Below are 72,089 nucleotides of genomic sequence, written 5' to 3' on the forward strand. Positions count from 1 at the left end.
ATGAAGAAGCCACAGAAACCAAGAGGGTTTTCCTGTGCACAAAGAATGGTTGTCACCAAGGTCAGGCCTTTAGTGCAGTGTCTTCCATTTCAGAAGACTGGATGATGTCATCCCAGCATCCCATAGTTTGGTATGAAGCTGTCAACTGCACACAGCAGGAGTTAAAATACTAACAACCAGAGCTACAGAAACAATTACAGAATCAAGGTAACATACCATATTTAGTTTTACAAGTCTTCAGAACTAATACTGGCCATTTGATGGCAGTACTCTCTGGACATATAATTATTGCAGCATACCAGGAATTAAATCCTTAAACCACAGTAGTATAGATTGTACAATGAGATTATCTACCCACTGAAATTCCGAATTTGGAGATCTTAAAAAAAGAAATGGAGATTATTTTCCTTCCGTAGGTCCAGTAAAATGTTAACATTGTTGTGAAAAAAAGTATCCTTATTTTGGATTAAATAAACTGGTAAGTGAGTCTTAGTCTGAGAAACACTGTTTTCTTATTCCTTATGTTCAAGTAGGTTTCTCTTAAGTAGAAGTTGAATGAGCTGAAGTGTTGCAATCTGAAACTAAAGCAGTCTTCTAAAAAAATATAACAAGAACTATAGTTTTCTAATTCCAAAGCTCATAGCCTGCTGCCAGTTATACTGATGTTAAACATGAGGATCTTCTTCAGTGCAGCCCACATTTACTTTAGAGCAGAATGTGCTTGGATAGTTATGTGCTTTTTAACATAATGTCAGAGTTCACAGTTCACTAGTAATACACACACAAATAGTAATAGTTTGTCCCAAAACTATTACTGTGAAGCTTCTGACTTTGTTAAGACTTTGGCTCACATCTCTACAGCACGATTTTAAGGTGTTAAGTAAATTGAAGGCATAGCTATAAACATCACTCTTTACAAGTCAGCGCAATATGAAAACATTTGAATGCCAATGATGATATATCATATATATTCATTTCAGGTTTTAATTCAGTTATGATTAATAGGAAGTTCACAGAAGCATGAATCAAACTCCAGCTGAGTATACACAACTAGCTCAGCAAAAGAAGATCAGAATTTATTTATTCATAACACTATGCAAAGCTGGGGAAATTGTTATACAAAGCTCTGGCCTGAACAGTGTCTAATATAGGCAATGAATATTTGGGGACTGAGTCACAGAATCACAGAATCACAGAATCACTAAGGTTGGAAAGGACCTTCAAGATCATCAAGTCCAACCATTAACTCAACGTCACCATGCCCCCTAAACCATGTCCTGAAGTGCCACATCCACAGGTTTTTTGAACACTTCCAGAGACGGTGACTCCACCACCTCCCTGGGCAGCCTGTTCCAATGTTTGACCACCCTCCCGGTGAAGAATTTTTTCCTAATATCTAGACTAAACCTCCCCTGGCACAACTTGAGGCCATTTCCTCTCATCCTGTCACTAGTTAATTGGGAGAAGAGACCAACACCCTCATTGCCACAACCCCCTTTCAGGTAGTTGGAGAGAGCGATAAGGTCTCCCCTCAGCCTCCTCTTCTCCAGACTGAACAACCCCAGTTCCTTCAGCCACTCCTCATAAGACTTGTGCTCCAGACCCCTCACCAGCTTCGTTGCCCTTCTCTGGACACACTCCAGCACCTCAGCATCCTTCTCGTAGTGAGGCACCCAAAACTGAACACAGTATTCAAGGTGCGGCCTCACCAGTGCCGAGTACAGAGGCACGATCACTGCCCTGCTCCTGCTGGCCACACTATTGCTGATACAGGCCAGGAGCATTAAGACTTGTGGGGACTTTGCCAATACCTGTAGTAGAAGTTTGTTCTCATCCCCCCACACACTGCACGACTTGCATTGTTATCTGCCTTGGCCTGTGTCTCCTCCTGGTGTCTGATTGCCCTGGCTGTTCATCCTGTAAACTTTTTGTCTGGAAGATGCTGGAAAAGAATGTGAAGCTTACAAGGAAAGAGCATACTTTGTGAGAGACTGAACAGCTGCTGTCTTGTCCTGCATGTATCTGAGCAGTCTAATGAGTCAAAACTTTTAAGGTACTTATAGAAGAACCTTAAAACTTTTGAAGTTTATATACGTTTTTAGAAACAGTTATAAATTCTTCTGCAGTAATTGAATGAGTCCAAGACAACAGGAAAGAAGAGGGATGTTAGAGAATGTAAAAAAGGTGGCAACATGCTGTTTCCTTGAATAAAAAATGAGTAGTTTACTAGATAGCAAAAAGGAACACATCTGTATGGGAAGCAAAAAGCAAGAGAAAATGCTCTGAAAACAGCGATTTGATGCTTCAGAGTAGCATTTTTTTTGTTATGAGTAGGTAAGGGGACATGAAGGCTGTTTTTTCCAGCTTGTTCTTTTCCCTTTTTTTTCCTGCCCACCATGTAGATTTCAAAGGTTCAGAGATTTTCCCTTTTTTGTATTTTCTTGAAAAAATAAAAATAAAATGATGGTTTGTACTTGCCGTTACTTCATGGAAATACAAAATAATCACTTCAGTGTTTTGCAAGACCATATTAAAGATACTTTGAAAGTCCCAGGTTCAGCATGATTTGCGGATCCAGAGTTCAGTAAAGTATAAGCAAAGCAGCTTCACATTGCAGAAGCAGATAGTGAGCCTTGTTAATTACTACCCAGGCTCAAAACTGCCCTGTTATTGTCCCTGGGGAATATTGGTCTCAGAATCTCCTTTTATGCTTTCCAGGTGGGAAACAGTTTGCCCTCTTCATGGAAAAATATCTGGCACCCAGAGCTTGAAGACTTCATTGGTTATTTTAGGGCTTTTAGTAAAACCACCTGCATAGCACCAGGTAGTTTCTCTCAGACTCTAAATGAAAAAAAACCTATTGCTGAACTCCCATGTGGGGAATAATTTGTCCACAGTCCAAATTTGTATTTTGTCAGTGTTATCCAGATGTGCAGTTTTCATATTATTTACATATCTGTTTTATGCAGAGGTTCATGTATTAGCACTCTGCTCAGAATTTGCAGACCTGTTTGGTGTGATCACTAGGTACATATATTATCAAGTTTTTTTCAGAAGTATCATAACAATTTCTTTGTGAAATATAGAAACAACATGGAAACTAGAAGTCTAAGGAGGAATTACATAATTAAAATGTCAGTAATGACTTATCTTTTAGAAAAAGAATATAAATCTTTGTTTTTACAAACATATCATTGCATTTCACTGGTAGCTAGTTTTCCCAGGAGTAACTGAATAATTAGAAAGATTTGCTGCATACATAGAAAAATAACTTTTGTAGGTAAATGCCCTCAACAGGATTTATTTTAATAAAAGAATCCTACTGAAAATAAACACTTTCACTTTATGGCACAATTAATACAATGACATATTACTGCAGTGAACGCTCTGATTTCTTTTTAGTCTAGTGTCATATTTCAGTGACTGCCTCTTCTGTTCAGTATGTACAGTACTGTAAAGCTGCTCAGTAAAAGAAAAATTGCTCATTGTTTGTTACTACTCATTAATTTGGACTTTTTAATTACACTTAGATGGGCTTAAATTATGAAAATGAGTAAAGTGAAGCGCAAGGAGAGATGGTTCATAAGGAAGGAATGCAGGGGCAGCCTTATATTGCCAAGTACTTGCAGATATATGCCTGTTCTGCCTGTTTTCCAGTCTGGCCTTCTCTAGAGAAATTCTTGTCAGCAAACCATACAGCCACATTAGGACAATGCTGTGCTCAAGTCAATATGCCCTGAGAAGAGGTACCAGTATGGGCTCCACCATAATCAATAAAATGACAGCACATCAGTTCTAGGGCTTCATCAAATCTCTTTCAGCTGATGGAGAGGAACTACTATCTCCTTGTAATCATGTCCATTGGGCACCACTATTATTGCTGGTTCTAGCAATATCATCTTTTCCAGTGGCATGCCTTTTAGTTTTTTCGTATTCAGATATGTATTTTGTATCCCTGAGAGTCTTATCCCCAGAATATGTTTTAATGTGTTGGTTTTTTTTTTTTCCAATAACTAGCTGATGACCAGCCCTTGTGAAGCTGAGGATCATACTTCAGACAAATATGTTGAGGACTGTAGCTAAGGCTCCCTACGGAAGGTATTGTACTGGGGGTGTACTGGAATTTCCAGATAAGTTCAACTGTTCTACAGATATTCCTGATCGGGCAGCCTGAACATCTTTAGTGCCAAATGTTGTCCTCTGTCCCTTGCTTCATCTTCTGAGACATCCACTTTCTTAAAGGTTTGCAAAAGTCTATCCCTGGAGGATGGATGATCTGGGACTTGGTTTCAGAGGGAGTTGTCATGTGGATGGTGAGGATGATGCCATCAATTCTCTTGACTGCAGCCTCTGCTGGGTCAGATAGTGGGATCTGGGCCCTTCACTACAAGAAAAACATTGAGGTGCTGGAGCGTGTCCAAAGAAGGGCAATGAAGTTGGTGAGAGGTCTAGAGCACAAGTCTTATGAAGAGCAGCTGAGGGTACTGGGACTGTTTAGCCTGGAGAAAAGGAGGCTCAGGGGAGACCTTATGGCTTTCTACGGCTACCTGAAAGGAGGTTGTAGTGAGGTGGGTGTCAATCTCTTCTCCCAAATAACAAGCGATAGGACAAGAGGAAATGGCCTGAAGTTGCACCAGGGGAGGTTTAGATTGCATACTAGGAAAAATTTCTTCACCAAAATGGTTGTCAAGCATTGGAAGAAGCTGCCCAGGGAAGTGGTGGAGTTACCATCCCTGGAGGTATTTAAAAGATGTGTAGATGTGGTGCTGAGGGACATGGTTTAGTGGTTTACTTGGCAGTGTTAGGTTAATGGTTGGACTCAATGAACTTAAAGGTCTTTTCCAACATAAACTATTCTATGATTCTATGATTACCCTATTATACAGGGATGTCAGGGAGGCAGACATGGCTACCTCAGAGTACTGTAACTTCTCACAAAATTTCAAGGATTAGCTTCATTGCTAAATACCAGTTTTTGACTTGTCTAATATAGAAATTAATTGCTTATGCTAATTTTAGGAGTTTGAACTAATAAAGAATGATATTGTTCACTTACCATGTGGTATAGAAAGCAAAGCATCCTTTTATAAGTTCCTGCACTGCCTGCTTTCTCACTTCCAGATTTTCAACAGAAGTCAAGCATGAAAGATTTCCACCCTGAAAAGGGCACTTTTCTTCAAACTTATAAATGAGTGAAGACTTCAGGTAAAATTGGAGCCTCTTTGCACAGTAATGTCAACTTCTACCAGTCACTACTATATAATTATAATATCATAAATTACAGGTGTGGTTATGACACACCTAATGTTTTTATGTCTGTATTCTGTCAATCAACACAGTTGTGTAATGCAGCATGGTTTAAACATCTGATATTTATTAGCAATTAACATACGCTTTTATTTTTCTTCCAAAAGTACTTACTATTAAAAATGAATGCTGTAGATGAAAATGTTTTGTGATTATTTCAATTCATTAATAGATGCTGAATGTAGTACCTGATAGCATTAAAATATAAAACAGCTTCTAGTTTGTGAAAAGTGTAAGAATCACTGTTTGTGAAAAATACTTGTCTTCCCTTGCTTTGCAGAAATGCATGTTTATGACCTATTGAAAATGAGGGCTCACTTGTTACACTCTCTGCCCAGCAACTCTGAAGCATTATAGCTTTATGTGCTCCCTTCTAAATCCATTCTGACTCCTCTCTTTCTGTATTACAGAGATTCACATGAAACTGGAGTTTGGATGGCATAGTTTTGTCTGTTGCATAGCATCCAAAGAAGGCTGTGAAGCACCACCAACAGCAATGAATCCTATTTCATTCACAGCTGGGAAATGGGAACAGCCTGGGGAAGAGTGGGCAAGAGAGGCCAGTGTATCCCATGTAAAACATGGTAATGGATGGGGCAGAAATGAGGAAAGGACAGAAGGAATCTGAGGTCACCCTATGAGAGCAGGAAGGAATGGCACAGTTACGTCTTAAAGGCTGCAGATTTGTCCTTCTTTAAAGTCCAGGGACAGAGGTCTGAGAACACTGCAGGGATAAACCAACCTGACAGTAGTGATGACCCTGAATTTAGGTACAGGCACAGGTGTGATGGAGGGTGAAAGCAGGAGGGCAGCTCCCCTTCACTCGTACCCCCCAGCACTTTGTGCTGGGCTGTGTGGGCAGAACAGAAATAGTGCAGGCACACTCTTGGCTGCCACACACGGATCTGCAGCTCTGCCCTGAGTGATATCATCTTTTTTCAATAAACTCTAGTCTGTTGTTACATGACAAAGAATGAAAGAATACTGAGGGACAATTAAGCAGAACCTGAGCACATCCTTAATGGATTCCCTGAACAGGGCTGCTTTACTTATGGCACATCAGTAAACTCCTTTTTTTTTTCCCTTATATTTTAAAGAAAAAAAATACAACTTAAACTTGATACAGAAATGCGTTCTTTTATGTGGTTAACACATTTGTGCTTAATGTATTCATTTAGAGGGTTATTTTAGCCACTGGATATATTCCAAAGAATGAATGGAGTTTTGGGACCTTGGCAGTGAAGAAAGTGTAATTTACAGGAGGGAATGGCTTGTAGCAGGTACATCTGGGATCATACTTTAGAGCAAGGGTCTGTCTCTGAAGTATTGACTGGAAAAGAATGAACTGATTATTGTGAGGACAATCAAGGAGTACAGAGTCAGAGAGAACAACTCTGTAGGACAAGATTGCTATTAGTTTTGGAATGAAGAACTAGAATTGCTGTAGAAATAGACACCAATGTACGGAGTAACTGTCTGGGATAAAAAAAATGTTTACGCCAACCTCTGTAAACCTAAGACTGACCCCACCTTTCAAAGCAAGGAGAAGTACAAGTTTTAATTTTTCTGATTTTTGGTTTTTCACTTGACAAAAGGACAGACATTGACTTAACAAATACACATCTATAAAATATAGATATTTTAAATGAAGAAATTGGAAGAATAATGAAAAGTCAAAAGCCAAATGCTAGGAATCAAAAATCAGTGAACTGGAAGGAGGAAACTCAGAAGTTCTCTAATCTTGGGAGAAGGATCAGGAATAGTCTGTTGCAACATTCAAATCTGAAAACCTTGACCAAAGAGGCTGTAGGGTGTGATGAGCCACAGAATTCAGCCTAAAGAATGGCTTATGCCTGAAGTGGTATTGCCATTTAAAAAAAAGAAAATAAGGGTGTCAGAGAAACACAGAACAGGCACAAAGGAATCTCTGAAATATAGCTGGAAAATAAGTACAGGACGTAATAAAACTTGAAGTTAGTCCATGTAATATGTGTCAAGTGTCAAACTGCACACTTGAACTAGACAAGTAACACAACCTACTCAGACTGTTTCAAATAGTACCGGAGATGCATAGTTGTAATTAGCCAAGGTTGTGCTATTCTTTCTAGGCTGTGTCAGTCCTGTCAGCCTGGATTTGTACTGTAATATTTTCTCCCAGTTTCAGCTGATCTTGGTTATATAACTGTTCTCTCCAGTGCAAATGATGATTTCAGGGGATAACTGTACACCTTGACTGTATATGGAATGTGTAAGTCTCGATGAACGATATGACTTTGTTCATATTTCTGAAGCTAAAATTGAGACTGGTTAAGTAAAATACAAAGGGAGTACAATGGGTAATTTTCTTGTCTGCCCTTTGCTCTAGGATTCTCCCTACTTCATGAAGTAACTTAAAATTCTACTTCAAGTATACTTTTTGTTTGTTTTCTGTTTTTAACAATTACTTAATGTTAAAACTGTGAAGAAATTAGTTTATGAGGGCTCCCGCAAACTAGCTTCCCAGTTTTTCCTCATATAAGTATGCTTCTGGTAATTTTACTTTGACTTTTATTTGAAAATAAACTATAAGAATACAGTAAATGTTAGCTTTCACTAGCCAATTTGGTTTGGTCTCTGTTTAAAAGAGCCACACAGAGCAATTTGCATATGATTCTTTACTACAGTAACAGACTGAATGAACATCATTTCATTCATGACCTCATTCAACCAAAGTTTCCCCAAAAGCTCACCATGAACTTCAGTTCACAGTTTGGTCAAAGTCCTCAGATTGTAAGAAATATTTTTTATCTTTTACTAAGACCCATATCATTAAAGTGGGATACTCAAAAGTACTCAGCAATGGCTAGGCTCTTCTTCAGCTGAAATGATCTCTAAAGCTTACACTGATACCAATGAAACAGGAGTTAGGTCAATACTAAAGAGTTTTTTGCAAATCCTGTTGGTATGTCACTGCAAGTTGGTCTGATTCTCTTGCCTTGAACGTTATGCAGCAGAGTACACACAAAAGGTGCAAACATCCAAGCAGCACGTCCAGCTTCAGGCAAAGTCATCTATTGCTTAGCACAGCAGCTTGCCAAGGGTGGGCTACAAAAAGACCGTGTTTTTCCCTGCTTGCCTTATCCATGCCAGATCCCGGGAGAGCCAGCTGACTCTTCTGTCAGATATAAGGAGAGTTCCCTCCATCTCAGAGCTTCCAGTTCTTTTATCTTCCTGTGGCAAAAATGTGCTGGTCACAGGCCCAGAACTTTGCCTTCAGGACAGGAAGAGTTTGGCTGTAGATGACTGCAAAAACACAGTATCAAGTATCAGAAGAACCCTCTTCCAATTGGTATTTTTGTTTACAGTGCATTTCTTTGCTGTTGCTACTATTCCAAGCATTTTTTTTTTCCTTAAAAGCTTCTGATTTCAGCAGTTTATTTAAAAAAATAATTTTTAAATGTTCATTTATTTTTTATTATAATATTCATTTAAACTCCAGAACAGTTTCAGGCAGAAGCAGCTTGGTATGATCCATGGCTATGTGTTAACCCATACACTCAGGCAGTCTTCCTTAAAGGGGCAGTGTTGCAGTCACACGATTTGATAGATATAGTTAGAAACTGCAAATCTTTTTTTTTTGGAGGGCCTTTATGTTCTACTGAACAGCAGAAAAAAAACAATCCCTGAATCAATTCCTGACTAGAGTACAAAACTGCTAGTCTGAAAAGGACATTTTCCTTAGGCATGGGGGTAGGAAGAAAGCTGTTGAACCCCCTTATAAACAGATACTTATTGAACAAATAATTTTTGTTCTTGTGTTTTTATTCATCCAGGGAAAGTATTCTGAGGGAAACGAAAAGTTTCAAGCAAAACTTTGTAAAATGCTTGTAGAATCTAATTCAGGGACTCAAGTAATTTTAGTGGAGGAGACTTTACAGTTAAAATTAGATAAACCATATTCTGTTGTATTCATTTAACAGCATTGTGCAATAGACTTTATTCTGGACTATCATTTAACTTTGAATTTAAGTCCAACAATGAGACAAATCTCAAATAGTGAATAAGAAAATGTATTCAAGGTCTGTAACCTGCAGTATTTCCCAAAGGAAAATTAAACACGTATTTTGAAAAAATCTCTCCAAGCTATATCTATCAGAAGTAGCACTGTATATGTGTTGCTTTTTTCACTAGTAAGTTTTGTCACACCAATCTTGAAGATCATAATACCTGAGATCAGTAATTTGCTATGTTATCTCTTAATTCCCCCATTCCAAGAGAAATAATTTTGCAGGGTTTTTTTGGTTTTTTTTGCAAAGGGGTAGACTGAGGAGTTCTTTGACAACTTAAAACATAGAAGTAAGAGCAAAATAGATGGTAAGACAGAAAGAAACTTCAATCTTTTGACTACCACCTGTCAAAATAGATAATTATTTTTTCCCTGTTCTTTTAGTCTTCCCAAGATTAACACACTGTGAATTCATTGATAGAAGATTACACATTGCAGTCTATGGTAATGCTGAGACTCTGTTTTCAACTAACTTCCATCACAGTAAACAGTGTTTTGTTTAAAACAGATGACACTTCTATTGCAGAGGTTAGTCCTGAATCAAATGTTTCCATGTCCTAAAATGAATCTTTAATTCATGTCTTTCTGATAATTTCTGCAGCTCCTTTATGTTTTGTTAATTTTGTTTCTTCTTTGATACTTTGATCCTGATGAGGAATCCTCACATGATTACAAAATTTGTTTCTATTTTGCAATGTTGTCTGACTCCCTGTGAAGTCTTTATATTGTTTTAAACAGAACTGCTGGACAGAGTCAAGATAGGCTGCAGCATCTAACTTCTACCAAGGAATCTAAACCTGTGGAAAGCATCTACTCTCCTTCTTCCAGAACCATGGGTAGGGAGGTAGTGCTCTCAAGAAATTACATTCTAAGTCATAAGCTAGAAACACTAAGATATGCTTTCATCTTTCTCAAAAACTGGGGCACTAAAGTAAAGGCTAGAATGGTACCACTAACAGCTGCAGCTCTGGATCCACCCACACATATTTAGAAAAGGCAAAAGATGGCTCCACCTTCTTCCACCTTTCCACTTTCTGGATGGAGCACAAATATGAAAGTGATTATTCTTTACAAAGGCCTATGCGACTTGTGGTGTGTGTTGACCCAGGACATCAGCTAGGCACCCACACAGCCACTCCCTCCCTCCCATCCCCTGCTCAATTAGTGGAGAGAATAGGAAGAGAAAAAGTGAGAAAACTTGTTTAAAGGCACTTTAATAGGTGATAAAGACAGTTTAATAGGTGAAGGAAAGGGGAAAAAAACAAGCAATGGAAAGGCAATCACTCACCACATTCCAGAAATAGACAAATGCCCAGCCAGTCCACAAGCAATGAGTCCCTTGGAAGCCAGAAAACTCCCGCCTGCTTTTGCTTCCATCCCAGTTTTTATTTCTTAGCATGACATAGAATAACCCTTTGGCCTATTCAGTTCAGGTGTCTCAGCCATGCCCCCTTCCCATGCCCCCCAGCTTCTTATGCAACCCCAGCCTGCTCACTGCAGGAGGGTGGGAGCAGTCTGGGAAACAGAGAAAACCTTGATTCTGTGTGAGCACTGCTCAGCAATACTCAAAACATTCGTGTATTAACACTATTGGAGCCACAAATCAAAACACAGCACCATGTATGTTGCTATGAAGAAAGTTAACTCCATCCCAGTCAGACCCAGTGCTATCTCCACCCCAGATTACCATATCTTCTGTATTATGTTGCGATTTTATGCTATCCTGTACATCCTCATCAGCCACTACCCCCCTTCCCATTCTTTGAGATATATACAGACAACATTCCTTTAGTTAACAGTCCATCCCCATCAAACGTCCAACGAATGTTCATCTAAAAAATTCTATTGAAATGTCTACTCAAATGTCCATAACAGTCTGTTCAGTTCATTTAGTACATGACTTGGGCTCCATCTGTTATGGTGGCTACTTAGGACAGGGAGGCAATGTGTCGGGTTGGGTTATTAGCCACTAAATCCAGCTTAGGTTGGATCATCGTTGCACTTACCCCGTTTCTTGTGGCATTTGTCCTCCATTGTTTCAGGTGGTTTCTGCTGTAGTACTTCCACAGCTCCAACCATGGGTTAGATTTTGTCCTAAGCTTAAATCTTCCTGAGGTACACACTGGATTTCTTCATCCTCCACATTGCCCACCAAGTGCACCCAGGTGCACAACTGGGTTTGCCTTTTCTCAAGGGAGGAGCAACCCGTGCTGTCTTTCCCTGTCAGATTGCACATGACAGGGAATTTGTCTCTTTCCATACTATGTAGGTCAGTTCAGTTAGTAGACCCTCTGATGTTAACCAGCCAAGCATCTTCTGCTAAATAATGCATCCCAGTGCTTCCATGTCCCAGAATCCATCGTGCTCAGCATAGTCTTAACAGTCCATTGTATTGCTATTGGATAATAGGGGATGCGATATACTCAATCAATGCAGTGTGCCTTGGCCCAGTTATCTATGAGGTTGTTTCAGAAATTAGTCCTATTGTTTGACTCATTTCTTTCTGGGGTGCCGTTTTGCTAAAGGATTTGCTTTTCAAGATCCAGAATGGTTTTTTGGGCAGTGGCATGGGTTACAGAGTACACTTCTAGCCACCCAGTAGTGGCCCCCACCGTGGTAAGCACATGACACTTGCTTGGCACGCTCGCAGCAGTGGTCCAACATAACCGATCTGCCAGGCCTCCCCATATTGATATCCTAGTTACCATCTTCTGTTCCAGGGAGACTTTATGCATTTGGCTCACTTGACTAAGGTGCATGTTTCATGGGTAACCTGCCTGATGGCTTCAACAGTCAGGTCAGCTACTCAGTCACAATCCTTTCTCTATGTTGCATTTCTTCCTAGATGTCCCCATGTTACATGGGCCCACTGAGGTATGAATAGTTCACCTGCACATTTCCAGTCCAGGTCCACCTAAGCCGCTTCAATTTTATCACCCTGTTCTACTTGCTTGTTGTTTCAATGTTCTTTGGTAGCACAACTCTTGGGCATGTGAGCATCTATAAGATCTACTTTTACAGCAAGGGTCTCTACCTGGACAGCAGTGTCTTGACACAATACGACAGCCCAGATGTGTTTACCTATGCACACTTAGTTGATCCATTTCCATTGATGTAGCCATCCCCACAGGACATTTACCACCATTCATGAGTCAATTTGGAGACAGAACACTAATTGCTTTTCTTGTTCAGCAATCTCCAGGCTCAGCTGGATGGTTTTCATTTCTGCAGACTGACTCAGAAGATTCTGTGACTCTTCATGTTTGACTCCACACAGCAGTTTTACACTTCTGATGATTTTGCAGAATACAACAGGATGCATCAGTAAACAGAGTATATTCCTTTTAATTTTCTGATAACTCACAATATGGCAGGGCCTCTAGGTCATGAGTCGCCTCCTCAGGTGGTGCTCCAAAATCTCTACCTTCTGGCCAGTCCACAATCTCTTCCAGGATTTCTAGGTAGTTGGAGTTCCCTATTTGAGCCTGCAGTGTGATCACTGCTACCTGCTTATTCTATAATGTTGGTTTCATGATGTGTAGAAGGGACCTTTCCTTTGAACATCCAGCATAGCAAAGGCAATCACAATGCCAGGCAGATCTGTGCTTCCGTAGCAACTACTCCTGAAGCAACTTCAACTCACTCACATGCTGCTAGTATCTCCTTTGCGTTCAGAATGTAGTCAGCCTTGGATCCTTTATATCCCCAGTTCTGAAACTCTAGAGGTCAATCTTGGGTCTCTCTGGGTGTTTTCTACCAGAAGCTCCAAGTGTGGCCATGCTCCCCAGCTATAGTGTAGAACATGTTTCTCATGGCTGGTCCACTATGGACTTGTCCAAGAGCTACTGCATAAAACTATCTCTTGTTTGACCTGTTCAAAGGCTTGTTTCTGCTGAGGATCCCACTCAAATTAGTTCTTCTTTTCAGTCACTAGACAGAGAGGTCTCACAGGCTGACTAATGTAGAATTCATTCTCTAGAAACCCACAGAGTTTAGGAAAGATTGTGTTTCCTTTTTGTTAGCTGATGGGAACATGGTTGTCTCTTAGTGATCATATCCATTGGCATTTGATGACACTCATCTTGCCATTTTATAGCCAAACACTGGATCTTTTGTGCAGGTCCTTTAAGTCTGATTTGTTTTATGGCTAAATCAGCTTTCAGAAGAATTTAGATTATTCTTTTCCTTTTCTCAAACACTTCTTCTACTGTGCTGCCCCATACCATGTCATCAGTGTATTGTGGGTGATCTGGGCTTTCATCCTGTTCCAGTACAGCCTGGATCAATCCACGACAAACAATAGGGCTGTGCTTCTAGTCATGGGGCAGCTGGTTCCAGGTGTATTGGACACCTCTCCATGTGAAAGCAAATAGTGCTGCCAAAGGAACTGAGAAAAATGGCCATATCAGTTGGGGCATACCACTTAGATGCTTTTGACTTGATTTCATACTGGAGTTATAGCCTGTTCCATACTGCAGCACTCAATGGCCACTGCATGAACGTCATGATAGTCCACTGTTAGCCTTCACCCTCAACCAGATTTTGGACTCACCAGATGGGACTATTAAAGAGTGAACAAGTCTTGCTGATCACTCCTTGGCTCCCCAGCTGACAAATCAGCTCATGGATGTGAAACAGGGAGTCTTGGTAGGTGCAATACTGCCACCAGTGCACTGTCATGGTAACAATTGGCACCTGTTTTTTCTTCAACATGCATCAACCCGCAAAACAGAAGTATCCTCCAAGAGGCTGGACAAGTTAGACAGCTGTTTAATCTTTTCTACAACCACACTGGCTACATCAAAGATCCACCAGTACCCTTTTGGATCCTTGCAGTACCCTATTCTGAGGTCGTCAATGCCAAAGATACAAGGAAACTCCAGGCCAGTCACAACAGGATGCATCTGCTACTTGTTCCCTGTTAAGCTCACCTCAGCCTCCAACATAGCCAACTTTTGGGATCCTCCTGTCATTCCAGAAATCCAGATGTATTATTCCCTCTGGTATCTTGGTGGCATTAGGGTACATGGTCCTCCAGTTATCCACCAAAGTCTTATAGTCTTGTGTGCCCAATAACTAGACTATCAAATCCAGAGGAAATGAGAAAAAGCTACCTGCTATATCACAGATTCTGAGTAAATGAGAATGATGACCAATTGCTCAGTTGTGGCAAACTGAAGGTGTTGTAGAATCAGAACTCACAAACCAGATTGGGAGTTTCAAAGTTAAATGAGGCTTCAAGTGAGGTTTAGGCAACAGCATCAGCAATGACTGTGTCAGTTCCATCTAAGTCCTGCTATAGGTGTCTTCATCTTTTAACATTTCCTATCTGACTTCGATAGGTCTTTTCTTTTGCAGCAATGAAAGCTAGCACTAGGACAAGCCCTTGGCTGGTTTAAACTCTATTCATATATTAGTACAACATAAACCAACACATTTTATTTTTCCTCCTTGAAAAGTTCACAATTCTATACATGCTGAATTCATCTCTATTCTCATCAAAGTCATTTAAGCTATCCAGAAGTAGGCAACATTGATTACTTTTTAAATAATTAATAAAATATACTTCACTTTTATTCTTTTATCTCTACTGCAAAGATGTTACTGTGTGTTCTAGTCCAGACTGCTTTTCAGGAAGCGTAGTAAGTGTCAGGATTACATGCAGGAGAAGCTTATTTAAACGGACAAAGACACCTCTCATGCTATTTAACTATTTAACTAGTGGAAATGAGAAAGCTGTGTGAGGCAATGCTCATCTTCTTCCTTCAGTATTACCAATAAGAGTAAGGAAAACAAAGAAGGAGAAGAGGCATATATGTGGTCTCTGGAAGTATGTGTAATACTTAAGCTCTGGAGCTTAAAGTACTTCAGTTCTGGACCCTTCAGGACAGCAAAGACATGGACCTGTTGGACTGGGTCCAGAGGAGGGTCACAAAAATGATCAGAGGGATGGAACACCTCTCTTATGAAGAAAGGCTGAGAGTTGGGATTATTCAGCCTGGAGAAGAGAAGGCTCTGGGGACACCTTATTGCAGCCTTCCAGTACTTAAAGGGGGCTTCTAAGAAAGATGGGGACAGACTTTTTAGCAGGGCCTGTAGCGATACAACAAGTAGTAGCGGTTTTAAACTAAAAGAGGGTCGATTCAGACTAGACAGAAGGAAGAACTTTTTCACAATGAGGGTGGTGAACCACTGTCCCAGGTTGCCCAGAAAGGTGGCAGCTGCCCCATCCCTGGAAAGATTCAAGGTCAGGTTGGAGGGGGCTCTGAGCAACCTGATCTACTTGAAGATGTCCCTGGTCATTGCAGGGGGGTTGGACTAGACAATCTTTAAAGGTCCCTTCCAACCCAAACTATTTTATGATTCTATGATTTGAATTTCAGGTCTGCAAAACAAAAACTCATTGTGATTTCCTTCCCGCCTCTCTCCCCTTCACATTTTCTTTGTCCTTCCAGCCATCCTTCTCTCCTTCCCCTCCTCATTCCTTCCTTCTCTCATTCTTTCCCTCCCTCTCTTCATGTCTCTTCAGTTTATAGAGTTTACAACTTCTTCCAGCTTCTGAAGTATTTAATCTCCTGACACGTAAATTCCTTATGCAGTTATGGAATTTATAGGCTTTTCAATCTTGAAGATAGAGAAGCAGAGCTTGTAAATTTTTATAAACTGGTGAGTATATATTTCACTATCTATATTTAGGTGTGCATTTATAGAGTTACAGACATTTTCTGCAGTTGCAGAAGGAAGAGGTACAAGCAGAACTCTGTCTTTATCTGAAGTCTTCCATATTTTGATTAATTGATCATTCTGTGTAAGGTCAGGTTGCAGACAAGCTCCTATATAGCCCTTAGTCTCAAAATTTTTATACTTTGTACGTTTCTTACTGTAATATTTTTTATTTTTATCTAACACCTATATCCCTCTGAGATGAGGTAATTCCATTTTGTGTGTGAAAATTCTGGCATATAGACACCTGTGAGAGACTTATACAGAGGGAAAAAATGCACTGCCTTTTCTTTTAGTTTTGATACTGACTCTATAGTTAAGCAGTTGGCAATTGTCCTAAAATTGTTGCGACATACAAGGTCTGCTATGACTAATATTTCCCAGGTTGATGAGTGCCTGTTTCTTGCCTACTTGTGTTTCTTATGTTTAGTTTAACACAAATTTTTTCCTTCCTTTTACAAAACATTTTTTTTTCTTTGGTATTGTTCTGTTGTTTGGGTTTTGATTTTTTTTTCATTCAGCATTTCTCCATATCTAAAAGTAACTGCTTAGTATGGAGTGTCAAAGAGATTCTGCTGAGATTATTAGTTAAATAAAACCATCAACTCCTCCAGTGGCAGTCTGGTTTGATCATTGAAAACAACTGCTCCAAAGATAAATATGTCAGTTTTCTTTTCCCTCTCATCAGTTTTCTTTTTCCTCTCATCAGTTTGAAAGCATGATTTTGGTAGGAGAAAAGAGGCAAATACACTAATAATGGCTAACAACATCATTTATTCTTCTGGTGAAGTTTAATTCACAATGTCTCTGTTCCACTTTTTAAATTCTATCTTGCTTCTCTAGAATCAGATACAGTAAACAGAAAATTACAGCTAAGATAAAACCTGGCTAAATCCATGTTTCATGCAGGAAAGGATGGATTACAAAAATACTTTATTAGTAAAAGATCAGCCACCTAATATACCCAATCTAGTAACTTTTCAGTGTAGATCTCCTGGCATTTGTTGATTTCAGTGTGCCTCTCAGGGATTAATTGCTCTAACCATACAAATTAAAGGTGGACTTCAGCAGCTGAACGAAATAAGGCTGACTCAGTTCATTTCCAAGTCTATAAGTCCAACAGGGGAGAAATATGGAGTTAAGTTAATTGTTACCTATTAACCTCGACTAATACTTTACAGTAAAATCACCAATATACATTATAGTACCTCTTCTTTTTCCTGTACTTGCAGTCTGAAATATAGATGTAGTCTAAATCCCATTGACTTTCAGAGCGATGCATTCTCCTGAGTCCAGTAGGTTTTGCTGACCTGAGTGATGCATTTCCAAAAGACAGTTTTTGTTTGTTTGTTTGTTTGTTTTAAAGAACGTCTTTGAAAACTACTGGGAAAGTAAGAGTAAAACCTCATGTATTAAAACTATACAATCCCCTTCACAAGAGACAAACTAGACAGAGTACTGACATGTGGTGACAGAGTTCGGAGTAGAACAAAATTTTCTTTCCTTAGCCAAATACCCTATATACCAGATCAACCTGCTGCTATTAGTCAAAATTATCAGACACTCCTGGACTATTTCTGCTGAAAGGAAAACCATGACATGCTCAAGATACTAAAAAAAACAAATCTTACAGACAATAATGGGGAAATAATAATGTACAACACTTTTCAAAAAATTAGAAAACTGTGAGACAGTATGGGGAAAAAAAAGAAAATGTTAACTATAACCTGTACTAAGCATGGGAAACCAGATAATCAGCTGACAGCCAGTCAGGAGAAAAATCACATCTCTGATGCCCCATTAGTTGTAGAGTAATACTGTTGAACTGATTATAAGTACTTACAGAGAAATCATACAGGGACTAACTGTATAATAAGCCAACTTTGCCCAATTTAGAGAGGTTCTTAGAGGTTCATATAATTCTGTTATTTTATTAAACTAGTTAATTCTGTCTTAGTTTTCTGTTTCGTCTGCATATGTATACACGCCCCCAATATTTCTGGCTGAAACCAGGACAGTACCTATATAGAGAGATCTATGAAGCAAGCATTCAACAAAATCAAGATGTACCTACCTGAGATGCCTTCACCTCCTCTAATAAGATGTTTTGTAGTTCTCTGCTAAGAATCCCAATTTCATACAAAAATATGATACTTATTAGTAATTTAATTTTCATATTTCCTGTAATTTTATTCACTGCTATGTGTACATTCTTATTCTTATTCTTATTCTTATTCTTATTCTTATTCTTATTCTGTTCTTAAAATACAACAGTCATGATAGTTCTTGCTATGTTGAAAATGTAGAAGCTTTTAAGTTTGCTTTCATATAAAATAATCAATTACTTATATAATTACTAAAAGCATAAAAAATATGGGGGGCAGACAAGGTGCTAAATTTCCATAAATAATTTCTAGCAACAAGTCTGGTCCATATTCTTTTAACTCACTAACATTAATACCGTTTTAAAACTAGGACCTATTCTTTCTAAAACTCTGGTGCTACCTACACAGTACTACCACGTTTTTAAGAAATAATTTCTCCTTTATGTAAATATTAAAGAGAAAATAGAAACATTAGCCTGCATTAACTTCCCATACCAAAATAAGATATTCTTTTTCAAGTCCAAGAAGAGGAGGAAAACATGCTAAATTTTTACCATATATTTTAATTGCATGTTGAATTAATTTACCCTGACAGAAAATCTATAACCAGAGTGGACAATTCCTTAGCAGAATTTTCAATTCTTTCTCTTGCTCAAGAAATAAATCCCCTAAAATTTCTGTAGTGAGATCTTTGAGTAGATGGTTTAATAGGTTTTGACAGCAATTCAATACCTATATCTGAAAAGCCTGGTTTTTGAAATTATTTCTTAGTGTGTGACAAGAGATTAATTTAGAACTCATTTGAGAGGACAAAACTCAGTGCTACCTCAGGAGGTGAATCACTTCTTTTACTGTACTTCCTCCATAATTGTAGGTAGTCAATCAACATCTGAATCAATGTCATAAGATCAGAATAGTCACTGAAATATTTCAGGTAGTCTCCAATGGTAAACACTGTAGAAAACATGAAACAGATATACAACAATATACATAGATCGTGTGAAAGGTTCCACATTTTCCACTGTCTTGCCACAATATGGATACTCTGAAATGTTTTAAAGATAATATTGAATGCTAAATAGTGTAGTTTAGTGCATGTACAAAGGCATTTCTAAGAACTTTTCCCATGACTTGCAGATACCTGTTGACTTCTGACTTACTCCTATGATTTATAGATAGGACAGCTGTGCCTCAGTTCTTTTCCATTGGAATATGTTGACCCAGTAATTGGGGCAACATTGTGCCATTACATTTTGAAAGATAGCTGCCCCATTAAGTAGGCAAAAATGCTATCTTCAGAGCTACTCTGATCCATTGTTTCTTTGTTCTGATAAAATGTTCCTCATCCTCCTCTTCCTCTATTCCTCTGTTTCTGCTGCACAGTGCAAACTGAAACACCATGTCATCACATTATGAATATACTCCCATGTGACACACAGACCAGCTGTAGCACATAATATTCACTTAATCCAACACACTCAGAAAGTGACATGCTACCATGTCATGCAAGATGAAAGTAATGGCCTTCATAAGTACAAATACTTCAAACTGTGTCCAAAGAATAGAAAATCCTCAATAACATAGTTCATGTTGTGCACCTATTTGCAGTTGGTGGGGCACACCGTCCTGCAAAGGTTTCTAAAACACAGTGAATGAATAAATTTATTTTACTGTAGGTATGGGTTCTCCTTTTAAGAACATTGATTCAGGTCAAAAAACTGATTTTCACAATAATTCTGTGCACCTGCCTTGCTTGTCAGGAACCAGATGACAATGCTACTTGTCCAGGTTAACAGACTGTGCAGTATCTGCTAAAGGGATTCAAACTCTATGGTGTTTTGCTGAGTTGTGACAAGTGAACTTGAAAACTGGAGATGACAGATCACCTATAGGTGACCTAAAATAGGTGAAGTAGTGTTTCGTTTTCAGAAGTTAATTTAAATAAATTACATTTTTTCCAAAGATGTCTTGAAAGGTTGATCTATTTTGTAAGCTCTGCAATACATGCATTTTTTTTAACAGAAGGAAGAGACACATCTCTATATTAAAAAAAAAACAACGAAAAAATGAACAAGTTCAATAACCTAAGCTTCTCCAAAATTTCCTATGTTTATATTCAAGCTGAATAGAAAAAGAAAAGTAAATTAAGTATGTTTCTCCATTTAAAGTGTTCTCAAAATAAAGGTGTACATATCTGTACACTGTACTTGCATACCCCTGTTAAGTGTAACCTTCTTCTCTGCACCCTTCATTTGTTTCACTTTTCAAGTGAGAGGAAATTACCATGGAATAAGAACTCCTTTAAGAATCTCTTAGATTCTTAAATCAGAGGACTGTGGAGTCCTCTGACAATTGAAAAAATGGTACTTGTCAACCTCAGAATGATGATTTGTAAGAAAAACAATGGCAGAAATATAGCTCAGAATGGATAGTGGTGAAGCTGAAGAGCAAGTATTTCTTTGCTTTTTTGGCCACTGGTGTACAATATGCAGCAGAGACTAATGCTTGAGCTTCCAGAATAATTATTAAAGTCAGAATATGTTCCAGTGCCAAAAATATTTTGCACAATAAACATATAGGCCTTTTCTCTTTTGAAAACATTTTTCACACTAATCTCTGTTTCTAACTTGATTTTTCCTCAATAGGCAAGACAGCATTATCCCACAGATAGAACATGAAATCTGTAATTAAAAAATGCTAGTGTCTTCATCTGCCATTCAATATAGTTGAATGACCTTGAGTAAATATTTTTCTAATTCACTGCCCAGTTGAGTCATCAGAGGGAGTTTTGCTGACTCGAAGAGGCATTGGATCATCCATTACTTTTTTATGCTTCAGCTTTCCTGTATCTGATGGTGATATATATTCGGTATTGTAAAGCATTCCAAAATCTATAAAAGATAGCACAACAAAGGTTGAATATTACTGGGTAGCCTATATGACAAGAGACAAAATATCTCATTTTCTGACACAAATTAATATTATCACCAACAGTTCAGAACTTACTCATGTGTCCCTGAATTACCTACCAGGCTGTATTCCATCTCCTTATATCTTTAGTTGGAATAGGTTTGAAAAGTCACGGGTAAGAAAATTATAAAGCATTTGAACAATTAAAAGCTTGTCTTCATTTGTTCTTGGCCTCAGGCAACATAAGTCAACACAGTTCTTCTTATATAATTGATTTCCAGTGTGCTGCCTTGAAATGCTCCCTGGGATGCTCATATATAGACTGTAAAACAGTTTCTTATTGCTGAAATGCAGCCACTTCTTTGTTGGGAAGTATAAATGCTTGATAGTAACAAATTGTGCTGCACAGTCTCTTAGTAGCTTTACCTCTTGAATCTACATGGCAAAAATCTACAGAATGAGAAAACAAAATCAGGATACTATTTCTGAGATCATAGGAGTCTTAAACGACCTTTCCCTTTTTCATCTTAGACATCTTCAACAACCAAAAGTTACATCAACCATGGTAAATTACTTGTTTGTGAAAGGTCAAGCAAGAAATTTGGGCTACAATGTCCAAGAAGTCTATCTCGATTCTTAACTCTTGGTCTTTCCTTCCTCTCTGTCTGGTTCCAGCTTGGTCATGAGCTCTTCCCTACTGTTAGGAGTGACTTATCTATGCAGTGAATGAAGTGAGCAATATTCTTTTGCTATGCACGTCTGCAAAGTTTGATCAGTCTTTCTCTTGTTTTGGCTCTGTGCTTTCAGTCAAAAGGAGAGAGCAAGGATGACCATGAGGAACAGAAGCCAAGAGGCTTGTAGTTCCCTGAATTCAATTCTGTCTGGTAGGGATGCTCTAAGAGGTAAAAAAGGCGGAGTTGAAATTGTTCAGTTTCACTTTAGAACTCTGAGAACAAGTAAAGTTTAAGTGTTCAAAAAACGTATGGATGTGGCGCTTCAGGACATGGTTTAGGGGACATGGTGGTGCTGGATTAATGGTTGGACTTGATGATCTTAAAGGTCCTTTCCAACCTAGTGATTCTGTGATTCTGTGATTCTGTGAGTTGCCTTGTAAAGTTGGTAATTATAGGCTTGTCTGAAATAATCAACAGAAATAAAATATTGCAAATAACCACACATGTCTGAAACTACTTAGTTTAGTTCATTTAATAGTTCCTTATATAACACACAGCTACAGAAAAGAATGTTTCTCCTAAATATAAAAAGAGATTACTGTGACGTAGGATTGTGGACCTGTATTTTACTGTCACTGCAGTGTGATGGAAACAACTTGAGCTTGATTTGCAGGGCTCTGTGTTTACAAAATAAGCAATATTCCTGATTCTAAAGAAATGAAATATGAGTAGTAATGTAAAGAGAAAGTGTCTCATTGATCTCTAGGTAGGTAAGAAGGTACTTCCAGAATGGATCCAGTCTAGCTCTCCTTCGGTGGAGAAGTGGAACAGAAAAAATAGGAGCATGATAAAGATACAAAATTAGTTTGCATTAATTACATGATGTTTTAGTTCTGGCCAAGGTGTGTGGGCCTGCTGAAACATGGCCAGCTGCAATAAAGAGCTGTTTGGAAAACCAGCTGATACTGGCCACCATATGCATCAGTTTAGCAACAAGAACGAGATCTTGCTTTTGCCCTTGACAGTTTCCCAATTAAAGTAATACATTTAATTTTATTTCTAGGACAAAATGTAGTAACAAAGATTCCATTTGGTTATTTACTTTTGGTGGTTAAAGAAGAATACTTTTCTTGCTCTTTTGAGTTACATCAGCTACATCCCTTCAGAGGAAAAAAGTATCCTTATCCCTATTCCATTCCTTTTTTGTCACTGTATATTCAAAAAGGACAGAACATGTGCTTTCACTTGAGAGAATACACAGTACTAACCACCTGTGAGCAGTGTTTAAAAGTATATAAGGGCTTGTGGATACTTTAACCCAAGAGTAGGACTTTGTGCCTAAATGGTTATATTTGTATTCCCAGTCCTAAAATTTCTGACACTCATCTCTCCCATAAAAAAATTTCTCCAGCACAGATGTTGCAGAAACAGCTGAAAGGCTATCTTTGAGGATGTTTTTACAAATCCCATTTCCAGGTAAGTTGCAGAATTGAAGGAAAGTGTGTAGCAATACTGCAGTCCTGGTGGATTATAAGGGACCTCATGGATAAACTGAGAAAACTTGTGGTAACTCACAGGCCTCTGTAAGTTATGCCAGTTGTTGGCTATCTACTGCCTGATCCTTTCTAATTCTTGATTCATCACAGTAACTTACAAAAAAATGTGGTGAAATTTGTTGGAAATGCATTGATGTACTTCATGCTGAAAAACCAGACAATATGAACAAATTTTAATATGATTAGCTGTAGGAGTGAAGTTGTCATCAGTATGCTCAGCTGTATGCAAAATTGTTAAGGTTATGAATATAGTAAAGCATTAAAAAGCTGCTGGATATGCATAGATTTTTTACACTATGGTTTTACACTCACCCATCAACAGTCACCTCTGAAAAACATGTGAACACATGCACTGTCTTTTCAAATTCATATTATACGACATGTCCACTACTCTGATCTACATCCTCTTCAATACTTTGATGATTTATTCACTGACCATGAATCCAGTAATGTATCCAACCATTACAATAATAGGACTTCTAATAGGTTCTTGAGCAGGCAGAAGCATTTTGAATGGATTGAGAAACTAGAGTTAAGATATTTAATTTAAACCTCTTTGATGGGAAAGTATATAAATGTAATCAGTGAGTTTAAATGAGCTTTATTGATCATTAAAAAGGTTTTCTGCTACTTGATGTCATCTGTAAATATGGAAGGAAGCACCAGATATAGATTTCCCTGCTCACGTAATTGAATCAGTTAAGAATATTTATAGCAATCAACACTAAATACTCTCTGCAAATAATGAAGAAAGAGTCTGAGCTGATGTCAGAAGTTATACTTATCTCTGGGCCCCGTTTTCAGCTGCTGAATTAGACCAAGACCTATCAAAACCAAAAGAGTTCCCAGAAAAAAGTCCAAGCCACTAGCTTTCAAGCCCAAATTATTTTTTTTTCCCAATGTACAGCAACATTTGAATAAATCCTGTAAATCAGAGTACATCTTCCACTGAAGCTATTCAGAGCATTCTATGAAAATTGATTAACCAAAGACTCTGCATACTTCTTGAAGGGAGAAATTATTCACCATCAGAAGAAAAAAAAAAAAAAAAGGAAAATAGACAAGGTAAATAACTTTTCTAGTGTAAAGACAGACTCTTAGGTAAAGCTCTATGATTTAGTTTCTCTCCTAATTCCGTAGCCTAGATACACGAGTACTCTTGCAATTACTGCTCCAGACTTCCTTTTCAGTGAGAAAGTCCTGCCTTTAATGGTGTGATCTGCCATTGACTTGCAAGCAACTTTCCAGCAAACATGGTATTTTAATGCATAGACCACTTCTACATATTCTGGAAACAGCATTGAGCTAGGAATTAAAAGAATATTCCCAATTCTGCCCACTCAGTTCCCTCTATCATCTCAGGCAATCAAGTGAGTTTCATTTTGTCTTGGTTTGTTTTTGTAAAACATGGGGATAGTAAAACTTATCTGTCTTAGCTGAGTGATTCTAGATAGATCTGTACATCTGTATCAAAATATGATAAATTTAAATGCTTACTTGTTTCAAAAGATGAAAGTCAGAGTTTAATCACATAATTCTTCCAGAATTATTCAATTAAGGGTGGCTTTCTATAGAAATAGCTATATAGCTATTGAGTAGGAAAAAATTTTTTCCAAATGTGGATAATGTTGTTCAGTAAAGAGAAGCCTCAGAGATAATACTGATCCCTGAAAAACATAATTCAGTTAAAATTATCACATCTTCCTGCGGTTCGGTACAATCACACGGTTTTTCTATAAAAACAAACTATAGCTGAGAACAGGTTACTTATCAAGTTTTCCACACCTGGCCCGCAAATGCTGTGTGATGAAAGGAAAACTCTCTGAGGCAGAAGATCTCTTTCAGGTTCTCCTTAGCTTGGCAGTGTCTGAATCAAAGCATTAGTCCCTGTACTTGGACTATTCCTTATTACTTATTTTACATTATTCAGTAGCTGGAACAAAAAGATTAATTCCAAGAAGCCATGAGTGGAAAGTAGACCAGCACACTCTCAGATGGGTATTCTCCTTACTACCCTGCTAATTAGGTCATTTTTCATTCATCCTACTTTTGGTCCCATAAATATTGCATCATCTGCTACATACAGGCCAGCTTCAGTAAGATAACGCTGATGCCTGGTGAACAGGGATATTAAAACTTGGGTTTAATTTCCCTCAGACTGCAGCAGCCTAGAACCCAGGGTTTCTCTTCCTGTAGTGCGAACATGGTCAACACAGCTCTTCTACAAAAAAAAGGCAATGTCATCTGAGTGATTTGAACAAGAAGCTCTTTTAAATCTCTCTCCTCAGGACGCCAAGCTCTGGGTCCTGAGGTCGATGAAGGTATCTAATGTGTACTCTTGAGTTACATGCCAAAACTTCAGAAAGGGAGTCTGAACACGTGCCATAAGTAGGAGGTTTTTGCCCCTTTACCCCTTTCCTGCCACAGGTACTTTCCATTCAACATTTTGGGATTCTTTAGGTGTTCTGTCTGTTAGGCTGTCTCAGCTGACTGTAGAAGAAAACAGCTTGGATCCCCTGTTGTGGCTTGGCACCTTCTTTTCACAGAATCACAGAATCACTAAGGTTGGAAAGGACTTTCAAGATCATCAAGTCCAACCATTAATCCAGTGCCACCATGTCCCCTAAACCATGTCCTGAAGTGCCACATCCACACATTTTTTGAACACTTCCAGAGATGGTGACTCCACCACCTCCCTGGGCAGCCTGTTCCAATGTTTGACCACCCTCTCAGTGAAGAAATTTTTCCTAATATCCAATCTAAACCTCCCTGGGCGCAACTTGAGGCCATTTCCTCTCGTCCTATCACTAGTTACTTGGGAGAAGAGACCAACACCCACATCGCTACAACCCCCTTTCAGGTAGTTGTAGAGAGTGATAAGGTCTCCCCTCAGCCTCCTCTTCTCCAGGCTAAACAACCCCAGTTCCCTCAGCTGCTCCTCATAAGACTTGTGCTCCAGACCCCTTTTTGATCTGGTAAACTCAAAGTTACAAAAATCAGAACTAATAAGCAGCTAGCAGCTATGTAGGTTTTAATTGATTTTATCTTTAATGTTTTAATAATTAGCAAGCAGTCTTCATGTTCCTATCTGCTACCTCCTCATTGGTTTCTGGTGTATACCAAATATTCTTAAGCAATAGTTTTCAAGCTTTTTATGTTTTAACTGTTTTCAGCTGTTATTCTGGTCAAGACCTCGCCCTCTGAATACTGAACTACAATGACTCTCCTTTGCTTAATTGCCAAACATTGATCTTTGAGATCACATTAGGTCTATGGACTGACTCAGAGTACATGGGCCAGAGACTGCAAAAAACACTGTTCTAAAAGTTCAGGTTTTTTCTTGTAGGCATGAAGTAATGAAATATCAGGACTAAAATAGAACTATTAAATTAATACTGAAATGGCTCAGTTGTACCATCTTAAGGCTCTTGGTACTGCTGTTTAATTGAAGTATTATTATTTTAGTTTTCAGATTTTATTAACATGCCTGAAACCTTAACTGAAAATTCAGCAGATTCTTTGGAACTTTATTTAAAGAATAAATATACATGCAGAGATTTTGTTAAAAGAAACTTCCTTTTATGTCAGGGTGGACTGAAACTGGTTTAATATGTCCCAACATGTTAGATATTAGAGGAAGGGTTAACTGATCTGAGTTATGTGGTAAATCCACATCACAGAGAGACATTTGATGAAAAGTAGCTGTCTGAAACATCTCTATTTTTGGTATTTTCTTTTTTTTTCCTTCAACTCAAAATGTTTCCAGCATGGGTCATTTTAATGAGATTCCCTGTTAGCTTTTGAACTCCTGTGTCCTTTCACATGGTTACGGTCTTTTAATTTAAAACACAGACTGCAGATTTCTGTGCAGCTGAATTTTTGCGAGTCGAGAGCCATCACAACAGTATTTAACATGCATATTTTTGTGGATGTATCTGGATTTATATTTGGTGAATGTACAGTTGTTGTTCTCCATCAGACCACCTGTACCAGAGACAGAATTTGCAAGCCAAAAAATTGACAGAAATTTTCAGTTGGCTTTTAAAAATCACTGAAGAATGAGACAATAAACCCTGAATAAATGAGATTTTTGCAGTGACAAAGGTTCTTCAATTTCCCAGTTCCTGCGAAGTCTGCCCTTGTTTCTGTTATTCTTCACATCTACCCACAAATTTTGTTTCAGAATCTATCCCACCACACTACATGGCCTCTGTTGTGCAGTCTCAACTTTTTTTCTTCACTGACATAAGTATCCTTAGGGCATTGCCTTCTATTCTAAGAAATTGATAGAGTGTGAACAGTTGCCTCTGAAGAATAGCCACGAGCAGGCTGAAAGCTTATGGGTAAGAACCAGAGACCAAGGCAACAAAGGGAATCTTGTGTTTGCTATCTACTACAGGCTGCCCAATCAAGGGGAGCCTATTGACAAAGCCTTCTTACTCCAGCTGCAGGAGGCGTCGTGCTCGCAGGCTCTTGCCCTGCTGGGGGACTTCAACCACTGCTTCCACTGCCCGTGCATTTCATTCTTGGCCTTCTGAGCTGCAAGTAAACATTGCCAGTTCATGCCCACCTTTTGATCCACCAGTACCCCAGAGTCCTTCTCGGCAGGGCTGTTCCAAATCCCTTCATCCTCCAACCTGTGTTGATACTGGGGGTGGCCCTGACCCCTGTGCAGTACCCTGCACTTGGTCTTGTTAAACCTCATGAGGTTCACATAGGCCCACTTCTCGAGCTTGTCCAGGTCCCTCTGAATGGCATGTCAGCTGCACCACTCAGCTTGGTGTCATTTGCGAACTTGCTGAGGGTGCATTCTATCCCATTGTCTATGTCATTGATGAAGATATTAAACAGTACTGGTCTGAATACAACCCCCTGAGGGACACCACTTGTCATTTACCCATACATACATATGGAACATCCATAATTAACTCGAAGATGAACAAAAAATGTTACTGTTTGAATGCTGAAGTTTTCTTAGTCATCACATGCCTATTATTTCTTCTATCCAAGTATCTAATAATAATAATTTAAAAAATCTGTAATTAGCCTCTGTAATCTTCTCACATCTTCCTCCTTCACATAAAACCACAATTTTCTACATGCTTCTACTGCAGAGGAAGGCAGCTATGTGACAGTCTTCCTGATTTTTGTGGAAAATAAAAAACAGGTGGTGTACAAGTTGTCATACTTCTCTGTCACAGTTCTGTTCTCAAAGGATTGCCACAAGGGGAAAGAAAGTAATTTGCTTTCCAGCTTCATTCAGCTATTGCCAGTGATACTGAGGCTGCATAAAAGAGAAGCCCTGTTGATATTTTGTTAATAAGAAATGAGGGAGAAGACAATAATTTCTGCAAGATATGTAATAAATCATCACTCTAACATGTATCAGTGAAGGGTTGCTTTGGACCTGTAACCTAGCATAAAATGTCATTGTCTATTATTGTTGCTTTACTGAGTCACTCAGTCATCCTTCAGAAACTGCTTAAATGAAGAATGCTGTATGAAATGTTATTTACATATCCTAAAGCTACTATATACATTCCATGTTAGCTCAAATAAAATGTGGTAAGCCAGTCATTAAAGTTTGTTTTGTGTGTGTTCCTTCACATGTCCACCTCATCAAGGTTCACCCAGTGATCTGTGAGGCAAGCAATTCTGCCTGTCAGCTTTCCTTACACATCCAGGAAAAATGAGCACAAACAGAAACGACTTCAAGCAATATTCACTTCTGATTTGTTACTTTTCATCCCAGACTTGGGCTATGCCCCATTACTTCCTATACACTGTTTCAGTTCTTGAATCTGTCAGAAAAAAAAATAGTGAGAAGGAACATTTTTCTAGTAGAACACCGCAGACAGGGAACCCATTAAAGTTATTTTAATTCTTTACCCAAAGAACTATTAGTTTCCAAAGTGTTTGGAAAATATTGTAAGTACCAACAACAATTAAAAAAAAAATTCCTGTAAAAGAAAAAAACCCTGAGAAATTAAATGTGAAGTTTGTAGATATCTGAAGTTTAGAAATCTCAGTAATTTGCAAGGAGTTTTAACACTAGCGTATTAAAAAGTTTCAGATTGGAGTCTTGCTCCAAACAGCTGGGAAAATGGTGAATTATCACTAGCTCATTCTTATGAGGCTGTAATAAGATGTACTGTAGAGATTTGATAGGCCATAAAACAAATATTATAAAATAATATTTGTTTTATTTCCAGCTGCCCCATCCCTGGAAAGATTCAAGGTCAGATTGGAGGGGGCTCTATTGCCCCCACAAAATATGCAGCAGAAAGCTATGCCTGTGCAACTGAATAAGGTGCTCTGAATGTGGTGAAAGTACAAATAGTTCAGATGATAGTGAGTATAATCATCTGGTTTTCTGCTGCTTGTTGTCAGAGTGAACTGGGTTTGTGGGCCATCTCCAGGGGGATCATCAACTGAGATGAAGTGAAAACTCATAAATAAAAGGAGAAAGACTGAAAATATTATATGACGGAAACAAACATGAAGTCTATCTCCTTTGGAACGGGTCCAGAGGATGCCACAGGATCTTTGCCTGCCCCATATCCCTCAGGACTTTGAACTCCACTAGAGCATAATCACTGCAGCGCAGGCTGCCTCCAATCTTGACAACACCAATAGCTCACATGCATTGGTGACCAACAGGTCATGGCATCCTCTCTGGTAGGGCTGTCTGTTATCTGGCGTAGGAAGTTATCCTCCTTGCACTCCAGGAGTCTCCTGGATTGCCTACAGCTCACCATGCTACTTTTCCAGCAGGTGTCAGGATGGTTGAAGTCTCCTAGCAGGACGAGAGGGCGTCTGCAGAACAAGTCTTCCTGAAGGCGACATGGGTGTTGGTCTCCTCCTAAGTAACAAGTGATAGGATGAGAAGAAATGGCCTCAAGTTGTGCCAGAGGAGGTTTAGGCTGGATATTAGGAAAAATTTCTTGACTAAGAGAATGGTCAAACATGGGAACAGGCTGCCTAGGGAGGTGCAGTCACCATCACTGGAAGTGTTCAAGAAATGTGTGGATGTGGTGCTTCGGGACATGGTTTAGGGGGCATGGTGGTGTGGGGTTGACAGTTGGACTTGATGATCTTGAAGGTCTTTTCCAACCTTAATGATTCTGTGATTCTGTAAGAGCCTGTGAGCACGATGCCTCCTGCATTTGGAGTAAGAAGGCTTCATCAATAAACTCCCCTTGATTAGGTGGCCTGTAGTAGACACGAAACACAAGGTTCCCTTCATTGCCTCTGTCTCTGATCCTTACCCATAACCTTAACGTGAAACATGAACAGGGCAGTAAATCAATTTGTTTATTTTAACATACCAGAAACCCAAGGTATTTCACCAATCCCACTCAAATATAAAGCAAGTCTAAGATTGCCAATACTGTAGTTTACATGTCTTATATAAAACTCTTTTTTCCATATTTAGGGATGTAAGCTGTGGACTGTGTATCCAAAATCACTAACTATATAATCATTTCTGCTGAGATTGCATAGTTTCTTTAATACACTGTTAGTTTTTATCATACTTGCATAATCCTTAGGCACCTTTAAATTCCAGACATGCCACACATCTGGTCCAAAAGAACAGAACAAATGTTTTAACAAATAAAGGAATTTGTTCTCTGGTGTCACATTAAGTTGCAACAAGAGATTCTTGGCTCTTCGTTTCCTGCATCGGTATTCTCATTACAGATGAATAAACATTTCAGGACCAGCATTTATTTGAAAGTGATTTCTCACCAAAAGTAAGGATAATCCTTTAATTGATATTCATTCATTTGGCTGGCTTACTGTATTCTGTGCTGTCACCACTGAGCATTGCGTCCTTGCTCAATTTGCATTAGATGATACTTGTATTTTGGAATTTTCCTTTCAAAGACCAAACTTGATGTTAAGTTATTCATGTAGCAGGACAAGGGCAGTGCTGAGAATATGTGATCGTGATGGTGGAAGTGGAACAAAATATAAGTAAGGTTAATTTAACATTAGAGAAGAGATTTATAGTGAAACCAACCTATTTTAGCAGAGCAAAACTTAGGAAAAAAATAACAGTTAGAACTTAAAGTAAGAATGGACATAGGATGTAGACATTTTATGAGAATTAAATAACTGGAATGATTTTTATGGGGATGTGATTAATTTTATATCACTTGGAGTCTGTATATCAAATTTAGATAGCTTCTTTAAATATGTTCTGTAGCTTAGAAAAAAAGTTATAGGTTTGCCGTTGTAATGACTAGTTTGAGATTTTATAGTGAGAGGTCGGTCAAAATGGTTATGGTGATTTCTACTGGCCTTAAAGATGTAAGAAATCTACAAAGTCCTCTTGAAAAATAAAAATTAATTTAGTCACCGGCTGTCAAACTTTAAATCTCTTTCACTGGTAAGTACTAAAGGTCTTCAATCTATGAAGCACAAAGTGATTATCTATCCTGGAGAATATAAAATTCTGTCATAATTCATTGCAACAATCAAAGAGTAAAAGTTAAAGGTGATATTGTATTTAAATACAAATTTTATTATTATTATGCATTCTAATTGCTGATCTGTTTACAACAGCATTAATATGCTTCTTTTTTTTCTTTAAAGTATCATTCCAATGGAATGAAAACAGATAGTCCTTTCTGTGTATTCTTCAACAGCTTTTTTTCTTGTGCACAGCCTCATTGCAACTGTTCAGGTTCCTTCCACCTCTACTAGTACAAAAGAAAGTCACATGACTTTGTTTTACATGGACATTCACTGAGAATCCAGAAACAAGGGTAATAAAGACTCATGTCTTTATAGTTTCACCCCTATGTTATCAGAGTGTCTAATTAAAAAATGAATAGAATTTTCAAATAACATTGTATTGACAGCATAGACCTTCAGGATAGGCTTGCTCTAGATATACCTGGAGCCCCATTTGGAGTTTCAGATGGGTACCTCTCTTACCTTCCAGTAGGAACATTTAGTATAAAACAGCAGTTAAAATACTATTTTAATTACCATTACTTCTCTATACCATTTATTTTAGCAATATAAGACAAGCAAGAAGTGACTACTTTTAATACTAGAAGTTGTTTTGGAAGTGACACACACACGTTAAGACTAATGAAATCAGCAGCACTCACGTCTTTGTATAGAGAGCAAAACCACATCTTAGACTTTGAAAATTAAAAAAAAAAAAAGGAAAAAAGAAAGAAGTAGAAATTAAGTGAAGTGGGACCTTTCAGATTAGGAGGTCATTTTGTTTTCATGTCATTTGTGTGAAATGACAATTGCGTGCTAAAGATCATACCATGATTCATTGCCAGTTCAAATGTGGGTTTTTTTACAATCTCTGTATATACTAGCTCTGCACAAAACTTATTCCATCCTGATGAAATTTAGCATTTTATTTCACTTTCATATGTGCAGATATTCAGTTCATACATGTTGTTGTTCTGATTGCTTAATGGCACAGGAAAATGCTGAAATCTCCCTTATTCTCTCAAGCTTGCAAGAAAAAAAATTCAGGAGTATACTTAGTATAAGTACTTAGTATAAGTTCTTTATCTCAGGCATATCTACAATTCTGCTTTTCATATCTGCCATAGATTATTCTTTTTTACATCAAGGTCATTAAGATTCCTAAATTGTTGATGAGTCCTGAATCTACTTAAATCAGGTAGTTTAAAAATGTGCTCCTACTAGGCACTTTCTTCTGAAAGCACATTCTAAACAAACTCATAAACTGCAGAGAGTAAACCTTTCAAAACTGCTCAGCTCACAGCTCTTCCATTAGTGTTACTGTCAAACATAAAATGAAAACTACAGAAATCCTTTCTGTTGCTGTATCAGGTGTCAGATACTGTCCTACTAGTTAATCTCTGAAAGTAAGAGGGAAGCTTAATAAAACTATAGCTAGAATCCTTTGACATGAATCCTGCTCTTACCTGTGGATTATAATGTAATCCCATTATGGTTTTTGAATAGCCTTTTATCCAACATAAAAAATGATGTCTTAAACGCCTTCTTATTTATGAACAGTAGTATGCATGATTTTGTTCTATTGTTAGAGAATGCAACTTATCTCTAAATATGTTGAGATGTAGGTGTTCCAGAGTCCAGGACTTTTATTAAAACTATTTACAATTTTCAGTTTGGAGAACATGTAGATTGTCATTGTCAAACAACTATGGCCACATCTGCTTGAAGGTTCTGTCCTTGCTTTTGACAGCATATCACTCAGCGTTTGGTGATCATGGGCTGAGTAAAAGGTTGGTCAGCAGCCTGACTGGCTCAGGGTACAAAGACATCTTCTCTTGAGTGTTGCTCACATATCTGTGTTGTCCCTTTCCCTTTTGCTGTCACGATATTTCTCCTTCTATCTCTTCAGAGTCCTTCTCCTTCCTCTCTTTTTGCGTGAATAGAGCAACTATGTTATTTTGCTACCTTTTTTGTGGAAACAATCTTTGCAAATCATTGGGCCTATATACAGGCATAATAAGTGATAAAATAATTAATAATGTAAGGCATTATTTTTATTCATTTCCAGTACCTTTTTGTACTAAACTCCTTTTGTATTAGTCACAAGTAGGGAAATACAGGCAACAGCTCTGGAATCAATACTGGCCTTTATAATTTATCTTGAGTCTCATCAGGCAGGGGCACAGGATGATATGAAAGGATGATGCAAGAAAAGCATCAAAGTTATTGTTTTCCTGTAAAATTAACAGCTTAGTTGTTGGCCTTTACTTCATTCTGACACATTCTTGGATATGTTATAGAGAATTCAATGATTATATGAATCAAAAAGTCAAATACATATTTCAATTCACTGTTACATTTAGTATTTATTTTATATTTCTCCAGTCTTTTACCATTGTACTCCATGGTATGTGAACAAAATAAAAATGTATATTTTCAAACCAAAGTTGCTTAGAATAGTAAAAACTATCTGTATAACAGAAAATCAACTTATGATAATTGCAATGATTAGTATCTGCCACTGCCTGAACTAAGAACCAAGTATCAATTGTCTGATATTACCCAACCTCAATAACATAAACTTAGAAGATAAGACTGTACTGTCGATTCCTTCAAGTGCAAGGCTTTTCAATCACTACTATTTTCCAAAGCTACTGACAACACATCTTTTTCTGCTTTTCAGTTAGAAACAAAATACTTTTTAGAACAAAGATGAAGTTTCCATGGTCAGATTTCTCTAACACACAAAATGTTCAAGAGAAACTTACAAGAGACAAAGTTGTTTCAATTTTTACGAAGCAACTGATGTTCTTCAAAAGATAACAGAGGCTGTGTCAAAAGACATTAAAAATTTCAATGAAAAAGATAGTGATAGCAAGCCCCTAAAGAAAATATTAAAAATTATATGACCTTTCCTGATAAAGCCTCCTCATGGCAAGGCCTTTATGCAGAGTATATTGTGGTAAGTTCTTTTCTTCTAGGTGTAACATGTTTATGATACTAGAATTAAAAAAACTATGTATATTGCAAGTATAAAAAAAAAATTAAGGAAGATGGAATGTATGGTAAGAACTAGCTAAAGGAAAGCTATCTTTCTTATGCTCAAAGCCCAAAAAGGGACTATATAGGGAATACACCATTACTAAAGGCAGTTTAGCCTCAAGCAGTCTGAGAGAAACCCTAACCCTTTCCAAATAATCCAGTACAACTATACATCTAACCTGAAATATCTAATTCCTCAATGGTACACAATGTTTGCTTAAAAATTGAGTTTCTGAATGTATAGACTCTTTTCTAAGTTATTACCTCTGAACTTTGACCCCCAACTTGTTGCAGACACCCAATTACACTTGTAAAGTCCTCCATCCAGATTTGAACAGAGACTAGAAAATTACCTGGCATTTTTTAAAATATAGGACATGAAGTGGAGTAAGTGTGAAAATAAGACATACTTCATATGCATACTCCTGATTTTAATGACGATTGACTTACTACACAAGCTTTGTTTGTTTTATTTTGCCTGTCAGCCTGCAGCAAGATCATGGAAGTCAGTATAGAAATATCACAGTGTAGTCAAGGAAAACAATTATCCTTTGCTTTTGCAAGCTCGTGAAGTTGCAGTAATAAGCTTTGGGGCAATTGACAATGAGCTTTGTAAAGGATTTATTATTGGTTGTTCTTGTGTTCTTTAGAAAGGGCTTTGCTTTTCTCCTAATATATATAGGAAATATATATATTCGTGGACACTCAAACATAAATACACACCTCCTTCTGCTTAGAGACAGGGGACACTGAAAAAAAAGGTAAAAAAGCAAAAAAAAGAAGGAAGAGAGGTAAGGAGTCCTTGTAATTCCCTGACCTTCATCTCAGGAAGGAAGGAAAGGAAATAAATGAGAAAATGGAATATCCTCAGCCATTTTGCCTCCTGCCTTGGAAAGCCACAAGAATCTGCAAGATTCCAACTGTCAACCCTTACAGGAGCTGGAACTAATGAATGTACCACTCCAGCTACTATTTTTCTGCCATTCCATCCCAGGACTGAAAGGGTCAGAACTAGGCTTTCAGAGAACATATCACACATATTCTGCTCCCTGAGATGAAGAGAAGGAGAGAGATGGAGAAAGGAGAGGAAAAAAATTCACCAGACTGGAAGTATTTCAGGCTTTCGCATGACCTTGGAAGGTGGAACCAGTGGGACACTCCATGCAGATCCCTCTACCAACTGTCTGCTGGCTGGGGCAGACATAGAACTAAAGATAGCACTGACCTTGTTTCTGTTGTCTCACCTATCAGGGAGTAGTTGGGTCGTCAGCTGTAGTTATGCAGAATATCCTGCAGGTTCAGCTCCTGGGCTAGGATGAGAGCATTAACAAGCATAATGACAGCCCCATCGGCTGCTGCCCTCCTTACTGGGACAGCATGAAGCTGCTCCAAGGCTTCACATTCTGCCAGCCGTCAAAATATTCACAACTCCCACGATGAACCCTCTCCAGCTTGGGGAGGGCTGCCATATGTCAGAATAAATCTTGCTTTAATCTAGAACATAACCAGCAAAATTTAAGTTGCAGGAGCTGGATTCAACCAGTAGTATTTGCAAGTATGTGTTGCAAAATAGTCATTACCAAATCCTCTTCCCATTTAAAACAAACAAACAAACAAACAACAACAACAAAAGATGCAATCAAACAAAAAATAACAGGAGGAAAAAAAACCACAAAAAAAACGCAGAGAAAATGATAAATTAGTCAAAGATTATTTTTTTATAGAGATTCAAATACAGAAGTGACACCTTTGACTCATGTAATTACTTTCAGTGACAAGACAGGTGTGCCAAATATTAATGAAGTGAAATAAACTTTTTTCTGTTTCGAGTGTTTCCCTGGGATTTGTTGTTGTTGTTAAAGTATAACTTCTCATAGTAACTGAAAACTTCCACTTAGTTTTCTACTCTGACAACAAGAATAGAACAAAATAAATAACAAATGAGAATATGTTATGGAATCAATATCATTGTGGTGTAACTGGTTATTTCATATGAAAAGGAGAAAATATTTTAAATGGAGTCTGCTGGGGATTATTCCTGCTTATATCTGCAAACAGGAGGAAATGTACATCTAATATCAGGTAATTACCTTTGAGTGGATGACTGAACTAATCCCACTGTCTTCTGAGCTTCCAATTAAAAAAATAGGCTTACCATGTCCTTAATATATTGTTTCAGAAAATATGGCTTATTACAGGGTCTGTAAAATGACCTATTAAAGATACTGAAACAATTGGGTTCCTATACTCTAGAGAAGAGAAGTCTGAAAGGACATTTGTTAACAACCTTCAAATATGTAAAAAGCTGCAAAGAGGAAAGGAGTAAACTGCTTCCCTGTGGTTTTTTGCGATGCTGCAAAGAGTAATTAGTTAAATTGCAGCAGGGGAGATTTAGCTTTGATATTGGAAACAACAGTTTAATGATATTCAAATACCGAAATACATCACATAAGGAAATAGCAGAATCTTCATCACTGAACATTTTTAAGAACAGGTCTCATATGTCAGGAAATGTTTGGTTATATTTGACAGTTGATCAGCAATCAACTGTGTAGTTGACGATCTTTTGAACCAAAGATCAACTAAGTGGTTTTTAGAGACATCTTCCAGCCCTATTTTCTATTACCCAAGATTAATTATAAATCTAAAGCTATCTGTAGTGCTAGAACTATACTGTTGAATTCGGTAGATTCCATAGCTTTCTGCATTTTCCACTTGCAATTTCATTAAAAACCAAGTAAATCTAGTTTGGACCAATAACAAGAACTACAGTGGGATCCAACAATATTCCTACCTTAGTCTGAGGAAATCTAAATCCTTACTGATTCTCCTAGTTCTGTCCATTGTGGGATTCAGACTTCATGTGGGAATTTAGAGCATTTAGTCCTGATGTCTTGATACATGTATGGCTGTATCAGAAGTAGTCAGTGACTGGATACTTGGCTGGAGCTTTCTGCCCCACACACGGAGATGCAGAATTAGGGAGATGACATTTGATCAGGTCTTGTTCTAAAATTTTTCAGGATGTAAGCAGAGACTGTATTTGAACCTGGAAAAACTCCGGTTCCTGCCATTTTGAGTTGTCTTATATAAAACCGGGCTAAGCAAACAGACAAAAAGTGTTCCCAATTTTTTTTTAAAACTGGGATCCAGCTTAGTTTTATCTTTAAAACGGGGAGGTCGTTGTATGTAGAGATAACTAGTAAAAATTAATATACTACAATGCAAAAATATTAGATTTAGTAAGAATTCTGCATCATTTTCCTTTTTTATCTGCACTCTATCCTGTTGTTTCCTACCTGCTGTCTGTTCAGAGAGATTTCCAGGGAGAATACACTCTAAGATATTAAACCGCATTTTTATGTGTATGTAAATAGATGTAACAACAACTTTATTTTGTATGGCAGTGATATAATTCTGAGTTTCCTGAAGAAACTGGATAATTTTTTGTGTGTGTGTTCTGATGAGGTGCACTGAATATATCATTTCCATGTTTTTCCCATTTGATATAAAGCTGTTTCTGCAACAAGACTCTGACTTTTAACAAAAACTGTACAAGTCATTTCCCTCATTAGCCTAATTTTCTTTATTTTGCATATTAAATATGATTTGCTTACTGACATTTGTAAAGTCTAAGCTGATCAAATAGTGTTAAATTCTAAAATATATGTTTCATTATGTAACTATTAGATTCCAGTATCTGGGTAATACAAGACAAATTTTTCTTTTCTGAAGTATACTACAGTTTGGTGGCCTTAGATCATTTTGCAAGTTGAAGCAGAAACCTGAGTCAGGCATTTTCTTTGTTTGATGTACTTATTTACAGGGCTCACCCTTACACAACAGCAGATATAGTTCCATGAGCAGCCTTGACACCGATAACTCTTTTTCCAAGTAAAGGTAAGGGAAGCAATGTTTTCCTGTTTTACAAAGTAGCTGGTGGATTGTTTGTCTCTCCTGGTTCTTTTAGAAATCTAAATTGGTCAAAGGACAAGTGTTGAATTCTCCCCCTTAGTCCTTGAAACAATGTTGTCTTCTTTCCCTCAGTTTTTGGACTTGAGCTATTTCTCTACCTCAACACTCCCTGAGTCACAGTCTTCAAAGATTTACCTGGATGTCTATTCTATTTTGAGCAGCACCTCAGGAACTTCTCAGGTTTGCCTGGCAGATAGTAGGAGGTCTGAATGACACATTAAAGGTTTCTTCATGGACTATCCAATTGCACATTTTCCATTTTATGGCAGTCATATATGCATTTGTGTGACTGCAATATGGAGGACTAAGGACTCTTTAAACATCTTTTTTACTTTTAGCATAGGACTGCAGTAAAATATATTCAGTGAATGTAAAAAAGCAGTAGAGTAGCAAAATGGTAGAGCAAGAGTGAGAAGAAATTATTTTTATTGAGTCTAAATTCCCCATTTGATAGGTCCTCCATTAAACACTTGATTCACCTTGCACCTAAAAACTTCACTTTCTCTAATAAAAAAGTTGTACTTTCACAGTAAATTTAAAACAAGCTTACCTAAACACAGTGTTTTGCAAAGGCATATCCCTCCTGTGGTCTCAGAATGCTAGCACAGAAATTAGTGAACCCAGGACAGTCAAAAGCACCTGTGAAAGAGCAAGCACTCTTTTGTTCCAGACATAGCTTAGAGTGCCATGAATGTTATGGTACATTTTGGCTGCAACCTTCATCTCTGGCTTTCACATTGCAAAGTATCTTATCTTCTGAAGAAGCAGGACATTGAGATAAATTTCTAGTTTCTGTGCCAGCTAAAAATTTACCCAGGAAAACTCAACCTGCCTGCTTTACTTTGTTTGTCAGGGGCTTTTAGTTTAATAGTGATTTCCACTACCTGACTATCTGAAATAACCACAGAACAGCAACTATTTCTACACAGAGGGTGAAGGAACCAGTCACAAAGCAGCCAGACACTTGTTCCCCACATTGTTTCCTCTGTTACATATACACATATACACCTATTAACACAATTTGGCTGCTTTTATTTCATACCATTTTAGATGCATTTCATTGTCTGCGACCTCTTGAACCATTTTATCCTGGCTAGGGATGTGTTTTGATTAGTATGTAAGACTGGTTCAGTATGATCCTATATTATGCTAATCTATCAGCAGACTCTCGTCAGACTAATAATGTTATAACTCAGTGTTGTAACAGTTGCTCATACCAATGTTTTTGCTGACTTGGCCTTTCTTCATATAATAATATTAAATTATTGTGGATAGTAAATACATAATCTAGCTATAGGGACAAAGATGTAAAGGAAACACTTTGCAAATCTCTGTGTCTTGTGATTTATGCAGCTGAACATTTACTTCTCTCTGATTTCGTACAGCAACTATTGCAGAAACACAGGTTTCATTTTTTAGCACAAATTAGTTTTACTGACAAAATACGCTTCAAGGCTGATGAAGAAAAAATTGATAAAATAATCAGTAGAGGACCCATGTTTGCATTTAAATTTTTTAGAGTAATCATGAAAAGATTTCCTTCTTATACTTCATAAGAAAATCCTGTGATTTTTCACAAATAAAAGATTTTTTTTCCTTTTTTTTCCCATTTTGTTATTCAAGGAAAAAAAGGCAAAACCAAAAATCATCTTCCCATACCTCCTCCTCATATGCTATTATAGACATACCTGAAAACTAAGAATCTGTAATAAATTAGAGAAGAAATAATGACCTATGTAAATTCTTTTTTTCCTTCTCTCTTCTCTTCTTCACAAATTTGTCCAAATACGAAATACAAATGAATACCTGTTTGAGTTTAGGAAACTCAGCTGCACATGAACTTTCTGAAATCTTTTTCCCAAAGATTGCCTAACATCAAACATCAATGTAAACTGCTGTTTTTAACAAAGGTGGATAAGGCAATCTGCAGAGTACAATGTGCTTACTGAAAGCATATATACAGAAACACTGCAGGAGGAGTTTGAATTGTGGGGTTTCTTATTCTACCTGGAATTTAGAAGTAATGGAAACATCAATATTCCTGTTAGCTTTGACCTCAAGTTATTTCTGTCTGACATGGAAGCACAATGGTTAATATTTAGCTGTTTTTTTTTTTTAAGGTTCAAACATCAATAATCTAGTATTATGGGTTTCAGACTGATCCAGTCTTGTATGACTTGTCAAGGCAAAGATTGATAGTACACAACACTTCTCTCTTAGATAAAAGTTAACATTGAGAACATCAGGATGCTTCTATATTAACAACCACTGTCGTGTGACAGAAGCAGGCTAGTAGAGCAGACGACTAGGTGCTGAGGGCCTGACATCCACACCACATGTGTTTCATTACTCCTCATGTGTTTTGGTTATACTGCAGTAGCTCTGGGCCATTCTTAAGGACAGACTTCCAGTAACAGCTAGAGACTACCTTGATGCAGCTCCTTTGTTGAGGTTTCATCCAAAAGAAATCCATGTCTCAAGAGTAGTCCGTGATGCAAATGAAGTGGGGTAAGTGGAAAGAATTGGGAGTTTCATTTCAAAAGCAGTTTGCTGATCCGAATTAAATTGCTGGTGCAGATGCACTCTCCACACAGCTGACACTTTTTTATACATTTTCCTGGTTCTGCTTCCTCATTTGAAATTCTAGCAGGATAAAAAGACACTGCAAACACTTTCTTTTTAGTGGATCTTGGTTTCAATGTTTATTTCATTTATTTTTCTATCAAGAATTTGAGTGTTTCAGCCCTAGATTAATAGATTAAAAAATACAAATGCAAACAGATTACTTTGAAAAGATTACCAGGTTTGTGCACACAGTAGGTTGCAGCAGGATTTTCACAGGGTTACTTAGCGGGTGATTTCACTGTGAATGTTAGACACTGAAATAATCTCTTAAGAGACCAGCCATCCAATAGCAGAAACATCTGAGAGCCATAACAGCACATAATATCAATGATCAGTGACCTACAAAGGTTATAAATATACTGTAACTGTCTATTTCATCTAAAATCTGCTTACTAAAGGATATACCAGAGCCATAGACTGCGGCAAAGAAGTCCATAAATATGAATTTCCATGATGGATGGTGACTATTTGGAATGAGCTGTTATCCTTTATTAGGACAGCAATCTGCATTTTTAACATCCACAGCATTTTCCCAGCTAAATTTTCTTGATCACCAAGGTGAGGGTGTATTTCAAAATCATTTAATTTGTCTAGTGTTTTTTTTCATGGAATATTACTAATTCTATTCATTTGAAATTTCACATTGGATTTTATGGAAATGTACTATAGGGCAACTGTATTTAATTGCCAAATCATAACTTTGGGTTTGTAATTACATTTGCTTACTCGCTTTTAATGGACAAAGAAATAGCTGGGATAACCCTAGAATTGCTATTATTAGTTGTCGACGACTGTATGGAACTTATCCAAAATTCCAAGGTATGCTAACAGTTTCAACTTTCTGTTGAAAAAATATTGCCGATCAGCCAAGAAGACTGCTGTCAGGTCTCCCTTGACTAGGGAACTGTTATTAAGATCCTTAAAACTGCATATCTACCTAAATATGAGTCCAGTGAAGAAAATTTCTAGGGAAAAGGTGCAAAAGCATAAATGAAACAATATGAATTCCTTCCTTTTTACAGCTTCAGCTCTTGTCAGAATGAGAGAGGAAAAAATTGTTCCTAGAAATCATACTCCCTTTCAACCTTTTTCCCTCCAGACTTAATTCTTTACATGTATTAATGTTGGCAAATAGTTTCTGCTTTGAACTCCATTGGAATCAAGAGAGATGAAGGCAGAATAATAGAGGATAAGAAAGTCAGTGTTTAGACTCAGATTTATACAGATTAATTTCCACATATTCTAAAATGTATATAATCATGATTTATTTCTTTATACAGAGATACAGTAGGTAGTTAACGTATCATCAAGAATTATAACCTTTAGCATTCTTCTGCCTTGCTACTTCCAGATGTATAATAAATGTCATTTTAACTAATCTTCTATGATACTGTTACTTAAGCTGCTTGCCCAGTGTACTCACTCTTTGGGTCCCAATCATATGGCAAAAAGCCATGAATTACTCAAAGTCAGTACTTGGTCTCTGCTTTCACAGAAAGATGGTAAGAGCTACCACATGTCAACTCACAGTAGCCAGGACTCACTTCATCAGGCCAACTGGGATTTTTACAAATCTGGAAACTTTAATATAGTGGATCTTTATGTTGGTGTAGCTACGATTTCCCCTCCACTTTCCAATCTCAGACATGACTTTTCCCTTATTGTAAGTTCTACAGGCAAACAATAGCAATCCTGAAAAATTCTAAGGGATCTGTCTGATCATGTCTAAATCTCTAGTGAACCATCCTCTGCAGCTCAGGAAATGAACAATTTCAATTTTTCAAGAGTGAGAGTGAAAGGTTTTGCCAAAGGAGAGTGATTTCAAAAGAATCAGTGTGATACCCCGGGCAAAAAAGGTAAAACAAATATGCATCCTTTCTTCCCCCAGATAACATTTTATTCTTCTTATTAGCATTTCTTATGCTGCTCTATTGAAGCAAAGGGGTTTCAGTCCTGTTTGGACAGGAATGAAAGTTGATGCCTCAATGGGTTTTCATTAAATTAAACTTACAATAGCTTATGGTGACCGCCAACAAGGCATAAAGGGAGAATTAACTGAGGCCTTACTGTCATTGCATTGCTTGAGCCAAGTGTTCACTGGAGCTCACTCAGGAGAAAACAAATAATGGAATGATTTCATCCTAGCCTGTCAAGCAGAAATAAATGCAGACATTGAATCTCAGGGAACCTTAGAGAAAATGTAGACAGGGGTAAGCTCTACCACAGCGTAACTTTCAGAAAAAAAATACTGCTGCAGAAGAAATATGTTTTAGAAAACAAGGCCTGTTATAGTTCCTCTGTTCCTTAATAAAAGACAAATATTTATATCCACAACAATTTAGGACAATCATGAAAGACCTAAATGCTGATAAATGGTTCTTATCCAACTGTTATAACTGACGAAAGTTATGCCAGTTTGCAAGCCCCAGATAAATCGGACACTTTCTCGTTTAATGTTATGGCTGTTGGACTATCCTTCTCTTCTCTTTTAATGAGGCTCTCTTTTTCTCATCTCACTACTGGTCAGATAGTCTCACTTGTCAGTGTGGACAGAACAAGCTATAATGAGAACTGGAGTGAGCTATAGGCTAAAAAGGTAAACCAGAAATTTTTCTAGTAACAGAAACAGAGACAAGAGTCAGCCAGGCCCATTACATGATGTACAATCACCAGGCTGTAGAGTTACAGAGAAAACAAAAAGAGAGAAGCATTATAGACATAAACAACGTGAGTATTAAGTGTATTCATTCAATATGTTTTCAAATTACTTCTGTTATGGTTTTGGAAATGGCGGTTTATTTAGCCAGGAGCAAATAGCGTAAAGAGAGGGTACTTAAAAAAAAGTCGTAACAGAGCAGAGGAAGAAAAGTTGTAGTGAAGCTAAAATTATCCTTAAATAAGAAGCAGAAGAGGGGTAATGCCAAGCAATCATGACGGAGACAGTTTAGTATACATTTATACAACGTAAAGTAATGCTTTGCTGAGATAACCAATCCCTAACAAGGCATGATCATGAAGATCAAGCTAAGAACTTGTGGTGCACTTCACATCTGAACTCCATGAGGATTCTGGTAGTATGTGGAGAAGAATCTCAACCCCTAGAAAGCAGTACTAATGCGAATGATCCTTGCAGTATTAACACAAACACCACTGAGCTGGCACAGGGAACATCATGTTTTCTACTTTAAAAATATACAGATAGCTCAACCTATTTTTTTGTAGTTAGAGCAGTTATTCAAGAAATTAAAGACTAGATTATGCTTTTAGCATGAAAATATTCAAGGGCAGTCAAATTTATTCTCCAGGAAAGAGAGACTGAGGCTATATTCTTCTGTAAAATTACATAGCCGTATGCTATGGAGCTGAAGGAATGGAAATACTTTCCATCCCTGCTGAAGCAGTGTACTATTTTTTCCTGGAAGTCAAGCAAGGAAGAGAGTGCTTGATTCTGTAGACCATCTTACAGAACATGATGGAAATGATATACATACCCAAAAAGGTCCTCCCTGCTCTATCACTTTATTGAAAAATAAAAGATAAAAATAACAAGACAGAAGGAAATTTTGCCTTGAGGTAGAATCTTTTCTTAGAGATATCCTGCTCTCTGCTTGGGCCTCTCTAATTTCCAGCAGGTACAATCTAGTCCCTAAGAATTCTTTTATTTTTAGTTTTCTCCAGATGGGCAACATTTTTTTTTTTATTTTATTTTAACAATGTCTAATAGGAGTTTAATCATCTTGTTTTGATTACCTTTTATGTACAAAATCCTCCCAGACTTCCATGATACTTCTCACTCTTAGCCACAAGAGAGGTAATTCTTGATTATATTCCTGGCTTCTGCCCACGTAAAGCTGCCTGTTGTGTTGACCATATTGATGTAAATAGACTCCCTTTCTCACATGGAGAAGGCTTGAGCATTTCAGTTGCTGTAAACCATTTCCCAGTTTTGATGCTGCTTCTCTTTTAATCCAGAAGTCCTCATTATACAATCATAGAATCATTAAGGTTGGACATTTTTCATTAAGGAAAACATTACTAACAAATAGAATAATATACTAGGATCTGAATTAAAAATACAGACTCACAGAATCATTAACATTGGAAAAGACCTTTTAAGATCATCAAGTCCAGCTGTCAACCCAACACCACCATGCCCACTAAACCATGTCCCGAAGTGCCACATCCACACATTTTCTGAACACTTCCAGAGATGGTGACTCCACCACCTCCCTGAGCAGCCTGTTCCAATGCTTGACCACTGTCTCCATAAAGAAATTTTTCCTAATATCCAGTCTAAACCTCCCCTGGCGCAACTTGAGGCCATTTCCTCTTGTCCTATCACTAGTTACTTGGGAAAAGAGACCAACACCCACCTCACCATAACCCCCTTTCAGGTAGTTGTAGAGAGCAATAAGGTCTCCTCTCAGCCTCCTCTTCTCCAGACTGAACAACCACAGTTCCCTCAGCCGCTCCTCATAAGACTTGTGCTCCAGACCCCTCACTAGCTTCATTGTCTTTCTCTGGACACGCTCTCCAGCACCTCAATGTCCTTGTAGTGAGAGGCCCAGTCAGTTGAGTTCAATCCGTAGACAGGACACTCCCACTTCAGAAAGCTCTTTCCAAAATCAGATTATTTTCTAATTTCAGAAAACTCATTTACCTTTGCCATGGCATTATGCCAATTAATACTTCTTTTCTAAACCGAGTTAAAAAAAAGAGTAAAGATATTTTGTGTTGTATAAACCTGTTTATACTGTGTAACTGTTCCTCACCTCTAATAAGGGTTCACTCAGCAAACTCCAGGCTTAGAACTTCAAAGTAACAGTAAAAAAAATAAAATAATAAAAATACCCAAAAAGATATAAAACAACAACAACAAAACCCCACACAAATCCACAAAACTATTGCCCTGGCTCAGTTTGCATGACAATTGTAATCAAGAGCTATTTAATCTGGATCACAAACTCCTCTAATCTGTATGTGTATACCTCTCTTGTCTTATTGCTGAATGGGGCTTCTAGGCAGTGTTGTACAGAACTATAAACCATCTTTTCATAAGATGAAAGAAGAGGCAGAAAATCATGAAGTAATAAATACCAGACAAAATCTGGGCTTTGCTCATGGTACGTAACTGCAGATTCCTTAAATCTAACTCTAGAAGGCATAGTCAAACATATGCAGAGTCACTAAGAAAATACAGGGTAATCAGTGGAATTACAGGCAAGATGTAAAGGGTGAAGCTGCCTTTTGTGCAATAAACTATGGTAAATAAACTCTTTCAGATAGCATAGGAGAAATTATTAAACAAACAAAACTAGATCTAGAAGAAAGGGTATTTTTGTAATAAATTATATAAGGAGAGAGAATAATCTGAAATTGGGAAATAACCAAAGGTGAATTCTACACAAAAAAAAAATTAAAATGAAATGTTTATTGATTACAGAATTTAGTGTTACCTTCTACCTTGATAAAAATTCTGCCCACACACAAATTTTGTCAATAAAGAACATAGACCTGTATTGTCATGTCAATGGGCAAATATACTCAAAAATCTGTGTTAAAATTAGCACCTAAAATGTCCTATTTCTTAAATCCTTCCCTTTTACTAAGATTCATCATAGCTCACCAGCTGTAATCAGCAATGTCAGGAATGCAAGGTGCTGTGAAATCCTAAACTGTGGTTACACATTCAGCTTCAGTTCTATAAAACTTGCATTGTCAGACTTCTTTCAGATTTCTTAAGTTTATTTCTCTTATTACCTGTGTGATACCTAAGTCTTTTTACCTACACTTGATGTTTAATGAAACAGAAACTCATGATTGGTTTTTGTTTCTAACCAGGTAGCTGTCAGTTTTCCCAATGAGATCCTCTGAGCACTTTTGTTTCACTTGTTTTGAGGACAGAGTCAGCTGGGTTACTCAGATTATCATCAACTTCAACACTTGACTTTGCTTTGAACTAATTGAGGACTTTCTCTACATTTCCTTCTCCTGGGAAAGAGATATCAGTAGAAAGCTGTGAGGAACTGAAGAACAGCTGAAGAACAATATGGTCTTCAGTATAAAAGAACAATATGATCCTCTGCTTGAAAAGTGGATATGTCCCTTTTCTGTACTGTCTTAGGCTATATTGGCACAGGACAGTTTTGGACATAACTGTTTAGACAACTTCTGTGATTCCTTTTTTATGTCCTTGATTTCTAAGAAATGCCCATGAAAATACTGAGAGACTATATTTTTCTGAAGGTTAATAAATATGCATAGGTCACTATTAATCAAACAGGGGCTTCCTTTTGGGAGGATTTATCCACATAATATACATTACAGAATATTAAGCATATGTGCTATGTAGCCTGTAATAAGCTAGTGTACTTTTTTTTGTTGTTTAAATTAATTAAAAAGTAAATACCACAGTGAAGAAATGGGATATGCTTGGAAACACAGAAATGAGAAATCCAAACATTAAAGTTAAGTGTCCATCTGGGAAATTACTGTTCCATCTCTGTCATCAGTTCAAAAGTGATAAAAAGGAGGGATAAAATAGGAATATAGTCAGCTTCCCATCTCTAGCATTTGGCACCTGTTTGTGTCTAGACAAAGACAACTAAACCAAGAACCTACCTGGGTCCTATACTGAAAGCAAAGCATATAAAAGTAGAAGGAAACTATTAATTTTTGCTACTAGGCTGTCAATCACAGAGATAATAGTAGCTCACTACTTATAATTCATTATATTCTATTCTGGAAAAAAATCTGTCTAAAAAATATTTTTTGGGGACATTATTAATGAATATCACTGAACAAGCTTTTTACAAGCTTCACAACAGGTGGAATTAAAAGGAAGATAAATCAACCATTTGTTCTAAGATAAATATTTTCATTTCCAGGATTTTTATTTATATCAAATATTCAAATATTTCATTTTTTATTACACACACACAAAAAAGAATTTTCTGTCCTTCACTAAGCAATACTAGTTTATCAGCAAAATTACTTTAACAGGTTTGTTATAAACTTATATGTTGAGAATTTCAAATGTAAATACAAACAGTAATACACTATATTCGAGTAAGATGGTTTTACATGGATACATGATTTTCCAGGAAATTTGTAGCAACATATTGACTAATATATATGACCTCAGATTCAAATTTCAAGACATAGATGAAAAATCTATTGTAATTTTTTAATTTCATATGATTTCCATTTGGTTAGAAATTTCTATTTAGTTATTTCAGTGAAAATGTTTTAAAAAATCTGATCTATTCAGAATATATAGGTAACATGAGGAATTAATTCTGAAGTTCTGTTAGTCAATAGTATAATTAACCAGATGAAAATCTGAGACCAGTCTTGGGGACTGTTTACTAAGCAAATAAAAAATAATTTTTTAATTTTGCATTTTTCTAAAAATATACAGAAATGTTTAATAGTCACGTATCAAATAATCCACGGCTAGTGCATTCATGTACATGGATGATATTTGAATAAGATGTGATGCATGCTTAAAATGCTAAATAAGAGAAAAAAAAGGTTTCATGGATGTTCATAGAAATTTTAAAATACCTTAGCTTCAATTGTGTTTATGTTTTCATTGCACAGCCAAATATTTGCAAAATGCACATAGGAATTGTGAAACCTGAATATTCACAAGTGAATTTCAAAAAGCAGTATTAACAGATAATAATATCAGTTGAACTTTTCATACACAACCCTTCAGCTTCAGAATAGGAATCCCTTTCAATTAATGTTGGCCACTCTGAAGAAAAGAAACAACATCACAGAACTTTCTAATTAAGAGAGTTCAATTTTTTTTTCTGTGGTAAGTATTTGTAAATGAATTATTCTCAAAGCAAAGCATGCACCAGGCAGTTTGATAGAGCAAGCTAATTCCTTGCCACTGCTACTCCTCTCCTTAGAGATACACCACTCAGGGTAGCTCCAAACCTGTCTCTTTCTCCTTCTCCTACCTGCTCAAGGCTGGACCAGAAGGCTTTCCTTTTCCTTCCTGGGGGAGGGAAGTGATAGAAATCCCAGCTCCTATCCCAAAGTTAAGATCCGCCAAAACATGCTTTGGCCTTACCCCCAGCAATGGATGCAGTTTGTTTCTCAGTCCATCCTGTCCAAATAACCAGTATAATAAATAGTGTTCACTGAAGAGATTGTCCACAGTTGGAAAAGGAAAAAAAAGAGTTCAGGAATATTTCCATTCTGCTAAATAAATTATGCTTTATCAGCTACTCAGTGCTAGTTATCGTACAAGCTTTGTCCATTTTGTCAATTATGTATAATCTTTTCATACATGAGATAAATTTATTAACATCAAGCATGATGAATGTTGCTGCGACCAACCTCTCTGCACAAAGAATCAAATGCCTTGCATGCAAGGAATGGAAAATTCTCTCTTTCCGTTCTATTTTGTTGTCACCAACCTAATTTGAAGTATCATTTGAATTTCCCTAAACTGTTGCTACAATTAATGTAGAACAAACTAGGAAGTTCAAACTATTTTTTTTTTTAGTCACAAGATATTTTTAAAATAAAGATGGATGACTTCACTGATTCATATCTGAAATACTCTACAATACAGAGCATGTAATGTAAAGATGAGGTAGAGCTCTTAATATTCCAGAGTTCTTTCTGTAAAGACATTAAAATAAATGTGCATTAATAACATTTTAATTAAAACTGACATTATTCTGCCCATGACATTAATACTTTGACATAATGGCTATAATATCTTCTACATAATGTGATCAAATGATATTAAAAAGGAAAGAGACAAGAAAATACATTACAAAGAAGAGGCCATATATATTAAATCATGTCATCATTAAAACAATAATAAAAAGAACTCAAACATTAAATTGTGTAAAATATAAAAATTGCTACTCTTATTGGATAGACACGTTTGCTGTGGATTTTAACAGTATTGTGGTGACTGCAAATAAATATGACATATTTGCATATCTTTCCCTTGCTTTTTCAAACTATACAATTCATAATTTATTAACGATAAGCAAATTGTTCTTTGTGACATATTTCTGAGTCATATTATTAATATCATTATTTCCTACTTTGCTTTTTAACTGTATGACTTTTAACATGTGGGTCCTGTGAGTGGGTAACAAGGACAGTGAATGATCACTCTGTAGTTTCCAGATGTTTTTGTAAGAAGACATAAGAAACTATCATTGTTTAAGCCCAGCCGGCAACTAAGCACCATGCAGCCACTCACTCACTCACTCCTCCCTGGGTCAGTGGGATGGGGAGGAGAATCAGGAAAAAAAAAAAAGGGTGCAACTCGTGGGTTGAAATAAAGACAGTTTAATAGGACAGCAAGGGAAGAGGAAATAATAACAACAATGGTAAAAGAATACACAAAAGAAGTGATGCACAATACAATTTTTCACCACCCACTGACCAATGCCCAGCCAGTTTCCAAGCCACAGTCACCACCGCTCCACCAGCTCCCCTCAGTTTATATACTGAGCATGACGTGATGTGGAATATCCCTTGGCCAGTTGGGGTCAGCTGTCGTGGCTGTGTCCCCTCCCATGATCTTGCCCACCCCAAACCTACCTGGTGAGGGGGAAAATGTTGGAGAGATGGCCTTGATGCTGTGCAAGCACTGCCCGGTGGTAGACACAACAATTCTAGCTACCAATACAAAGCACGGCACTGTGAGGTCTGCTATGTGGAAAATTAATTCCATCTCAACCAGACCCCATACAATGTCAAACAGCTGTATAGACTTTGCTATGCCACCAACGAACAAAAATTGTATTTTTTCATATCAAACTCGTCATGTGCTAATAACATCCATAAGACTATCTGCAGAAAGAGTACATCCTCAAAAGAAAACTGAATAAGAGCAGTCATGGGCTCTGTTTTCTTGAGAATCCCTGCCAGAAACCTATTAAAAAAAGGAATGAAAATATAGAAAAATAAATGACATGATCAGCCATATCCCTGATATTTTTTCTCTTCGTAGGTAACATTAGTCACTCTTACATATTCATTCACTCAGTAACAGTACTTTCCACATAGTTGAGTGTTTGGATTTTTTTATTCTACAGCAACAAGGGAGTATATTGATTGTCATGGTTCATGTAATCATTCTACAGTTCTCAGAGCAATGAAACCATCTTATTCACTTTGGTCCTTTACTTTTGGGAGAAGTAACATTCCAGTGTGTATGTGTCATGGTTTTATTGTCCTTACTCGGCAATATGGGATGCTCTTCTGAAAATCTGTGTCCAGTTATTCTTTATCTGTCTTGCTGTCCAGTCCTTCCAGTGAGTAAAGTTCCTTGATGATTCCAAACCCTCAGTAGAGCAACTTCATGAACTTATTCAGAATTTAAAATGTCCAAATTATTTTTTCCTCAACATTAAAAATCAAGAAATACTTTGGATTTGAATGAAAATATTAATTTCTAATCAAAATATATGTTTTGACAATTCTGAAGCATTTCATGACAGCCTAGGACTTAAAAAAAATAATAATTAAAATAGACCACTCAATAAAAATAAATGGATAAATCATTCTTTTCTTAGTTGAGTTGTTTAATGGGGAAATTTTCAAATCCAGCAATTCCTGCAGTTTTTTACTAGTCTGTTTCCGAGGAAGAAACCAAGACATAAATAGGTTTTCTGAGTGAGCTAGTACTCACAGTTTTAGCAAAACAAGCCAAACTGAACAAGTACATTTGTATGGAATCACAAAGTAATTTACCAGTATTTCAAAGTACTCGCCCGTTGGTTACAACCTCTTTGTCTCCTCTAGGGCAGACAAGCCCTCACTGTAACATTAGAGCTTTAATATTGGTAGCATCACTGAAAGATTTACTGATTGCCCACTTGGTGTTATGATCGCCTCATTTTCTTTGGAGTTTCTTTTAAGGGGATAGTGACCTAATGCCATTCTATTGTACTGTATATAATTTATATGACATCAAATGCCTCCAGGTTCAATGTGCACTATTGAGAGTAAAATAAATGATACCCATAGATTTTCTTTTGACTGTTTAATAGCATAGAATAAGTTCACAAAGATTAAAAAATTGCCAAACCAGGAAAGTAACATAAATTCTATCATATTACATTTGGAATTAAATTTGGAAGAATTAATATTTTTATGGGAACATCTATGCTTTGACTAGTAAAAAGAGATTTATCAAAACAGAGACAATAAAAACAAACATAAATGAAAGAAAATGTTATTTAAATTATCAAAGTATGTTTACTTGAATATTTTTATTTTCCATATTGAATTTTTAAATTATTATTTTTATTAAATGCAAATTATTTTATATAAATAAAAAGCTTGCAGAGAAATACTTTTATATTTTTTGTTAATGATTAAATGATGAAAATGAAAATATTTTCATCAAATTTGGAACAGAAGTTGTAAAAGTCTTTTATCAATACTTAACAGTAGTTATCAGAAATAAATGAAAGCAAAATATTACATCATGAGGACATCTCAAGTTTAAAGAAGTTCAGTCAAAGAAACCTTTAAAACTTAGCAAAACTGTCCTTGAGAGTGAACTGATGGTACATACTTCATCTGGATTATAATGAAAAAGAAAATGAAAGCATCAATATGGAATGCTAGGTTTTTTGTTGGGTTTTCTTTTTTTTTTTTAATTTACTGTGGAAAGATACAACATCATACTCCTGAAACATGTAATTTCTTGGGCTCAATTAGATGTGCATGCAGTAGGCAGGCAGAAAGGATTCAGCAGAGAAAAACAGGAAGGGAGTGTTGAGATTAGCTAGGGACACATGTAGGGCCAACACAATCTGCAGCAGCCCTGGGTAACCACAGGGCAAATGTTCATTTGATTCTTCACTAATGTGGTTATTACATCCTCCTTCAAGCCACGGGTGCAGGTGGGCCTATGCTTATATTTCACCTATAGTGACTGAAGTGAGCGTTTAAATTCACTTCTATTGCACTTGTTTCAGACAGCCAGAACATACTGCTTGAGGAAGTAATTCTTTTGATTGTCACAACTGTTTGCTTCAATGTGTGTGTCATTCCTGTGGGTACAACTGAGAGAGCAGCAAGCAATCAACCAAGTAATTTTAAGTTAATAGTCTCAGAAGGAGTATGATCAATCCTAAATTAACGACTATAGGTTTTCAGATTACTTTACACTGATTTCTTATGATAATTTGACCATATCCTAATTTGATTTAACATATGCTTTTTATTGAAATAGAACAACTTTTTGGGCAGACAAGCTTACAGTTGTACAACTTTGCTTTCCCTTGCAAAGATGATGGAAAAAAGCAGCTTACTGCCTGCATCAGTAATAAATGCAACCCCCGTATATGGCAGTTCTGACATTTACTCAGATTCACTTTGTTCATTTGCTCTTCCCTGTGCATGTTCCATACAACCTGTACAAAGATGTAAGTCTTCTGTGTGGGAATACAATCTGAATCACTTGAACATCTTTAGAAATACATATGAGAACCACAGTTTGTCAGGGCCCTGAGGGAACTACTTGGGCTTAAATACCTAATGAGCTTCACCTGGGACCCCAACCCACTCCCTCTGCCCAGGAGCTCCTTTACACACAGCCTCCAGCCCCTGTGATGGATTATGCAGTATGACCAAAGTCAAATATTTATTGATAGACCCAAGCATAAATTCTGTGCAGGTTTTGCTATGTTTTGATCCTTTCTTTTTCCTCTCCCAGTGAAAGACATCAAGGAGAGGTGTCATCTCCTATCCATGCTGTGAGTTGATGATAAAAGGCAGGAAGAGGGTCCCAGATAAGGGAAAGCCACTAAGAGCACCCTGTTCAGTGATGCATTTTCTGTAGAACGGGGAGATGGTTGGTTGAGGTCTTACGCTGGTCTTGGACTGCTTAAGTTAAAAGCACTTTCATTTTGGGTGAGTTCATACTAGTACCCTAGACACTCCATCCCTAACACACAGTTTTCATTTTTTCCTCTTACTTTTGGTATCTAAGAATGATCCTGCAAACCCAGGATGTGAAAGAACAGTGCCAGCACACCCTAACAAGTTCTTAAAAGTTTAGTGATCATAGTTGTCAAATTTAACACCAGAAAAATAGTGGTGTTTCAGGAATCTTTTCCAAACTAACCAGACCTCAGTACAGAATCATAGAATCTTTGGGTTGGAAGGACCTTGAAATGTTATCTAGTCCAATCCCCCTGCAATGAGCAGGGACATCTTCAACTACATCAGGTTGCTCAGAGCCTCATCCAACCTGACCTGGAATGTTCCCAGGAATGGGGCATCTACCACCTCTCTGGGCAGCCTGTGCCAGTGTTTCGCCACCCTCATTGTGAAAAATGGTTTCACAGAATCACAGAATCACAGAATCACTAGGTTGGAAAGGACCTTCAAGATCATCAAGTCCAACCATTAATCCAGCACCACCATGTCCCCTAAACCATGTCCTGAAGCGCCACATCCACACGTTTTTTTGAACACTTCCAGAGATGGCGACTCCACCACCTCCCTGGGCAGCCTGTTCCAATGCCTGACCACTCTCTCAGTGAAGAAATTTTTCCTAATATCTAATCTAAACCTTCCCTGGCACAACTTGAGGCCATTTCCTCTCATCCTGTCACTAGTTACTTGGGAGAAGAGACCAACACCCTCATCGCCACAACCCCCTTTCAGGTAGTTGTAGAGAGCGATAAGGTCTCCTCTCAGCCTCCTCTTCTCCAGACTAAACAACCCCAGTTCCCTCAGCCGCTCCTCATAAGACTTGTGCTCCAGACCCCTCACCAGCTTCGTTGCCCTTCTCTGGACACACTCCAGCACCTCAACATCCTTCTTGTAGTGAGGGGCCCAAAACTGAACACAGGATTCAAGGTGCGGCCTCACCAGTGCCGAGTACAGGGGCACAATCACTTCCCTACTCCTGCTGGCCACACTATTCCTGATACAGGCCAGGACGCTGTTGGCCTTCTTGGCCACCTGGGCACACTGCCGGCTCATGTTCAGCCGGCTGTCAACCAGCACCCCCAGGTCCCTTTCCGCCGGGCTGCTCTCTAGCCACTCCTCCCCAAGCCTGTAGCGTTGCATGGGGTTATTGTGGCCAAAGTGCAGGACCCTGCATATCTAGTCCGATAGATATCCGTATCTGTATATCTAGTCCAAATCTACCCTCTTTTCATTTAAAACCATTACCCCTTGTCCTAGCACAACAGGCCCTGCTAAAAAGTCTGCCCTGTCTTTCCTATAGATCCCCTTTAAGTACGGAAAAGCTGCAGTAAGGTCTCCCCAGAGCCTTCTCTTCTGCAGGCTGAACAACCCCAACTCTCTCAGCCTGTCCTCATAGGAGAGGTGTTTCATCCCTCTGATCATCTTCATGGCCCTCCCAAGGACCCACTCCAACAGGTCTATGTCCTTCCTGTGCTGAGGGCTCCAGAGGTGGACACAGTACTCCAGGTGAGGTCTCACCAGAGCAGAGTAGAGGGGCAGAATCCCCTCCCTTGAACTGCTCGCCACGCTGCTTTGCAGCCCAGTATACGGTTGGCCTTCTGGGTTGCAAACGCTCATCGCTGGCTTATGTCCAGCTTTTCTTCACCCAACACCCCAAGTCCTTCTCGGCAGGGCTGCTCTCAGTCCCTTCATCCCACAGCCTGTATTGATACTGGGGGTTGCCCTAAGCCAGGTGCAGGACCCTGCACTTGGCCTTGTTGAACCTCATGAGGTTGATACAGGCCCATTCCTCAAGCTTGTCCATGTCCCTCTGGATGGCATCCCGTCCCTCAGGCGTGTCAACTGCACCGCTCAGCTTGGCGTCATCTGCAAACTTGCTGAGGGTGCACTTGATCCCACTGCGTACATCGTTGATGAAGATATTAAAGAGTACTGGTTTCAATACAGACCTCTGAGGGACACCACTCATCACCCATCTCCATCTGGACATTGAGCCCTATATAGGTGAACCAAAGGATTTCAGGATGCAAACAGCTTCTGAAGAGCTAAACACGTCACTTGTGTTTCTGCAGAAATAAGCATCCATTCAGTCTTTCTTCCAAGTCAGAGGTGCCTTTCACCCTAGTAGAAATTGTACTGAATTCTTGTTCTGGAGTCACAGCTTCCAAAGACAGATGAATTATACATTATACATTATACATTGCACATTCAACATCAGACATTGCCATTGTTTTGGTTCAGTTCTGTGTTTGGGAAGAAAAACTGCTACACATGTGCTTGATACCTATTTTTTCTCCTTAAGATTGACTTACAAATCTGAAAAAATACTTTAGTTCAGAAAAAGAATAAGAAAAATTCTCAGCCTTTTTTCTGTATCTTACTAAAACTCCAGTCCCCTTGTGGAGTCACCCTGCACACTTATCATTTTATCAGGCTGCAGATGATTCTCTTCTCTTGGTCTCCTCAATGCATTTGAACCAGATCTTGACATCTCCAAACATTCTTCAAAAAACACGTTATTTTTGACTATTTGCTCCTGTGGTGTGCCATACGGACCATGTTTCCAGGGCACATGGAGTTTGTTGGCTTCATTATATACTAAGCTTAAGGAAACCTTGAAAATCCTTGATTTTGATTCACTAAATAATTGCAATTTACTTAATTATTTTTTCCAAAATATGTCATTGACCTAGTTTATTATATTGTACCCACATTACCTGAAACTTTGGTGTTTGAGATAACTTTTGCTTTGAGGTGTCATAGTTTAATTAACATCTGAATTGAAGGAAATAAATTGATACAGCACAAAACGTTCTTTTAAATCCTTATCCTTTATGAACTAAAAGTATTTGTTAAGATTTTGGTTTTTTATACAAAATTGTGTCCTTGTAATCTTCTGACTTAGAGTATGTGCTATATTATATTGCTGTCATTATACTGTGAACCCAAGAACATTAAAATCTTTCTTCATTTTCCTGTTGGCTTCATGAAAAATCTAATTTAGCTTTAAGATACAGTACATTCAGAAATGGTATTTGCATAGAAATTGTCATCAAAAAAAGGAATTTGGTAGCAATGCCTGGACTTAATGATCAGTTTAGCCTCCAGACTGAGCTACCAATCATTTACAGAAATTGTTATAGTCAAATCCAGCAGGTAAATTTAGAAATTGCTCAGTAATCTTCTGTGCAGATGTTTCATTCTCTTCCTGAAACCCCTAGGCTTATAAAGGTCGCACCAGGGCAATAAAGAAGTGGAGTGCAAATTGCCAATTGCAGGTTTGGAGAAAGGTTGTTTCCTTCAACAAGTCAAGGAAAAGCTGGAAGTCTGAAAAGAGGTATGGGTAAACACCACTGCCATTTACTCCCAGATGATTTCATTGTGGCTGCAGTAGGTGTCTTACTGCAGAGTTAATAATGAAACTTCAGAAAGGGCCTCCTAAAACCCAAAGAACTTACAAGTTAATCTAGTAATTTATTGTTTTTTCCTGGGCTTTAGTCTTATAGTTATTAAAACCTTACACACATTACTTGGCAATATAACTTATAGACAATCATTAAAAGGAAATAAGAAATAGAAAATCCTTCTATGCCGTTTGGAAAGAATTCTGACACATACTTAGGTTGCTGGAAGGATAAAGAGGATATGCTTTTACCATTAGCTCTCTGTCCTGTGCCCTGGGCACAGAACTGGTAATGCGCTCAGTCTGGTATTGCACTCCAGATGACAGCTGCTCCCCAGCTACGAAAAAAAAAGAGAACTCCAAGTGCATCCATCACCTCCATCACTGCGGGAGAACATGTGCTGTGCTCTCCTCTGAGCATGCTTCATGGCTAGTATCTCCCCACCATTCTTCTAAGGGCATGGCCCAGCAGAGAAGCTGAGCGAGAGCTACCTAAAGGCTGAGCTTCCACCCTCCATCGACATCAAGAGAGCTTCTGGTTGAGACTGAAACGCAGCCCTTCACAAGAATGGTTATAGGCAAGACCCAGAATTTTGTTTCAGCCTGAAGGCACTTGACTCTGTTTAGTAGTATGAGCTTGGTAGATTTACCAACCCCACCATACAGTAATTCAGCAAAGACTAATGTTGACTTCCAGCTATACTAAAACATTTTTTCAAAAACAAAGTCCTTTCCTGTTGTTTGCATTAGGAAGTGAAGTTTTGGGGCATATCCAGAAATGTACAATATTTTTAAACTGTAGTAAATGAAGTATGAGCACCCCTTTTGTCAGCTAATTATTAACATAATGATTCATATTTAAAAGAACAAAACATTGTTTTTTGTTATTTTCGCAAATATAGACGTTATTTTACCATCACACTTAGGGAAATTCCAGCCCCCAAGTTTTAAAATGTATTCTCTTGAATTCTTCCCTATAAAATCAAAATCAATGGTTATTCTGGGAGAATTCTCTTTTTGTTGTTTTCCTGATAGGAGAAAAGGGAAACTGCATAAAGGTATAAGGATTAATAGATTAATGTATTTTAATGACTGTGCGCTCAAATGGAAAATGTTCTTTTTGGAATGAACTGGTTCCTGGTGGATCACCCAAAGTTCATGCAGCAATTAAGATTAATTATTTCAAACATATGCTGGAAATTTCATAACAGATATTAGCTAGCAGGGTTAATTATTGAATGTGAAAGCAATCCACTGATGTAATAAATACAAGGAAAGTCAAATCTAAGGGGAATGGTGCCAGCAACTAGAAGAAGAAACCACAATCCATTCCCATAATAGCAAGTGCTAATGAAACATACCACTTTCAGACATCCTTGCCCACCTCTAGTACTTCACAAGACTAAGCTAGGTTCATATTCCTGTGGAGAAAATTCCTAACTTGCCATGAATGTCTCATTCCTTTCCCACTCCTGAGACTAATATCTGAAACAAAAGACATCATAAAGCCTTCTTCAGATTCCTCCTTGGTCTTCACATTAAGTTAGAAGAAATAGATTTCAAGTAATGCTAGAGCTGGACTGTGCTTCAAAATGAAGAGTAACTGATTCATAATAATTGTTTTTCTAAACTTTCCACTGTCTCTTTTGTGTTAACAGACACTATATTGCTAAGGAAATTTTGACCATTTAGTTCAAAACAGCAGTTCCAAAATAAAACATGTGATTCTATAAAAGTTATAGAGAAACTTTGGACACCCATTATTAAAAGTATTAGATTTCAGTGATGCCACCTTTCTTTTCTCTACTTTGATCAGTTGTGTTGGAATTATTAGGAAAAAAAAATTAAAAATAGAAAAATATTAAACAGCTATTTCTCACAAAGGAGCCTTGGACCCCCAGTAACTATATTTTCCTGATATTGTGCAGTTTAACCTGATAGGAGTAATTGGTTCTGTGTGATTTTCTCAAATGTATGTCTTGTAGCTGTTTCAGCTGTTTCCCAATAGTCATACTGATTTTGAAACTTTGCCAATATTATGGGTTTTGCTGTTATGCAAACAATTGAATGTTAGCCTTTAAAATTATTGATCCATTTCCAAGAAGGTTCAGAAAAGTTTTTTATTTTCAGCTTTTATTTGTTATAATAAATTTATTACTGCTAAGGAAGAGGTGTAAATAATTATATAATCATATTTTATTTCTACAGAATGGGCGCAAGATAGACACATTGTCTTGCCCTGTTTTCAGTTCACTCTCTTAAATAAGAACTAACTCAACTAGTAGAACACTGTTTTCAAACTTCAATATGCTCAGCAACTCATAGGCCTATGCCCTTTCTGCATACACAAAAAGTAATACTAGAAAAATCTGAAACAAAGCTCACAAAATTCAGTTCTGTCCTGGATTTGAAGTCCTTAAAGTGTGAGGATCTTAATATGAAGATTTAGTAATAGTGTGGATTTCATTCTTTCAGTTGTAACTTCACAAGTGCAGCAGTTTTCTCCTGTTTGTTTAGCAAAAATGCTTAAAAAATTTAAGCATTTGGCTTGAATTACAGGGAGATAGTAATTGTATATTTATCCTGATGTTAAAGGGATGAACTGGAAGTCATGGTATCATGTTCCAACATAATCTGATGTAAAAAGACAAGTTCTGTAGAGAGCAATTAAAAAGACAAGGGGGAGGGGAAGCAGAAACATGGTCAGGGATGAGAAAGAAATAAACTCTCCTGCCAGTCTGTATTCAAGCAGACTGAACTTATAAGGTCTGTCAGAGGCACTCTCACGACCAGTGCAGCAGAAACCATGTCATAGCACATATTGTTTGATATCAAATGTAAGACTGCATACTGATGTAGGGAGAGCTCATGGTGCAGGGGCCTCCCTGCAGAGCATGGAGAATAGTGAGATTTAAAAAAAAAAAATTGTATTTTTCCTTTGTTTTCTACAAAGCTGACATAGAATTTTATATGTGCATTAAAAGGAAATGGGCCAAAAGCAGCTCAAACTCTTATATTATTTATGGGACTAGTTTTTAATACTGTCATAATAACTGTCTTCTGGGTTGGATTCAACAGAATAGGCTTCTTTCCAGGTTCCATTTAGACAAAGCCAGTATCTTGCCAGGACAGCTCACAAGAGATCTTACTACAGAAACTGGGTTTGACCTGAAATAGAAATGCTAGCTTAACCCTCCGCAGTATCCACATACTTTGTTTAGTCTACATCTAATGAAATGCTTGTGCTTAATTATCTACTTAGTTCATACACATGAACCCTTCTGCACCTCCTAGTGTTCAGAGGATGTCTAATAGAGGATGATAACACAGGAACTGATCTTCAGCTATGGTAAGTTAGTGGAGATGTGCCAGCTGAAATCAATCGTGGATCTGGCCAATAGACTGCAGGTTGTTTAAGGGATGATGAATACAAATCTAATTTTATTGAGCTTTTACGTGATGTTTCTTAATATGATGTTGATTTAATTTTCTGCTTTAAAATAGTAGTATAATTTGCATTGATAGCATGCTATTATCTTGGCAATGTAACGTAATCTCCAAATCCCTACATCAAAAACCATTAGCTTGACATATTATTGCATTTCCATAGTTTTTTTACTGACATCCTTTTACCATTGTCTTGATATGGTAATGTCTCATAGCATAGTTGCACTGAAATAATTTTTCTATCAGTTTGACATGACATTGTCTCCATGGACTTGTACTGACACTTAAAACAAATGGAGAATTACTGTTGCCATTTTGCACAGAAAAAAAATTGCTGCACTCACAAAACGATTTTGTTTTCACAATACAATGTTCCACTTTAATAACAGCTTTCAATTTTAGATGGCTATTCTTTTTTTCTCTTTTTTCCCTACAGCTTGCTACTATTAAAAAGCCCTGTAAAATGAAAGCAGAATTTCACCTCTGCTCATCTAAAATGGCTTCACATATTGAAACTGATTTAGTTTAAAATAAAAGAAAAATAAAGAAAAAATACCCAGTTAGTTACAACAGAGATGTAAAACTGCTAACATGAAATAGGAAAAAATACTGAATTTTGAGTCTGACTGATCTGAAGATTTGCTCATCTCTTCCAAAATATTTTTTTTATATGTCCATAAAGTTGTATAAAAATTCTGTGTATTTGTATCTTCCTTTGACTTGCTATTTTCCTGACTATCAACATACAGACAGGAAAACTTTTTCTGAAGTGTTGTGTTCAGGAATTCCAGCACTGTTTCTTCTAAGTTTTTTAAGAAATGCTCAGGTAAGTTAGTATCTAACCATTTAGACAAAGGTATATGCAGAACTACATCAAAACATTGCAGTTCCATTTTTCATGATTTGCCATGACGACCACATTTCTGTTACTTTCATATTCCAAGCTAAGGCCAAGCTTGTGAAACATAGTCTAAAGGAAAGATAAGTGGAGTGAAATAATTTTCATACCTTGGTGTTTGTCTTTACAATCCTTTTCATTAGTGACCCTGACATAAAAACCGCTAGCTAACAAAATTTGTTAACGATTCAGAGTCTGAAAATACTGTCTAAATATATAAGGGTCAGACTATCAGCAAGCAGTAGGTGACATTAAAAACTGTGAATGAGATGACATTTAATAGTGCAAAATAAAAGCTATGTCTCTGTAAAGGTCAACAAAGCTGTGTGTTATAAACCTGAAGCTCAACACTGAACATAAGAAGATCTGCCTATGTGATGTAATAATGAAAAAACCCCAAGGCTATATCAGGACAATAGAAAAAAAAAGAATATCATTATACAGGATACTGGAATAGAGGACTATGGTTTTGTTGCTAATGTCCAAGGTGATTAATTCAAACTCAAAGACCATCTAGCAAGCATTACTAGGAATCTACCTAGGAGCATCATGAAGTGCTTGTCTTGTAGAAGGAGAGGAAAACAATTGGGCCCTGCAAAGCAAGTGCTAGCAGAGAATATGGTTTTCTCATGAAGATTCAGAAAGAATGAGATTCTCTCTTCTCAGGGAGAAGCAGCATTTCAGTTAGAGGACAATGAACCACAAGAACTGGTGGTAAACATGCTTGCGCTGGTCCTAGAAAACAGTTTCTTCCTAACAAAAAGAGAGAATTGGCTTCCTGCTGAAGCAGGCTTAAGGCCAGATGATAGTGTGACTAAATGGGTTTGGATATCAAAACACTTTCGTCACAGATGTGCAGTTTTACTAATTGCATGACTTCCCCAGCCCATGGGAGAGACAATGCAGCCAGGAGGAAGGTCAGATAGGTCAGTGCAGTGGTGTCAGTGCTGCAGTGCACAGTCCAGGGCTGTGGGGTCCCCTGGGCTCCTCTGTGTTTCCTGGAGGTTAGAGAGATGGTCCTGGATCCTGGGCACCATCATGGGGTTCCTCACCAAGGCCTTTTTTTATACTGTGGTTACCTCCAGTATTCTTAAGTGTCCTTAGTTATAGGTTTGGGTACAGAATAACTCGCTGAGGATTAATCTTTTCCAATTGCATTGTTGTTTTCTGATTTGCTGTTGCCATTGTCGGTGTTCCCAATCTTCCTATTCAGGTCACATTAGGACACGTTGATGTCCAACAGGCTGAGTGTGTAGTTTGGCTATATATTTCCTTGAGCACAATCAAAATTGCTCTATTGCTTGCAACAGATTTGGATCATATCTCATCTACCTCTGTTGCAGCAAAAAGTCAGTTAAGTTCATCAGTTCCTGCTAACAGCTTTGCTAGCTACATGCAACTCATGCTAACTGCTACAGCAGTAGACTCAGGAAACAAACCTGGTTTTAGTCTTAAGACTAAAATTAGTATTATGTGATTTCTCTCAGAGACATTCCACTGACTGCAGGCGATTGGACAAAGGTCTCTTATAGTACTAAGATTCTCTTTCCCAAGTCCCTAATGTGGGCCTGCTTTTCACACTTCTCTGCTATTTTTAGTGTGAATACCGATGGAGTGCCACATAAGCTGGAATAAAGCGCTGCTTTCTAGTGCTGATCAGGTGACATCACAAAAGACAATAAAAAGTTGTAACACTAGCAATTGTGAGAAGAGTATTAAATGATAATTGATGACAGAGCAGTAGATATCTTAATTTATGAACCCTGCAATCTTGGTCAAGGTCAATGCTTGTGTGATTGCCTGTTGCTTAAGCATTTATGAGTAAAGACTTCAGGAGAAACTCCCTTTAAACACCAGATGATGTATGTGCTTTAATATAAACCAATTTGAATTGCCTCAAGAATATCAGGTGACTGAGTCATAGTCCACACTTTATGCCAGTTTGCTTCTGTTTATCAGGAGCATGAAGCTGTATTTTAACGATGAAGCCCAGGAGCACTCTTTTAATAATATAAATTTAATCTTAAACAGACAGGTTAAGGTGAGAGCTGATGAAATCTAAACACTCTCTGTCTTTTTCACAAGCACTATACATAGTGGAGTGCATCTACAAGTTATAAACAGCATTTTAAGCAGTCAAACCAAAAAAGAGAAAAGGGTATATTTAAATGCAAACCTGAACAATTCAGTGTTTTAAAACATCAGTCAAATCTCCTTGAACCATGCTGCTGTTACTGACTGAAGTAGCTTGAGAACTTTAAAATTAAGTGAGCTGAAACTTCAGGTTAACATTGATTGAACACATATTGGCCTAGATGGACTAATATTGGACATAACAGAATGACAGCATGTTGCATGTAACTGAAAGAGGGCTGTCAGAAGGTAGTTTCTCAAAAAAGTAAGTCCAAGCTGTTTCTAGAATTTTGACCTTCATTGCAATCCCTCTTCTGCAAAGTTTTAATTACAGTATCAGCAACTTGTCATTCCAAAGGACCATGACATTACAAAACAAAGGTAGGTCTGCTGACATCATAGCATTCACTAAGATGAAGAATGGAAAATACTAAGCTTGGTTAGCTCTTGGTATTATTTTTATAGTTTAAGCAAATCGATATCTTTGTGGAATTTCTGACACCTGAAGGTGTCCTTATTATTATAAGGTTATAATTAATATAATTATATTAATTTAATTATAAGCCTTATAATTATGGCTTCCTTACTTGTGCTTCCCAACAAAATGATAGTAGAAGCTCCAAGCAGGAAAGCTTTTTGGATTTATTAGGTCTGATTTGTCCTTGGGATCAGAGGACTCTGGAAAAGAGCGTGGAGTAAGTTATCAAAGGGAGATAAAATTTATTAAAAATTCAAACTTGAAATAAGTACACTTTCTTCTTCATAAAACATAACTATGGGAAAGGAAGAACATGCTGGATACCATGCCAAAAGATATACCCAAAACAATCAAAGAACTTTTTGTCAAAATACCTGTCAATTTTTTTGATGTAAGTTTAGATTTCAAAAAATTCTTCTGAATATTTTGCCAAGTCTGCATTGTTTATTAGGTAGAGGATTAAGACATACCAATTATCCATAGCCACCAACAGACTAAAAGGCAACTTTGACTCCCCTGACAACGTAGTCAGTGCTTACGTAGTCCTTTACATCTCGGTGACCCAGGTAAACACTCTCAGTGAAAATCCAGATTGAAATTTAACCTCACACTTCTAGGTCTTATTTACCTTGCTGCTGTACTCTTAGAAAGAGGGATTAGGTTGTCATAATTCTCCCTCTGACCTTTACATCTCTGAATATAAGCATGTGATAGGATATTCCAGCTTCACCTTGACCACAAAGTAATTCATTCTTTGGGTGAAAAAAAAAAGAAAAGTCTTTCAAGTTTCACTACAAGCATAGTCAAAAGCAGTGTATTTTTGTATTTCAATACAAAGAACATTTTTAGATTCTCCTATAATTCTATGGAATAATGCATTTCAAAACATTTTGCAGATCTGGAGAGCAGGTCTGAAACAGCAAATGGCATTATTTAAACCCCTGCCATGTATAAAGGAATACTTGAACCATCCTGACCCAGATTATGTTAGCAATCAGTTTCCATTTGTTGTCAATACAGCTTCAAGTCAAACCTTTAGAGCTGATGGAGGGTCTACAAACCCATTAACTTTTAAATATGTGTGTATATACATACACCAATGAGTGGAAACAATATAGAACTGTGAAAAATTTTGGTCCCACTTCCCTGATCAAATATTTATGAAAGGGATATTATGCAACTATTTATTGCCCAGCACACTGTTTGTGTGCCTATACTTTAATACTCTGCAAGGCTTCTGCTAGCTGGAATCCAGCACATCTATATATTCAAATATTTTCTCTTAATGAAGGTATTATGTATGGAGTCTTTGATGTTTTACAGGGGGCTTATTTTTTACAAACAGTCTAAAATTGTGAATGGACTACTGAACAAGCTTGCAGTCCATACTTTTTGACCTACAGTATGCTTACCAATTAACCAGTGGGAAAGTGGGCAGGAAGGCTAAGGGGATTAATTGATTACAGTGTCACAGTGAGCAGGTTAGCACACACTGCAGTGGGTTTAGTCTGTCATTGTAAATGGGAAAAGAGATAGAAAACAAGCAAATATCAAAGCCAATCTGTTATAAAATGTTCCCTTGATACTAACTTTTTTTTTTTAGAAAGGATGACCTTAAGCAAAATTTGATTTTTTCCTCCCCATCTAATCTTCCTACTGAGGATAGAAAATTCTTCTCTTCATGGTTCAAGACGAGGTTATCCCCTCTGTCTAGGACACAACAGTGGTCAGATGATCTCAAAAGTCCCAAGATAATAACAAAAGCTGCTACCGGGCACCTACATTATTTCACAGCTAATCCTTACCCTCTATTGAAATCAAGTTATGTATAAATAAAGAAACCCAGGTTTTATTAGGATGTTTTCCCCATATTATAATCTCACTATTAACACACTAGTCAATAACATATTTTGAAGTGAAAAGGTGAAAAAAAACCTACCAATTTTTAACATTTCTTATTTTCTGAGCATGTTTTAGTGGCCACAGAGTTTAAAAAGATGGAGACAGAGCAAAAGGAAAACAAACTACTGAAGTCAATGAGAAGACAGTTAGAAATCATGTGAAGACCCACCTCCAGTTCATGCCACTCTGTTAGCAAGCGTCATTCATTGTAGATGTAGCACATTGAAGATGAGGTACGACCACCATCACGGAAATATAAGGTAGCGCTTCAGGTGGTGGTGTTGGACAGGTTGAGACAGGACTCATCATAAATTTGATATTTAGTTAGTATATATACTTTACTTAGCATTAGTTGATTATGCAGAGACCAGATTGCTACTCTACACTCTCTTTTAAACCCCATGCTGACCTTAGTTATCCTACATTAATGGAATAAGTCCAGTGTCAGAGACAGCCAAACCCATTCCTTACTATTGTTCTTAGTATACATTCATGCTATAATTCTATAATATAAATGGTAAATTATGCATTACTTTTATAACTGTATTATAAGGGCATCAGAATTATATAATTAATAATTAATAGCTTGTTATAACTTTAAGAAAAGGCACACTTTTGCCCAGTAATTGAATGTGAAGTGTTGATTTGCAGATGAAAGGTTGTAAATCCCCTTGCCAGATCCCAGAAGCTGGCACACACTCTAATTCTCATTTCTTTCAAATATCATATCCTCTTATGTACCCCTTCCTTTAATGAGAGAAGAGATCCTATCTACATCAGTTTTCTTTTTATCAATATCTTTCTGTATTAAATAATTGAAAAATATAAGCACATTTATTTGACAGGTTTTCTTAGGAGTTGTTTTGCTAATTGAACTTCTACAATGTTGTACTTTCTTCATAAGCACATGAAGAAAACCTCCTATAAATCAGGATCATAGTAGTAGCAATGGGTTCCATAATATAAGATCATGAAAGTTCTAAAACATAAGTTTCCAAAATACAAAGCATCATTTAAATCATGCAATTTCTGCTAAAGGGCTCCTTACATCACTCCGTTACATATTACTGTTTTGGGTTTTTTTAGACAAATGTAGCTGCAAATTGGATTTAACAGAGTTGATTTGCTACCTACTTTTATCATGTCCCCTTCCATCCACATGAAGCTACAAATGAAAAGTAGTTTAAGTCAAATTGATGTAAATTAAGAAAATATATCTGCTCAATTACACTACTTTATGCAAGAATTAACAACTTCTCACACTAGCTGCAATCAGTCTGATTTCTATGATACAGGCTTACTTCAGTTGCCTAAGCATAAGCACCTAGTGCTACTTGAGATACTCTGTGGTACCTGAAACTCTGCACAGGGCCAGCAGATGCAATCTAGAACCTACAAAAGACCTTTCCCTACTTAGAACAGCATAGCAGCTAGGGGCCAGGCAGGGTGCTCTAGCACATAAGAAATAGAATTAGGTGTCTTTATTTAGGCAAATTAATTGAGTGCTTACACTGCCCTTCTACCCTTGCCTAGAGTAAGCTTCTGAAACCAAGACCTACTATGCAAAGTTGAAAGCTGTCATGTAAGAAGGTATAGTACACCACATTTTTTTTTCTAAGTAATATTGTTAATTTTATTATTTTTATATGTCTATCCAAACATAGATCCCAGCTATAAATCTTGAATTCTAATTTTAATAAGTAACTGGGTTTTTTTTTAATGAGGATTGTGGTGTTAGGATACCATGTGAATCCAATGTTGTTTTCATGCTCTTACATCGTTGCTTCCCTTTATTATGAAGTCCAGAATTTACATCTTTCTTCTGCTATAAGATCTAAGTATACTATATAAAACTACACCAGCAACACTAAATAGTCTGGAAATATAAATATGTGTTACTTTGGAGGAATTACTTTTGTGTCAGGAAAACAAAAAAAAAAAAAAATTGAGTCATATGTTTAAGTATTAAGATGACTCTGATGCTCATTTTCACACCATTTGTCTCCTGAATTAATTTTGACATGAAAGAAGGTCAGCATGGATATACATCTACAGTCGTTATTGAATAGAAATACCCCAAGGCATGAAAATGTCTGCTGTTAGAAACAGAAGCTATAGAAAACACAGGTCACTGTAATGTGTTTACAGTTTTTACTACACTTTTTAAACTTTTCTAGGCAATCAAAATAAAACTGACACAGTTATCCGGGTAACATCAATTTACCAGTTAGGTGGACAGATAAATATTTGGTCACCTTTAAGCTTAGTAAGTAAATTTATGGTAGGTTGGCAGTCTCCCAGATAAGTTTGGGGATTTTTCATAAATTATTGACTTATTTTTCCCATATATATATGTAGCTTTGATTTCTTATTCTTTATTGCTCTTTGTTGCTTTTACGTACAGAAATATATTTATATAAGTGAAGAAACTCTTAATCTACTTTGGATAACAAATACTGATTTTTCTTATAAAATTTTATTAGCTACAGAATCTTTTATATAAAGAAAAATATTAAAGATCTAGAAATTTATTCTTTATTTAGTTCAAATGAATACTACAGGATGGCTGGGTTAGCCCAAAAAATCCTTTCCAGATCAAGGTGGTATTTTTAATCAAATGACCCAAAGTAAATTAGATCTGTTCCATTAGATTTGCCTATTTGTAGGTAGAAGCATCAAAGTTATTCTAATTTACAAGCTAAAGAGAAAGAAAAAGAAAGCTTGTCATGTTGCTTGTGTCTTTAGAGTTATGGTGGTGGTTTTTTTTTCTCTCCTTGAGAGTCAGACTCAAAGAATCACACAGAATCACAGAATCGTTAAGGTTGGAAAAGACCTTTAAGATCATCAAGTCCAACCATCAACCCAACACCACCATGAGTAGTCACTAAGCCTCTCCTGGATTTAGAACAGCAGCTAAAATTTATAATTAAATTACTGGAGTTTAAGAAGTTACTGTACTTTAATTCAGCTCTGTTAATTGCCCTGTTGTATACTGTCATGTCCAGACTTCTGGCAATCAGGAAAGTTAGCAGAAGTGCTGTTGCTCTTACATTTGCCCAAACTCAGCAGGTACACTCTGACAATCACTGCAGTCACTTGCCGTATGGTAAACTGCTAAACTACCAAAATTCAGCAAGTAGCCAGAGTTTTAATGCAACCAGATTTCATGGGTTGTTAAGAAGACAGAGATAAACATACAGTTTTGATCATCTCTGTAAGACTGAAAGCCAGAAAAATCTAACTGAGAATATAGCTTTGTCTCCAACGTCAAACTGCTTAGACAAAAGATGAAGTATAGCGTAATGACACTCAGTGTTAATAAAAGCAGTAAGGCATGAAACCCACTTTAAACAGTATTAAGAAGCAAAGAAAGCAGAGTACTATTTTCACTGCAATTCCTTTGTGGAATGTTTATGGCATGATGACCCCACTCAAATTAAAACATGCAAGTGACAAGGAAAAATCTTTTCTCGCATTTCAAATATGTTAAGAAAACAATAACGGACTGTTCTAACTAAACCAAGACATTCTATCCAGATCTATATTTCTGTGCACAATGTGAAAATACATTCAATCTCTTGCCTATGTGTAGAAAATACAGAGATTCTCTTAAAGCTTTCAGTGTTTCCTTTACAAAGTGACTAAAACTATGATGACAATATGTGAATATTTTGTTTATTCTAGTAATGTACCGCAATATATTCTAATAATGCAGCACAAAAGCAGACTGCTTGCAAAAATTCTCATTATTTTATTGGGTATAAGTAAGAATCTTTGGAAAAGATTTGTAAACATGGGACACAGAAGTGTTCCCTGAACTTCCACTAGGATGGAAGTACTGCTTGAAAATAGGAACAGACCAAAAGCAAGAGAAGAGAAAAAATTAGATACTACGCCAAGTATGAATATCCTCTGGTTCCTTGTGTCTTTGCAGAAAACATTTAAAAATAAGTAGGTGGCTGGTCTGCAGCACAATCTGGAAGATGGCCTGTGACATAAAGAAGAGAGCAAGCATATTTGAAGTGATGTGTATGTGTATGCATTTGTGTGCATTAAAAATATATATATAGTAATTGATAATATTTGTTTGGGGAAGGAGGAAGGGTTTCTAATGCTTTTTTTACCACTTTGTTGGCCTGAATTATATTATCAGCATATATAATTGGAGAATAAGCAGAATACGATCCTATATTTTAACAGATGCTGGGGGGGGCAGGGTTTAATAACTTCTTTTCCTTCCTTATGACTCTGTAACAGGCAAGTTACTGTCAAAATGTTTGGGTTTGTATCACTTTTTCTCTATATAGAGAAGCAGTTTAGTATGTGAGGGAGTCATTTAAAAAGTGACAGGATTCCTCATTGCCAATTTACTTGTCTTTAACAAATATCTTTTGAAACTCAGGTGTTGTTAACTTAAATTCACTGTTGCTTATGTCACAGTAAGAGATAGCCAAAGGTTAGTTGTAGGTAAGGAAATACTGGATTTTTTGAAAACCATGTAACAGTGACAAAACATGAACACAATTCTACTGTCATGGTTCCAGACCAGCTCATAAGTGGAAAGAGTCTATGCTCCCCTGATCAGTCTTCACAAAAATGTGGGAGACTATGAAGTTGTCAAATTTGAAAGCAGTCTGAAATCCCTGAACTCAAATCTTTTGCCTCAAATTCTATACTAGCAATAGAAAGGCCACTTATTTGACTTCTTTTGGATTACCAGAAAGTAAATCTTTTGCATCTTTTATGAGAATTCTCACAGTATTTCAAAGCTGTCATACTGTTCACGCCTGTTACAAGATTAACCTCATTTAATAAAGAAGTTTAATATAGAGGATTGGATACTAGAAACTAGATCAATCTTTACAGATAAGTATGTTATAAAACAGCAGCTGTGCATGTGGTGGATTTACGATAGCTACTGAAACTCTCAGATTCATATTTCTAGCTTTGTGATACTTACAACTGTGCATCCCAAATATGTCATTAACATATAACATATTTTTTTTTTTATAGGAGGCTTGAATTCCTTCAAAGAAAAGTGCATGTCATGTCTTGTGTTGGTCACTGAGGGCTGCATATAGTCAACTTTAATTTCTGTATCAAGTGTTTTGTGTAATCAATTTCTTCACCTGGTACTATCACTATCACTGCAGTGCCTTTCCCTTACAATCTTCTGTTAGGTTCAAGGATATCTCCATCATTAATATACATACTCAGCTCTTATTCCAGGAATATCCCAAAACCCTTTTTTGCCTGAATAACAGGTGTTTCATTTACCAGTCTAATAGGATCTCATGAGAACTTATTAATTCTTCTTGTTTGCATTACCTAGTATGATCCTTCTGTCATTTCATAGCAGTTGTGTCACTCTCATTTAACTTAAGATAATTTATGGGATTATCCTGCCTAAGGAACAGGCAGGAGCTGTTTTCTTACATTTTTTAACATGCAATCTTTTCATATACTTCAT

This window comes from Phaethon aethereus (genome assembly GCF_964289735.1).
Source record: "Phaethon aethereus genome assembly, chromosome: 2".
In the NCBI taxonomy this organism is placed as follows: Eukaryota; Metazoa; Chordata; class Aves; order Phaethontiformes; family Phaethontidae; genus Phaethon; species Phaethon aethereus.